General features: G+C 51.0%; 2 protein-coding genes, 4 non-coding genes and 3 pseudogenes across 6 annotated transcripts; all 9 read right to left on the reverse strand.

Moving 5' to 3' along the window:
• Nucleotides 1-5,743: 5,743 nt before the first annotated feature.
• Nucleotides 5,744-6,936, reverse strand: LOC146179884 (uncharacterized; annotated as a pseudogene).
• Nucleotides 6,937-7,056: 120 nt separating this feature from the next.
• TRNAD-GUC (transfer RNA aspartic acid (anticodon GUC)) lies at nt 7,057-7,128 on the reverse strand. The gene has a single exon. It is a non-coding gene; the product is annotated as a tRNA-Asp (tRNA).
• Nucleotides 7,129-7,134: 6 nt separating this feature from the next.
• On the reverse strand, nt 7,135-8,241 carry LOC146179886 (uncharacterized; annotated as a pseudogene).
• Nucleotides 8,242-10,839: 2,598 nt separating this feature from the next.
• On the reverse strand, nt 10,840-12,026 carry LOC146179887 (uncharacterized; annotated as a pseudogene).
• Nucleotides 12,027-15,926: 3,900 nt separating this feature from the next.
• LOC146179888 (uncharacterized) lies at nt 15,927-17,169 on the reverse strand. Its single transcript, XM_084580285.1, has 2 exons — nt 16,286-17,169; nt 15,927-15,936 (listed from the first exon to the last, which is right to left on the reverse strand). The coding sequence occupies exons 1-2, from the start codon at nt 17,167-17,169 to the stop codon at nt 15,927-15,929; spliced, it is 894 nt and encodes a 297-aa protein (XP_084436411.1).
• A 24,104-nt stretch (nt 17,170-41,273) lies between these two features.
• TRNAD-GUC (transfer RNA aspartic acid (anticodon GUC)) lies at nt 41,274-41,345 on the reverse strand. Its single transcript has one exon. It is a non-coding gene; the product is annotated as a tRNA-Asp (tRNA).
• Nucleotides 41,346-50,791: 9,446 nt separating this feature from the next.
• Nucleotides 50,792-52,047, reverse strand: LOC146179890 (uncharacterized). The gene has a single exon (XM_084580286.1). It carries the CDS (start codon nt 52,013-52,015, stop codon nt 50,792-50,794), a length of 1,224 nt encoding a protein of 407 aa, XP_084436412.1. The 5' UTR covers nt 52,016-52,047.
• A 5,223-nt stretch (nt 52,048-57,270) lies between these two features.
• On the reverse strand, nt 57,271-57,342 carry TRNAD-GUC (transfer RNA aspartic acid (anticodon GUC)). Its single transcript has one exon. It is a non-coding gene; the product is annotated as a tRNA-Asp (tRNA).
• A 67-nt stretch (nt 57,343-57,409) lies between these two features.
• On the reverse strand, nt 57,410-57,481 carry TRNAD-GUC (transfer RNA aspartic acid (anticodon GUC)). Its single transcript has one exon. It is a non-coding gene; the product is annotated as a tRNA-Asp (tRNA).
• Between the last annotated feature and the right edge of the window lie 3,467 nt (nt 57,482-60,948).

Raw genomic sequence — 60,948 nt, forward strand, 5'->3', positions numbered from 1 at the left:
TTGATGCAGCACCCGAAATTCGACCACGACGGAGGCGGAAGAGGTGGCCATCGCGCTAGCTCTAACAACACTACAGGTCAAAATTGTAGTTACAGACTCGAAATCAGCGATTAGAAACTTTGACGCGGGCCGCAATTCGGCCATAGCAGCAAGAGTGTTGGCCAGTGGTCCACCACCGGCCGAGCAGGTCGCGCTCATTTGGACACCGGCGCATCAGGGGTTGAGAGGGAACAAGAAAGCGCACGTACTGGCCCGAGGATTAGCTACATTCCGGGATCCCAGTGACGACTTATTGCCAACCCCGCAACGCTTGCGCGATGAGGAGCCCCTGCAGTTCGACGGTGACCTTAACACCTACCAAGATATCCTAAATCATTACAAATTAGGCAGATCAGTACTACCAAAAGCGTGTAAGCAACTCACCAAAAGCGAGGAGGTTATTTGGCGTAAGCTACAGACTGGAGTATTCCCGAACCCCCAGCTTTACAGCAAGCGGCACCCGGAAATATTTAGCCCCAGGTGCAAACATTGCGATGCCATAGCGGACATGATCCATACGATATGGACGTGTCCTAGATTTGGAGAACCTGACAGAACAAATGAGTCCTTGGAGGCACTACTTCTCAAGCAGGACGAGAAAGGGCAACGAGAAGTCATCCGTCTTGCTCTGGCCGCTGCTCAGATCCAAGGGATCCAGGTCTACGGCTGAGGGGGAGGACATGGTTGGGACAGAGCTTCGCCTCGGATCCTCACCAACCTTTTGACGGGTGCAATAAATGTTATTTCTCTCTCTCTCTTTTGCATTCCCGGCGCACGTGACCGGTGCCGTGGCAGCGCAGGCACTGCATCGGGCGTCCAGGCGCCGCGACAAGGGCCAACTCTCCGGCGACGCGTACCTGATGTGGCAGGTCGTTCAATTTCAGGCCCGCCTTCAACTTCAGTATTACAGCCCTTGTCGTAGAACCCTTGTCATTGACGCCTTGTATCCGCCACCGCTCACGCGTGACTTCCGTCACCTTGCCAAACGCCGCGAATGCCTACCGGATGTCATCGTCGGCCACGCCATGAAGCATCCAGTGAAGCCACAGCTTTACCTGCCAATCTTCCGGGTCGATGATGAGACAGCGGCGTTTCTTCACTTGCAGCTCCTTGAAGGCGAGCAGCTTCTTTGTTGCCTCCGCACTCCGCAGGGTAACCGCCCAGACATGTTTGGTTTGGTACGCCCCCAATGCAACCACGTCGGGGAGCACACCGGACTCGGCCAGGGCGTCACGAAAATCTTCGACCCGGAAAGGCCTCACTCGTACATCGCATTGGAGAAAAACCGTGTTTGAAACAACACGACCGGTTGGCAGTGCAGGCAAAATGATCTGGTAGTCCTTATCTTCGCTTGCATCGATCCTGTTTCCGCGGCCGCCAACGGCCGCTATCGCCGCTCCGTTGGAACCCATGACCCTGCGATCCGTTCAACTCGGTTGCCGGGAGCAGAACGCGTGACAGGCGGGGATACTGGTAACTATACTAACGAGGAAGCGCAATGAAGCCTGTTGGCGTTGCGCAGAAATAGCAGAGAAAGATGAAAACAAAAACTAAGCTCCCCGTCGGGGAATCAAACCCCGGTCTCCCGCATGACAGGCGGGGATACTGGCTACTATGCTAACGAGGAATTTTTTTTTTCATTATTGCATGAATTGGTACAAATACATCAGTAAAAGATCGTGGTTGCCATGCCCCTTGGCTAACAACCGCGTCTAATGGACTTTCATTACCACAAGGTCGCCCATTAGACTCAAGACCTCCTCCGCAGCGCCTTACTGCTTCAAGATTTCTTTTAGTTTTACACTTGTTCAACAAAATAATCACATACAGATCGTGCATCGACATCACAGTGTCTATAAGCCATCCTACTCCTCCAAATACTGTGAAGGCCCAAAGAACGAATGAGGTCATACTGAACATCATCATTAACAGTTGTCAAGTACCGAATTCCACGTGGCGTCAATGGCAGGTCTTTTTTTAACTCTCCTTTGTAAAGCGCAGTGAAGCCCGTTGGCGTTGCGCAGAAATAGCACAGAGGGATGAAAACAAAAATCTAAGCTCCCCGTCGGGGAATCGAACCCCGGTCTCCCGCGTGATGGGCGGGGATACTGGCCACTGTACTAACGGTTTTTTCTTTTTTTTATTGCCGGCTTCGACACACAATACACAACATACAAAAGTGATAAAACGCGTCAGCAAACCTTTAGCGGACACGACGGGTTAAAATTTATTCATCTCTACCAAGCTGTTAAGCAGGTCTATCCATTCTGGTGGTTCGGGGAGTGTTCGATACACTTCCCTCAAACGTACACCGCTTTCTATAAAATGTTCCCGCACAGGGCGCACATCAACATCTGCGTTGTTGAACTGCATTCGCGTTTTCCACAAGCTGTGGAGGCCGAGAAGCATAATCGTATCCAGTGGACTATTGTCAGCGTGTAAAACCGGAAGGAACCTTATGCCGTACATATCTAGGGGTAATTCTTTTTTCAAAGTCCTTTGAAGCACATCCCAGAAAAAGATGGGATCCCAACAATCCAGGAATACGTGTTCTATGGTTTCAGCTTTCTTACATAGGTAGAGTTAGTTGTCCAGGGTACAAAAAGACCTTTTTCATGAAGCCATGCTTTTACTGATAACGCGTTAGTATTAAGTTTAAAGAAAAAGGATTTGACCGAGGGTAACACCGGCATTCTCTTCACTCTGTGCAAAACATCTCCTGGGCCTCCACATAATGGCAAACGGTAAAGTGGAACCGGAATCATTGCATCCAATAAATCTGAGTACAATTTTTTCCGCGTGACATCACTCAAGTATTGCATCGAAAATCGCGCATGCAGCATCCCGTATGCAAGCCCCACTTCACGTAGGTACCCTCTCACAGCCCCACCCATAGCATGACAAGAGCATACCACATATCCTGGAAGGAGTCTGCACAGTCGGAGTTGCACAACTGTGCGCAGGAACATGTCATTTTGATTTCGCAGAAACATAAATCGTGAGACGACTTGCCTCAAAAACAAATGTGCAAGGCCTAGCCCACCTTTTTTGCAGACAGGAACAAGTTTGTCCGACTGGTTCTTTCCCACGTCGATGCCCAAATAAAAACGGCGAAAACACGGTGCATTTTTTGAATGCTGATCCGAGAGGCACTGAGCACATTCATGACATACCACATTTTTGCAGTGAGAAATAAATTGCACACGGCAGCCCGCGAAAATACAGATAATTGCCTTCCTTGCAACGCATCAGCCTTTTCTTTTGCATTTAAAGTTTCATCTCTCCAATACGAATCAGTGTCCCGGTATGCTTGGAGAGGTACACCTAGATACATTGTAGGAATCGTTGACCACTGCAGTCGAGAGTAGTACTCTGGAGTGTCTCACCCAACTGCCATGCCAGAAGCCATAGCTCTTTTCCTAGTTTATTAACGCCCCCGTAGACTGACAATATTTGTGGATTACATTTGTGGCTTCACAGATGCTATCTTTATCTGAACAGAAAACCGCAATATCATCGGCATAGGCCAATATTTTAACATGCGCTGACTGTAGCCTGAAGCCCGTTACGCTCTCATTATTTCGGATAGCCAAGCAAAGAGGCTCAAGGTAAAGTGCAAACAACAGGGGCGACATGGGACAGCCCTGCCTAACTGACGACCGAACTTGCAGGCTTTCGGTCAGTTCTCCGTTCACTATATTTCACGTTGTGCAGTTGGCATACGCCATTCTGACGCCGTCTGTTATTAAATCACCATCATTGGAGTGATCCAATATGGCAAATAGCACATCATGCGACACCCGGTCAAATGCTTTTGCGAGATCCAGTTGGATCATTGCCACACGGTCACCAAGTGCGTCACAACATTCTAGTACGCTTCGCGCAACGTGAATGTTCGTGGCGGTGTTCCGTCCCTTTATGCCACAAGTCTGATGCGTGCCAACCAGCTTTGTTATCAGACATTGCAGTCGTTTTGCCAACACTTTCATAAATATTTTATAATCAACGTTGGTGAGGCTTATCGGGCGATAAGACCCCACCAACAAACGCTTTTCCGGCTCCTCAGTTTTCGGAATCAGTGTGATATGTGAAGTTCTGAAGGACAGTGGAACACGGTTTTGCTCATAAGCTTCATTGATAACCTTCAGGAGGAGGTGAGCTATCATTGGCTTAAACATTTTATAAAAGGACGCCCCTAGTCCGTCAGGGCGCGGTGCTTTACCAGCTGGCAGAGGGTCTATTGCGTCCTCTAGTTCTTCGACGCAAATTGGCATTTCAATTCGCTCCTTTTCTTCATCATCAAGCTTGGACATTAGAGACAAAAACCCTGCTTCAAAATCCCCTACCAGTTTTTGCGAGTGACCATGTAGGTCTTTGAAATGACCGGCAATTACATGTTTGATAACACTGCCGTCCGACGAAACATCATTCCCACTTCGAATTTTCCGTATTTCCTTACGGCTCGCGTATCGCTTTTCGTCCGATAAAGCACGCTTTGTAGGTGCTTCAGCGGCCCACAGCTTCTCAGACCGTGCGCGAATAACCGCCGCTCTGTACTTATCCGTATCTAATCTTTCCAACTGTATCTTGATGCTCCTTAGTTCTTTGGAAAATGTACCTGGTTGAGCGCATTCTATACCAGTAAGGAATTCTAGTTGCTCACACAGGTGTTTTTCGTTTTATTTCTGTTCAAATCGCAGTTTACTACTTTTTCAATTGCCTTCAGTTTAACTGCCTGCTTAAATTCTTCCCAGCCCACGGCAACACTTATCGGCTGCTCTGCGAGCAACTTTTTTAGCTCCTCTTCAACGTCCTTAACATAACCCTCGTCCTCCAACAATTTCGTGTTGAGTTTCCATAGGTCCCAATTAAAGCTGTTTTTGCTTTGATTCCTGCCGAAGTTTGCAATCACTAGACAGTGATCACTAAAGCACACTGGTCTAACCTCATACGATGCACACAGCGGCACTAATTCGAGCGATACATACAACCGATCAAGTCGTGCGTGGCTACTGCCTTGAAAATGAGTGAATTGCAGTTGAGTAGCATTTGCAAACACACTTCCAACATCTTCCAAGTTGTGACCGTGAATAACTGAAATCAGGATCTCCGCACTCTTATCCTTCACTGTCAAGCGTTTTACACGGTCTTCAGCACGACAAACACAGTTGAAATCCCCCAACAAAACTATGATCTTTTCACAATCTAGGTACGTCTGGAAACGTTCAAAAAACATTATTCTCTCGGAAGCTATATTAGGTGCATACACGCACATAACTCTGAAGTTTACATCGTAATGTGAAAAATCAACAATCAGGAGCCGGCCACTTTGACACGAAAACAGCGACTGCACATTTATACCAACATTGTTACGTATGAAAAGGGCACAGCCGCCAGAGGAACCAACTGAATGACACACACAGACGTCGAAATGCAGTCTGAAAGCGGACACTATTCGATCTGTCGCTTCTTGGCTATCAATTTTGGTTTCTTGAACAGCTACTACGTGCAGATCGTTCTCAATGAAAAGGCGGTTAAGCTGGCACTGTCGCCTTCTTGGTCCGAGGCCCCGTACGTTTATTGTAGCTACACGTAGCGCTTCAGGGAGGTTGATTGCCATGTCGTAGAAAGAAAGGGACCCTATCTCATGGTGTCTACATAAACGACAAACCCCGGAACCCCATGCCACCAGTGTATGGCATGAACTACACAAAACTACGGAGGCGGTTTACCCGCCTGCCGTGATTCTACAGGAATGTTCGGACGCGGCTTCAAGGTCGAACGCCTCATACCTGATGTTTTAGTCGGCGGCTCGTCTCCGCCACTGGCACCAAGTTGGGGCACATTCGGAGCGAGTTACTCGTGCGGCTGTTTTCCGACCGTTTGGCTGACCGCTGTACCGAGAGCGTCCATGGGCTGGGTGTCGCTAACCCCAGAGTCAGATAATGTCACAGCCGCACCATTCGGCACGACGGCAACGGCCGATGCCAACTCTGGGGAAGACTTCTCGGGCGTTGCGCCTGCGACAGGTTGACACTCCGGTTGTTCCGTCTGTGGGGTGCCCACCATGGTCTCTTGCAGCGACGATACAGTGGCCACTCTCGATGCCTCCTCCGCGTCGGCTTCATCCATGAGCAGTTCGACAGCGTCTACGCTGCTCACGGGCCCGGCGACGCTGGCGTACGTCCGAGAACACTGGTTCTCGTGATGTCCGAAGCGACGGCAGGAACCGCACCGTGGAATGCGGCAGTCGCGCCGAATGTGGCCCGTGCCTCGACACCGCAGACAGAGGGGAGCCCTGCCCGCAACGACCACAAGGGCTAGCTCTCCAGCGACGTTCACCTGGTGTGGCAGGTCGTCCAGCTTCACGCCGGCATTCAACTTCAACGTCACCAGCCTCGTGGTCGAACCCTTATCCGCCACACCCTGTGCGCGCCACCGCTCCTTAGATATGTCGGTCACTTTGCCGAACGGCGCGAAAGCGAGCCGCACGTCCTCTTCCGGTACGCTGGGCAGCAGCCAATGTAGCTTCATTCAGACGTCTCGGTTCGCCGGGTCAATCACGAGGCATCGAGCAGCTTTCACTTTCAGCTCACCCATTTGCACAATCTTCTTTACGCCCACGTCGTCCTTAAAGGTTACGGCCCAAACGTGGCTCATGCGGTACGCCCCGAGGGCGATAACTTCCGGCAGGAGCGATAGGGGAGCGAGCGCATCCCGGAAATCTTCCACCCGGTATGGGCGGACCCTGATGTCTCCGTGCAAGAAAACAGTGTTTAGAACGAATCATCCTGTAGGCAAACTAGGCAATACGACCTGGTATTCTTCGCTTGATGCAAAAATCCTGTCACCGCGGCTCGACATGGCCGCTGTAGCCGCTCCAACGGAGCTCGTCATAACACGTCCGTCACGCTCGGTGGCCGGAAGTGGAATCACTATACTAACGAGGAGGCGCAGGGAAGAGGCTAAGTGCTGTTCTGACATGGCGCATAATGCAAGAAAGAAACAAAAACTAAGCTCCCCGTCGGGGAATCGAACCCCGGTCTCCCGCGTGACAGGCGGGGATACTGGCCACTATACTAACGAGGATTTTTTTTTCTTTATTGCCTGATCTGCGGCCAATACAATACATGTTTACATATACACACAATCGTAGTTAAAAGCGCTTGCCAACCTTTGGCTAGCACATGTGTTTAAAAACGCTTCAAGTTAACAAGGTCATCTAACACCGGCAACCACTCTGGTGGGTCTGTTCTCGATTTACATACTTCACGAATGTACAGTACACTTTCCATAAAGTACTCTCTGGCGGGCCTGGGGTTTAGATCTGCATGATGTACCGCCATCCGAGTGCGCCATATGCCGTGCATGCATAGTAACATTATCATATCATGCGGCACCCCTCCATCGTTTGATGTAGGGAGAAAGCGGATGCCATATGGTGTTAGCGGTAAGTCCTTTTTTAAAGTGCGTTGTATTGTGTCCCACAGAAAAACAGCATCAGAACACTCAAGAAAAATATGATCAATTGTCTCTGGTCTTCTACAATGGAAACAGTTCACTGTCCACGGAACAAAAATACCTTTCTGCTCGAGCTATGGTTTCGCTGGTAGAGTTGCAGTGTGTACTTGAAAAAAGGAGCTTTTTTCCGAAGGTCGAACTGGCATCCGCTTTACTCTCTTCAATACATCTTCACCTTTACCTTTTGGATACATCAAGCGATACATTGGCTGTGGCATGCATACATCAACAACATCCTTGTACAATTGCCTTCGGGTTACGTCACCCAGGTATTTTACTGAAAAGCGTGCTTGGAGAAATTGAAAGGACCCAATAACCTCTCGAAGAAATCCGCGCACACTTGATCCTTTAACACGAGTTGAAGACACAACAAAAGATGGCACATGATCACACAGTCGGGTTTGAATCACAGTCCTTAAAAAGGCATCCCCTTGGTCTCGCACGAACAAAAACCTCGAAACCACTTGTTTCAAGAACAAGTGAGCCAAACCCAGTCCGCCCCCTTTTAATGTACGAAAAAGGTTCGTGCGGCTTGTGCGCTCACATGTCGACCTCCATATAAATACTGCGAACACCCTATGTAGCTTTTGTATGCTCCCTCTCGATGCACACATGACTTGCAGAACATACCAAATTCTCGCTACGAGAAACAGGTTACAAACAGTTGACCTCGCGAAGATGGATAGGTCCCGCTCACCAAACTTCGCGGTTTGTTCTTTGAGCTGCTCTGCTTCCAGTTTCCAATATTTCGACGTGTCTTTGTAGTGTTGTAGGGGTACACCGAGATACTTCGTTGGCGAGCGTGACCATTTCATGTTTTCAAAACGTACTCGCGTGGGACCCCATTCCCCATGGCAGATTCCTATAGATTTTTCCCAGTTAATGCTGCTTCTCGTCATCCTGCAGAACTTTGTTGCTGCGCTTAATGCGTTAGTGATACTGGTCTCATCAGTGCAGAATACAGCTATGGCGTCCGCGTATGCTAAAAGCTTAACTTCACTTGAGGAAAATCGATAACCGGTGATAGCATTGTTGGTTATAATGCTTAAACAAAAGGACTCCAAAAACAAAGCAAATAGTAAAGGCGACAAGGGACACCCTTGCTTAACAGATGATTTTACTTGAAATGGAGTGGTAATGCCTTATTGACTACAATCCTGGTGAACATGTTAGTATAGCATAACTTAATTCCTTCTATTAGTAACTTCCCGACGTTCACATGTTGCAAGATACTGAACAGGATTTTGTGAGCGACTTTATCGAACGCTTTCTCTAAGTCTAACTGTATCATTGCTACCCTCTCACAGTACGCTTCACAACACTCTAGGATAGTTCTAGTCACGTGGATGTTAGTTTGAATAGAACGCCCCCTGATACCACACGTTTGGTGTGTCCCTACCAACATCTGTATTGCGCGTTGGAGTCTTTTGCCTACTATTTTCGCAAAGATCTTATAGTCTGTATTAGCAAGCGTTATCGGTCGGTGTGCTCGTACTGACAACAGCGTAGTAGGATCGTCCGATTTGGGAAACAGCACCATATGACTGTGTCTAAAAGACGGAGGCAATTGCCTTATGCTGTATGCTTCTTCTATTACGTGGTGCAGGACTATAGCGAACTCGCCTTTAAACGCTTTATAAAACTTGGCGCCGAACCCGTCAGGTCCCGGCGCTTTGCCTGAGTGTAATTCGTCTATTGCACACTACTTCTGTGATGGTAATTGGCGCTTCCAAACTTGTTTTTATCTGATCTTCTATTTGCGGCATGAGCCTTGAGAATTGCGTTTCAAACCCTTCTTCCAGTTGTTTCTCCCGACCAAGTAATTCACAGTAATAAACCACAAAAGCGCGTTGTATCGCCTGGTTATCTCGCACAACCTTGTCCCCGAACGTTATCGCTCTTATTTCGTTGCGCGTAGCATAACTTCTTTCGTCCGATAAGGACCGTTTTGTTGGAGCTTCACCCATGTACAGAGTTTCTGCGCGCGCACGGATTACCGCTCCCCTGTATCTGTCTACGTCGATTATTTCTAATTCGCTCTTTACTTCCTTGATTTCCTTACTGAATCGGCCTGGCGACGATGCTTCGGCGCTTAAATAAAAATCCAACTTAGTATGCAGTTAATTTTCTTTCTTCTTTTTGTTTTTGCTCATTACACCAGCACTTTCTATCGCAATCATTTTCGCCTCTTGTTTAAACAGTTCCCATGCCTCACTGTAGCTTTCCTGCCTACGAACAAGCAAGTCGTCAATTTTTCTTTGAATCTTTTTAACAAATGATTCATCATCGAGAATCTGTACGTTGAATTTCCACAAATCCCAGTTGAATTTGGGCGGTTTTCTCGGACCCAGCATCACCATGACCAAACTGTGGTCACTGAAAGAAACGTTTTTAACACCATACTCGGTGCACACAGGTACTACTGTTGCAGATACATAAATTCGATCCAGTCTGGCTAGGCTGCCTCGCTGGTGATGGGTAAACCATTGTGATGTTGGATTCGACATAAATAACCCTACATCTTCTAGTCCGCGGTCGTCAACCAGCTCGTTCAAAAACAACGAACTCGCATTTCGAACAGGCGCCTGCCTAGTTCGGTCTTCGGATCGGCACACACGATTAAAATCACCCATCATTACGATGATCATTTCATCTGTGTTTAGGTGGCACTCAACTGACTTGAAAAACATTTTGCGTTCACCCTCCTTATTTGGAGGGTATAAACAAATGACTCTAAACTTGTTACTTTGCATTATAAAGTCACACACTATTAGACGGCCCCTGCCACAAGTATAAACACTTTCAATGGTTGCTTCCAAGGACTTTTTAACAAAAACGCCACAGCCACCCGCTGTGCCAGTAGCGTGCGAAATGCACACATTATAATGTGCTCTGAAAGGTTCCACCATGCGGTTTGTTGCTTCCTCACTTTCAACTTTTGTCTCTTGAATAGCAATGACGTCGAGGTTGTTTTCCATGAACAGCCGACTTAGTTGACACTGCCTTCTCCGAGTAGACAAGCCGCGCACATTCAGCGTGGCCACATGCACACTAGTTTCTATGTTCACTGCCATTTTTTTTTCTCAAGGAGCTCCCGAACCGCATGGTGTTACCTTCGACTTTGGAGCCCCCCGATCGAAATCTCATTTTCTCCACCTTGCACAGTCTTTTGCAGCCTACAGTTCATAGACATGGCGCTTTTTTAATCGCCGCGAGAAGCTGTCCCTGCCTTAACCATCGTACCCTCGTTGGCGGCTCCGACACTCACTTGGCTGAGGATCACGTCGGTGGCATCACCGACGGTTTCCGCTCGGGTCTCGGCTCGGGTGGAATTTTAAGTGCCGCTCTCAAAGACAGCCTTCGGTTGGGCAGAGCTTTCACTGGTGGCTCCTCGTTGACTTCGTGTCCTTTGCCGTGCAAATCGTTGCTGCTTTCGGCGTGAAGTCGTTTCGTTGCTGTTGGCATGGTTGGCATCACGGCGTCTTTTTCCTGAGTTTTCCCAGGCGATGCACAAGTAGCTTCGCTTCTATTTCCACCATTCTCGTCCGAAGCGTTTTCCGTCGCAGGAGAAGCTTCCGATATACTCTTTGTTTGCGCGTTACCTGGTCCTTCTGTTTCAGGAGCAAGTGCGGCATCCTTGTCTGCAGTAGGTGGCACGCTCCCTCCACCAGCTGCTTCCTCTGCGTCCACTTGGTCCATGAGATGTTCTGCCTGGACTTCGTTGCCCGCTCTGATACCTGCCACATTGGCATACGACCTAGAGCACATAGCTTCTTCATGGCCGTATCGCTTGCACATGGCACAGCGAGGCTTTTACACTCCCTCCTGATGTGCCCTCGGCTATTGCATCTCAGACATAACGGCGGGCGCCCCGGTGCGACTAGTAGTGCCGTACTTCCAGAAATGCGTATTTGGTGAGCCAAGTCCTCCAGTGTAACACCGAGCTTTATCTTGAGGCCTACAGTGCGGGTAGAGGAACCTTTGTCTGCCATACCCTGAACGCGCCATCACTCCCGAGAGAGGTCAGTTACTTTGCCGTATGGGGCTAGTGCCACACGAATATCTTCGTCAGGGACGTTATGAAGCACCCAGTAGAGCTTCAGCCGCACATCCTGGTTAGCCGGGTCGATGAAAAGGCACCGTTTTCCTTTCACTTGAACCTCGCTAGCTTCCAAAATTTTCCTTGTCGCTTCTGGGCTGTTAAAGGTGACCGCCCACACATGGTTCATCTGGAACGCCCCCAAAGCTAGCACCTCAGGGAGCATTCCGAGACGGACCAACGTGTCGCGAGGATCTTCCACACGAAAAGGCCTGGCTTTCAAATCGCCATGAAGAAAGACGGTATTCAAAACGCACGCACCTGTTGGCAATTGCGGCAGCACAACTTGATAATCCTGGGCATCACCAGCAAACAACCTGTTTCCGCAGCCCTCTCGGGCCGCTGACACCGCTCCACCGGAGCTCATGATAACACGTCCGTCACGCTCGGTGGCCGGAAGTGGAATCCACTATACTAACGAGGCGGCGCAGGGAAGACGGCAAGCGCTGTTCTAAAATGGCGCAGAATTAAAGAAAGAAACAAAAACTAAGCTCCCCGTCGGGGAATCGAACCCCGGTCTCCCGCGTGACAGGGGGGATACTGGCCACTATACTAACGAGGCGGCGCAGGGAGGACGGCAAGCGCTGTTCTAAAATGGCGCATAATGCAAGAAAGAAACAAAAACTAAGGTCCCCGTCGGGGAATCGATCCCGGGTCTCCCGCGTGACAGGGGGGGATGCTGGCCACTATACTAACGAGGCTTTTTTTTTCTTTATTTCCTGACCGAGGACGTACACAAAAAAGACACATGTGACATCAATAACATGACAAAATAAAAGATCAAGCATTGACTTAAAGCTTCGGCCTTCCTTAGCTGAAGTTGTCGGATTAAAAATCCCTCATATGTGACAACCCTTCAAAACTAACCAACCATTCTGACTCTAGTTTTAAAGCTTTCTGTTCTTCCACATATGCCCGTATGCTCTCCCTAAAGAGCTGTCTCGCTGAACGTGCATCGACGTCACCATGCTCTACAGCCATTCTGCTTTTCCATATGCTGTGGAGAGCCAGTAGCATCAAAAGATCCAACGGTGTATCATTGTTCGCTTCTACTGGCAAGAATCGAATACCATGTAGGCTTATGGGTAGTTCCTTTTTAAGCGTCCTCTGGAGCACGTCCCATAAAAATACGGCGTCCCAGCATTCGAGAAACACGTGTTCAATCGTCACCTCTTTCCTGCATATTATGCAGTGGACACCCCAGGGTACAAAAAGCCCTTTCTGTTCCTTCCATTTCTTTACCTCCAATGTTCCAGTGTGCAGCTTAAAAAAGAACGTTTTCATCCCTGCCGGCACCATCATCCTCTTCACTCTTTTAAGAACATTTTTGCCCCCGGTAGACGAGTACACAGCTCTGTACAACGGTTCTGGAAGCACCACATCGCACAAGTCTTTATACAGTTTTTTCCGGTTTACACTCCACAAATAGTCTAAAGTAAACCGCACCATCAAGAACCTGTACGCCAAGACCACTTCCCTTAGATACCCGTGGACACCTCCTGACATGCGGTCAGAAGAAACGACAATTCCCGGGAGAGCTTGACCCAGGCGTAACTGACAGACCGTACGAAGAAATGGATTTTTCACATTCCTCAAAAACATGAAACGATTGACTAACTGGCGCAGAAACAGATGTGCCAAACCAAGCCCGCCGTCCTTCACCCGGCGGAAGAGATTTGTCCGACTTGTCCGTTCCCACGAAGACCCCCACACAAAGACGGCAAAGATACGATGCATCTTTTGGACATTAGCTCTTGAACAATATAACACTTGAAGCACGTACCAAACTTTTGTCACTAAAAACAAATTACAAATCATGGCCTTCGCAAACACCGACCACTGCCATCCATTCCATTTGTCCACTCTATCTTTTAATTTACCGACTTGGTTTTTCCAGTATGGGTCACTGTCCCGATACGATTCAAGAGGGGCACCAAGGTAGCTGACAGGGTTGGTAACAAATTTCATGTTAGCAAAAATGCCTGGGGTCGCTGGCCAGTCACCGTGCCAGAAGCCCAGGCACTTGCCCCAGTTAACAGCACTGCCGCTTACAGCGCAAAAATCTTTTACAGTTTTCACAACTTCTACGATGCTTTCGTAGTCTACACAAAACATCGCGACATCATCGGCATAAGCCAAAAGCTTCACTTCTGCTTGATGCAGCTTGAAGCCCCGCATTTTCTCATGCTTGATAATGCTTAAACATAAGGGTTCAAGATAGATACAAAAGAGAAGAGGTGAAAGGGGCCAACCTTGACGAACTGAGCGTTGGACAGCAATACTGTCACCGACAGATTTGTTCACAATTAGTCTAGTTGTACAAGCACTGTAAGCCATAGCCACTCCTTCTCTGATGACGCATCCGACCTTGACATAGTCTAATATACACAAAAGCAAGTCGTGGGGCACTCTATCAAAAGCCTTTTCAAGATCTATATGGAGCATTGCTACTCCAAGTCCACCAGCATCGCAACATTCAAGAATGGCCCTCACGATGTGAATGTTCGTAAAAATGGATCTGTCTTTAATACCGCATGTTTGGTGGACTCCAACAATATCTTTAATAACTGTTTGCAGTCTTTTAGCTAGTATTTTCATAAAAATTTTATAGTCGACATTGGTTAAACTAATCGGCCGGTAAGAGGTAACACTGCGTAATTGACCTCGGTCCTCCGTTTTGGGAATTAGCACAGTATGAGAAAATGCAAAGGACGGCGGCAGCACATTAAGGTCATATGCTTCATTATACACTTTTTCCAGTACCGGCGAGAGAAAATCCTGGAAAGCTTTATAAAATGCGGCGCTAAGTCCATCAGGGCCAGGCGATTTGCCGGGGTTCAAATTCCCAATAGCGCATTTCACTTCGTCCTCCGTGATGGGGGTCTCTAGCACACGTGTCGTCTTTTCGTCGAGTTGTGGCATTAAAGGCATATAAACTCTCTTGAAACTCTCGATATCAACTGCACATCGTGCGAACTGCTGACGATAATGCTCGAAGAAAGCTTGCTGGATTTATTTCTTTTCATTGGTAGTGGTCCCTTGGTATTCAATTTCATCTATCTGATTCCTTCCAGCGTGCCACTTTTCTGTGCCTAACGCCCTTTTTGTCGGACCTTCCCCCCTTATCAGCCGTTCGGCTCTAGCTCTGACAAGGGCACCGCGATATCGGTCAGCGTCGAGTAGTTCAAGCTTGCCCTTAAGGGCTCGTATGTCGTCTATGAACAAACCGGGGTTATTGCTTTCCACATCGATTAGACGCTGTAGATTCACGCGAAGGGACCTTTCTTCGGCTCTTTCTTGTCTGGCTATAGCGCTCGATCTTTCCAATGCTGTCATTTTGACATTCTGTTTAAAAACTTCCCATTTAGCCCCTAACTTTGTTACGCCTTTGTCATTCATATTTGCTATATGCCTTTCAACGTCGGCTTGGAAACTGTCATCAGATAATAATTTTGAATTTAACTTCCACATTTGCCAGTCAAATCCTTGACTTTTAGTTTTGTTCCCAGCGATAGTGACGGTGACCAAGCAGTGATCGCTGAACGATACTGGCTTAACGTGGTATTCGTGGCATACAGGCACCAGATCAAGAGATATGTACATCCTATCGAGTCGAGCGTGGCTAGAAGCCTGGAAATGAGTGAACTGTGCCGCTCGTCCACCCTCCAGACACCCAGCCACATCAACAAGGTTAAACTCATTTACCAATTCTGCGAGAACACGGGTGCTGGCATCACTATGCGGCCTTCTACTCGTTTTATCTGATGCGGAGAGTACACAATTGAAGTCTCCCATTATCACAGTTAGCCTTTCAGAGTTGCAATACTGACGAATACCTTCAAAGAAATCGCGCCTTTCGCCCACGCTGTTCGGTGCATAAACACAAATGATGCGCCATTCGTATGAATACAGCACGAGATCGCAAACAACGAAGCGGCCATACGCACAAGTCGTGACAGCTTGAATTGTGACACCAAGGCACTGACGCACAAACAGCACACAACCAGCCACTGCTCCAACTGCATGACTTACAATGGCATTGTATCTTGAAGTAAAAAGGCTAACCATTCTCCCGGTTTCTTCTTCACCATCAACTTTAGTTTCCTGAATCGCGATGACGTCTAGCTCCAGCTCGCTAACCAAACGAAACAGTTGATTTTGCTTGCGCCTTGCTGCGAGCCCTCGAACATTAATAGTCGCGAATCTAATGGCTTTGTCTAGACAAATCATTGGTGATGAACGAATACCCGGGAGCATGGTCATACCTTTAGTGATGTCTGTGGCCGAGCACCCCGCCATGGTGTCAGGTGTTAAGTCTGAGGTGGGAGCGATGCAGCCCCCCCTCTTTTCTCTAACAAGTTCGACCTAGTCCGATAGGACGCCCGCCGTACCGCCGTGGAAGTCTTTGTTGGCGGGCCTTCGACGTCTGCATTCTCGTGACCTGGTGTTCGGTCCTCCGTGTCGTCGTGTGTCCGCTTCGCTACCGCTGCCGAGTTCGCTGCCTCAGATTCGACCATGCTGTCTGTCTCATGAATGAATACTGTGCTGTGACTGAACTCCGTGTCCCCAGTTGAGTTGCTGCTGCTGGCCACCTTAGCGTCCGCGACGCCGACGGAACACGCTTGCAAATTCTTGACACCCTGTTCCTTGACCTCGACCGCGTTTGGGGAGGGGGGAGTGACCGTTGTTTCTGCTGAGCTGGTGCCTGACTCCTTAGCTGCTTCTTCCGCATCCGCCTCGTCCATGAGGTGTTCCGACATGTCGTCGTTCCTCACGGGTCCTGCGACGTTTGCATACGACTTTCCACACTGCGGTTCGTCGTGGCCGAAACGACGACAACGAGCGCAGCGCGGAACCTGGCACTCCTTCCGGATGTGACCCGTCGTCTTGCAGCGAAGGCACAGGGGAGCCCTGCCCGGAACGACGACGAGCGCTGGCTCACCGGCAACTCGCAGCTGGTGTGGGATGTCGTCAATTTTCACCCCTGTCTTCAGCTTTAGGGACACGGTGCGCGTAGTTGACCCTTTGTCGGTGACGCCTTGTGCGCGCCACCTTTCCCTTGCGATGTCAGACACTGTCCCATACGGCAACAGTGCGGCTCGCACGTCTTCGTCAGGAACGCCATGCAACAGCCAGTGAATCTTTAACCGGACGCCCTGGTCGTTGGGGTCGACGATAACACAGCGATGGTCCTTCACTTTCACATCACTGACAGCGAGCAGCTTACGTGTGGCCTCGGCGTCTTTAAACGTCACTGCCCAAACGTGGTTCATTTGGTACGCCCCCAGGGCGACCACCTCTGGGAGCAATCCAAGACGAACCAACGCGTCCCTGAAGTCTTCAACTCGGTATGGTCGAGCCTTCACATCACCATGCATGAAAACAGTATTAAGCACAATGCGCCCGGTTGGCAAACTTGGCAGAATCACCTGATACTCGTCAGCCGAAGCGTCAAAAAACCTGTTTCCGCGGCCGGCCTGGGCCGCAAACGCCGCTCCGCCGGAGCTCATGCTTCTGCGTCCATACACGCCGGTGGCCGGAAGTAGAAGTCCATACTAACGAGGCGGCGCAGGGAAGACGGCAAGCGCTGTTCTAAAATGGCGCAGAATGCAAGAAAGAAACAAAAACTAAGGTCCCCGTCGGGGAATCGATCCCGAGTCTCCCGCGTGACAGGGGGGGATACTGGCCACAATACTAACGAGGCGGCGCAGGGAGGACGGCAAGCGCTGTTCTAAAATGGCGCAGAATGCAAGAAAGAAACAAAAACTAAGGTCCCCGTCGGGGAATCGATCCCGGGTCTCCCGCGTGACAGGGGGGGGGGGATACTGGCCACTATGCTAACGAGGCGGCGCAGGGAAGACGGCAAGCGCTGTTCTAAAATGGCGCAGAATGCAAGAAAGAAACAAAAACTAAGGTCCCCGTCGGGGAATCTATCCCGGGTCTCCAGCCTGACAGGGGGGATACTGGCCACTATACTAACCAGGCGGCGCAGGGTAGACGGCAAGCACTGTTCTAAAATGGCGCAGAATGCAAGAAAGAAACAAAAACTAAGGTCCCCGTAGGAGAATCTATCCCGGGTCTCCCGCGTGACAGGGGGGGATACTGGCCACTATACTAACGAGGCGGCGCAGGGAAGACGGCAAGCCTTGTTCTAAAATGGCGCAGAATGCAAGAAAGAAACAAAAACTAAGGTCCCCGTCGGGGAATCTATCCCGGGTCTCCCGCGTGACAGGGGGGGGATACTGGCCACTATACTAACGAGGCGGCGCAGGGAAGACGGCAAGCGCTGTTCTAAAATGGCGCAGAATGCAAGAAAGAAACAAAAACTAAGGTCCCCGTCGGGGAATCTATCCCGGGTCTCCCGCGTGACAGGGGGGGATACTGGCCACTATACTAACGAGGCGGCGCAGGGAAGACGGCAAGCCCTGTTCTAAAATGGCGCAGAATGCAAGAAAGAAACAAAAACTAAGGTCCCCGTCGGGGAATCGATCCCGAGTCTCCCGCCTGACAGAGGGGGATACTGGCCACTATACTAACGAGGCGGCGCAGGGAAGACGGCAAGCCCTGTTCTAAAATGGCGCAGAATGCGAGAAAGAAACAAAATCTAAGGTCCCCGTCGGGGAATCTATCCCGGGTCTCCCGCCTGACAGGGGGGGATACTGGCCACTATACTAACGAGGCGGCGCAGGGAAGACGGCAAGCCCTGTTCTAAAATGGCGCAGAATGCAAGAAAGAAACAAAAACTAAGGTCCCCGTCGGGGAATCTATCCCGGTTCTCCCGCGTGACAGGGGGGGATACTGGCCACTGTACTAACGAGGCGGCGCAGGGAAGACGGCAAGCCCTGTTCTAAAATGGCGCAGAATGCAAGAAAGAAACAAAAACTAAGGTCCCCGTCGGGGAATCTATCCCGGGTCTCCCGCCTGACAGGGGGGGATACTGGCCACTATACTAACGAGGCGGCGCAGGGAAGGCGGCGAGCCCTGTTCTAAAATGGCGCAGAATGCAAGAAAGAAACAAGAACTAAGGTCCCCGTCGGGGAATCTATCCCGGGTCTCCCGCCTGACAGGGGGGGATACTGGCCACTATACTAACGAGGCGGCGCAGGGAAGACGGCAAGCCCTGTTCTAAAATGGCGCAGAATGCAAGAAAGAAACAAAAATTAAGGTCCCCGTCGGGGAATCTATCCCGGGTCTCCCGCCTGACAGGGGGGGATACTGGCCACTATACTAACGAGGCGGCGCAGGGAAGACGGCAAGCCCTGTTCTAAAATGGCGCAGAATGCAAGAAAGAAACGAAAACTAAGTTCCCCGTCGGGGAATCTATCCCGGTTCTCCCGCGTGACAGGGGGGGATACTGGCCACTATACTAACGAGGCGGCGCAGGGAAGACGGCAAGCCCTGTTCTAAAATGGCGCAGAATGCAAGAAAGAAACAAAAACTAAGGTCCCCGTCGGGGAATCTATCCCGGGTCTCCCGCCTGACAGGGGGGGATACTGGCCACTATACTAACGAGGCGGCGCATGGAAGACGGCAAGCCCTGTTCTAAAATGGCGCAGAATGCAAGAAAGAAACAAAAGCTAAGGTCCCCGTCGGGGAGTCTATCCCGGGTCTCCCGCCTGACAGGGGGGGATACTGGCCACTATACTAACGAGGCGGCGCAGGGAAGACGGTAAGCCCTGTTCTAAAATGGCGCAGAATGCAAGAAAGAAACAAAAACTAAGGTCCCCGTCGGGGAATCGATCCCGGGTCTCCCGCGTGACAGGGGGGGGGATACTGGCCACTATACTAACGATGCGGCGCAGGGCAGACGGCAAGCGCTGTTCTAAAATGGCGCAGAATGCAAGAAAGAAACAAAAACTAAGGTCCTCGTCGGGTAATCGATCCCGAGTCTCCCGCGTGACAGGGGGGGATACTGGCCACAATACTAACGAGGCGGCGCAGGGAGGACAGCAAGCGCTGTTCTAAAATGGCGCAGAATGCAAGAAAGCAACAAAAACTAAGGCCCCGTCGGGGAATCGATCCCGGGTCTCCCGCGTGACAGGGGGGGGATACTGGCCACTATGCTAACGAGGCGGCGCAGGGAAGACGGCAAGCGCTGTTCTAAAATGGCGCAGAATGCAAGAAAGAAACAAAAACTAAGGTCCCCGTCGGGGAATCTATCCCGGGTCTCCCGCCTGACAGGGGGGGATACTGGCCACTATACTAACGAGGCGGCGCAGGGTAGACGGCAAGCCCTGTTCTAAAATGGCGCAGAATGCAAGAAAGAAACAAAAACTAAGGTCCCCGTCGGAGAATCTATGCCGGGTCTCCCGCGTGACAGGGGGGGATACTGGCCACTATACTAACGAGGCGGCGCAGGGAAGACGGCAAGCCCTGTTCTAAAATGGCGCAGAATGCAAGAAAGAAACAAAAACTAAGGTCCCCGTCGGGGAATCTATCCCGGGTCTCCCGCGTGACAGGGGGGGATACTGGCCACTATACTAATAAGACGGCGCAGGGAAGACGGCAAGCGCTGTTCTAAAATGCCGCAGAATGCAAGAAAGAAACAAAAACTAAGGTCCCCGTCGGGGAATCTATCCCGGGTCTCCCGCGTGACAGGGGGGGGATACTGGCCACTATACTAACGAGACGGCGCAGGGAAGACGGCAAGCCCTGTTCTAAAATGGCGCAGAATGCAAGAAAGAAACAAAAACTAAGGTCCCCGTCGGGGAATCGATCCCGAGTCTCCCGCCTGACAGGGGGGGATACTGGCCACTATACTAACGAGGCGGCGCAGGGAAGACGGCAAGCCCTGTTCTAAAATGGCGCAGAATGCAAGAAAGAAACAAAAACTAAGGTCCCCGTCGGGGAATCTATCCCGGTTCTCCCGCGTGACAGGGGGGGATACTGGCCACTATACTAACGAGGCGGCGCCGGGAAGACGGCAAGCCCTGTTCTAAAATGGCGCAGAATGCAAGAAAGAAACAAAAACTAAGGTCCCCGTCGGGGAATCTATCCCGGGTCTCCCGCCTGACAGGGGGGGATACTGGCCACTATACTAACGAGGCGGCGCAGGGAAGACGGCAAGCCCTGTTCTAAAATGGCGCAGAATGCAAGAAAGAAACAAAAACTAAGGTCCCCGTCGGGGAATCTATCCCGGGTCTCCCGCGTGACAGGGGGGGATACTGGCCACTATACTAACGAGGCGGCGCAGGGAAGACGGCAAGCCCTGTTCTAAAATGGCGCAGAATGCAAGAAAGAAACAAAAACTAAGGTCCCCGTTGGAGAATCTATCCCGGGTCTCCCGCGTGACAGGGGGGGATACTGGCCACTATACTAACGAGGCGGCACAGGGAAGACGGCAAGCCCTGTTCTAAAATGGCGCAGAATGCAAGAAAGAAACAAAAACTAAGGTCCCCGTCGGGGAATCTATCCCGGGTCTCCCGCGTGACAGGGGGGGATACTGGCCACTATACTAACGAGGCGGCGCAGGGAAGACGGCAAGCCCTGTTCTAAAATGGCGCAGAATGCAAGAAAGAAACAAAAACTAAGGTCCCCGTCGGGGAATCGATCCCGAGTCTCCCGCCTGACAGGGGGGGATACTGGCCACTATACTAACGAGGTGGCGCAGGGAAGACGGCAAGCCCTGTTCTAAAATGGCGCAGAATGCAAGAAAGAAACAAAAACTAAGGTCCCCGTCGGGGAATCTATCCCGGGTCTCCCGCGTGACAGGGGGGGATACTGGCCACTATACTAACGAGGCGGCGCAGGGAAGACGGCAAGCCCTGTTCTAAAATGGCGCAGAATGCAAGAAAGAAACAAAAACTAAGGTCCCCGTCGGGGAATCGATCCCGAGTCTCCCGCCTGACAGGGGGGGATACTGGCCACTATACTAACGAGGCGGCGCAGGGAAGACGGCAAGCCCTGTTCTAAAATGGCGCAGAATGCAAGAAAGAAACAAAAACCAAGGTCCCCGTCGGGGAATCTATCCCGGGTCTCCCGCCTGACAGGGGGGATACTGGCCACTATACTAACGAGGCGGCGCAGGGAAGACGGCAAGCCCTGTTCTAAAATGGCGCAGAATGCAAGAAAGAAACAAAAACTAAGGTCCCCGTCGGGGAATCTATCCCGGGTCTCCCGCCTGACAGGGGGGGATACTGGCCACTATACTAACGAGGCGGCGCAGGGAAGACGGCAAGCCCTGTTCTAAAATGGCGCAGAATGCAAGAAAGAAACAAAAACTAAGGTCCCCGTCGGGGAATCTATCCCGGTTCTCCCGCGTGACAGGGGGGGATACTGGCCACTATACTAACGAGGCGGCGCAGGGACGACGGCAAGCCCTGTTCTAAAATGGCGCAGAATGCAAGAAAGAAACAAAAACTAAGGTCCCCGTCGGGGAATCTATCCCGGGTCTCCCGCGTGACAGGGGGGGGATACTGGCCACTATACTAACGAGGCGGCGCAGGGAAGACGGCAAGCGCTGTTCTAAAATGGCGCAGAATGCAAGAAAGAAACAAAAACTAAGGTCCCCGTCGGGGAATCGATCCCGGGTCTCCCGCGTGACAGGGGGGGGGATACTGGCCACTATACTAACGAGGCGGCGCAGGGAAGACGGCAAGCGCTGTTCTAAAATGGCGCAGAATGCAAGAAAGAAACAAAAACTAAGGTCCCTGTCGGGGAATCGATCCCGAGTCTCCCGCGTGACAGGGGGGGATACTGGCCACTATACTAACGAAGCGGCGCAGGGAGGACGGCAAGCGCTGTTCTAAAATTGCGCAGAATGCAAGAAAGAAACAAAAACTAAGGTCCCCGTCGGGGAATCGATCCCGGGTCTCCCGCGTGACAGGGGGGGATACTGGCCACTGTACTAACGAGGCGGCGACGGGAAGACGGCAAGCGCTGTTCTAAAATGGCACAGAATGCAAGAAAGAAACAAAAACTAAGGTACTCGTCGGGGAATCGATCCCGAGTCTCCCGCGTGACAGGGGGGGATACTGGCCACAATACTAACGAGGCGGCGCAGGGAGGACAGCAAGCGCTGTTCTAAAATGGCGCAGAATGCAAGAAAGCAACAAAAACTAAGGCCCCGTCGGGGAATCGATCCCGGGTCTCCCGCGTGACAGGGGGGGATACTGGCCACTGTACTAACGAGGCGGCGACGGGAAGACGGCAAGCGCTGTTCTAAAATGGCACAGAATGCAAGAAAGAAACAAAAACTAAGGTCCTCGTCGGGGAATCGATCCCGAGTCTCCCGCGTGACAGGGGGGGATACTGGCCACTATACTAACGAGGCGGCGCAGGGTAGACGGCAAGCCCTGTTCTAAAATGGCGCAGAATGCAAGAAAGAAACAAAAACTAAGGTCCCCGTCGGAGAATCTATGCCGGGTCTCCCGCGTGACAGGGGGGGATACTGGCCACTGTACTAACGAGGCGGCGCAGGGAAGACGGCAAGCCCTGTTCTAAAATGGCGCAGAATGCAAGAAAGAAACAAAAACTAAGGTCCCCGTCGGGGAATCTATCCCGGATCTCCCGCGTGACAGGGGGGGATACTGGCCACTATACTAATAAGACGGCGCAGGGAAGACGGCAAGCGCTGTTCTAAAATGCCGCAGAATGCAAGAAAGAAACAAAAACTAAGGTCCCCGTCAGGGAATCTATCCCGGGTCTCCCGCGTGACAGGGGGGGATACTGGCCACTATACTAACGAGGCGGCGCAGGGAAGACGGCAAGCCCTGTTCTAAAATGGCGCAGAATGCAAGAAAGAAACAAAAACTAAGGTCCCCGTCGGGGAATCGATCCCGAGTCTCCCGCCTGACAGGGGGGGATACTGGCCACTATACTAACGAGGCGGCGCAGGGAAGACGGCAAGCCCTGTTCTAAAATGGCGCAGAATGCAAGAAAGAAACAAAAACTAAGGTCCCCGTCGGGGAATCTATCCCGGGTCTCCCGCCTGACTGGGGGGGATACTGGCCACTATACTAACGAGGCGGCGCAGGGAAGACGGCAAGCCCTGTTCTAAAATGGCGCAGAATGCAAGAAAGAAACAAAAACTAAGGTCCCCGTCGGGGAATCTATCCCGGTTCTCCCGCGTGACAGGGGGGGATACTGGCCACTATACTAACGAGGCGGCGCAGGGAAGACGGCAAGCCCTGTTCTAAAATGGCGCAGAATGCAAGAAAGAAACAAAAGCTAAGGTCCCCGTCGGGGAGTCTATCCCGGGTCTCCCGCCTGACAGGGGGGGATACTGGCCACTATACTAACGAGGCGGCGCAGGGAAGACGGTAAGCCCTGTTCTAAAATGGCGCAGAATGCAAGAAAGAAACAAAAACTAAGGTCCCCGTCGGGGAATCTATCCCGGGTCTCCCGCGTGACAGGGGGGGATACTGGCCACTATACTAACGAGGCGGCGCAGGGAAGACGGCAAGCTCTGTTCTAAAATGGCGCAGAATGCAAGAAAGAAACAAAAACTAAGGTCCCCGTCGGAGAATCTATCCCGGGTCTCCCGCGTGACAGGGGGGGATACTGGCCACTATACTAACGAGGCGGCGCAGGGAAGACGGCAAGCCCTGTTCTAAAATGGCGCAGAATGCAAGAAAGAAACAAAAATTAAGGTCCCCGTCGGGGAATCTATCCCGGGTCTCCCGCGTGACAGGGGGGGATACTGGCCACTATACTAACGAGGCGGCGCAGGGAAGACGGCAAGCCCTGTTCTAAAATGGCGCAGAATGCAAGAAAGAAACAAAAACTAAGGTCCCCGTCGGGGAATCGATCCCCAGTCTCCCGCCTGACAGGGGGGGATACTGGCCACTATACTAACGAGGCGGCGCAGGGAAGACGGCAAGCCCTGTTCTAAAATGGCGCAGAATGCAAGAAAGAAACAAAAACTAAGGTCCCCGTCGGGGAATCTATCCCGGGTCTCCCGCGTGACAGGGGGGGATACTGGCCACTATACTAACGAGGCGGCGCAGGGAAGACGGCAAGCCCTGTTCTAAAATGGCGCAGAATGCAAGAAAGAAACAAAAACTAAGGTCCCCGTCGGGGAATCGATCCCGGGTCTCCCGCGTGACAGGGGGGGATACTGGCCACTGTACTAACGAGGCGGCGACGGGAAGACGGCAAGCGCTGTTCTAAAATGGCACAGAATGCAAGAAAGAAACAAAAACTAAGGTACTCGTCGGGGAATCGATCCCGAGTCTCCCGCGTGACAGGGGGGGATACTGGCCACAATACTAACGAGGCGGCGCAGGGAGGACAGCAAGCGCTGTTCTAAAATGGCGCAGAATGCAAGAAAGCAACAAAAACTAAGGCCCCGTCGGGGAATCGATCCCGGGTCTCCCGCGTGACAGGGGGGGATACTGGCCACTGTACTAACGAGGCGGCGACGGGAAGACGGCAAGCGCTGTTCTAAAATGGCACAGAATGCAAGAAAGAAACAAAAACTAAGGTCCCCGTCGGGGAATCTATCCCGGGTCTCCCGCCTGACAGGGGGGGATACTGGCCACTATACTAACGAGGCGGCGCAGGGTAGACGGCAAGCCCTGTTCTAAAATGGCGCAGAATGCAAGAAAGAAACAAAAACTAAGGTCCCCGTCGGAGAATCTATGCCGGGTCTCCCGCGTGACAGGGGGGGATACTGGCCACTATACTAACGAGGCGGCGCAGGGAAGACGGCAAGCCCTGTTCTAAAATGGCGCAGAATGCAAGAAAGAAACAAAAACTAAGGTCCCCGTCGGGGAATCTATCCCGGGTCTCCCGCGTGACAGGGGGGGATACTGGCCACTATACTAATAAGACGGCGCAGGGAAGACGGCAAGCGCTGTTCTAAAATGCCGCAGAATGCAAGAAAGAAACAAAAACTAAGGTCCCCGTCGGGGAATCTATCCCGGGTCTCCCGCGTGACAGGGGGGGGATACTGGCCACTATACTAACGAGACGGCGCAGGGAAGACGGCAAGCCCTGTTCTAAAATGGCGCAGAATGCAAGAAAGAAACAAAAACTAAGGTCCCCGTCGGGGAATCGATCCCGAGTCTCCCGCCTGACAGGGGGGGATACTGGCCACTATACTAACGAGGCGGCGCAGGGAAGACGGCAAGCCCTGTTCTAAAATGGCGCAGAATGCAAGAAAGAAACAAAAACTAAGGTCCCCGTCGGGGAATCTATCCCGGTTCTCCCGCGTGACAGGGGGGGATACTGGCCACTATACTAACGAGGCGGCGCCGGGAAGACGGCAAGCCCTGTTCTAAAATGGCGCAGAATGCAAGAAAGAAACAAAAACTAAGGTCCCCGTCGGGGAATCTATCCCGGGTCTCCCGCCTGACAGGGGGGGATACTGGCCACTATACTAACGAGGCGGCGCAGGGAAGACGGCAAGCCCTGTTCTAAAATGGCGCAGAATGCAAGAAAGAAACAAAAACTAAGGTCCCCGTCGGGGAATCTATCCCGGGTCTCCCGCGTGACAGGGGGGGATACTGGCCACTATACTAACGAGGCGGCGCAGGGAAGACGGCAAGCCCTGTTCTAAAATGGCGCAGAATGCAAGAAAGAAACAAAAACTAAGGTCCCCGTTGGAGAATCTATCCCGGGTCTCCCGCGTGACAGGGGGGGATACTGGCCACTATACTAACGAGGCGGCACAGGGAAGACGGCAAGCCCTGTTCTAAAATGGCGCAGAATGCAAGAAAGAAACAAAAACTAAGGTCCCCGTCGGGGAATCTATCCCGGGTCTCCCGCGTGACAGGGGGGGATACTGGCCACTATACTAACGAGGCGGCGCAGGGAAGACGGCAAGCCCTGTTCTAAAATGGCGCAGAATGCAAGAAAGAAACAAAAACTAAGGTCCCCGTCGGGGAATCGATCCCGAGTCTCCCGCCTGACAGGGGGGGATACTGGCCACTATACTAACGAGGTGGCGCAGGGAAGACGGCAAGCCCTGTTCTAAAATGGCGCAGAATGCAAGAAAGAAACAAAAACTAAGGTCCCCGTCGGGGAATCTATCCCGGGTCTCCCGCGTGACAGGGGGGGATACTGGCCACTATACTAACGAGGCGGCGCAGGGAAGACGGCAAGCCCTGTTCTAAAATGGCGCAGAATGCAAGAAAGAAACAAAAACTAAGGTCCCCGTCGGGGAATCGATCCCGAGTCTCCCGCCTGACAGGGGGGGATACTGGCCACTATACTAACGAGGCGGCGCAGGGAAGACGGCAAGCCCTGTTCTAAAATGGCGCAGAATGCAAGAAAGAAACAAAAACCAAGGTCCCCGTCGGGGAATCTATCCCGGGTCTCCCGCCTGACAGGGGGGATACTGGCCACTATACTAACGAGGCGGCGCAGGGAAGACGGCAAGCCCTGTTCTAAAATGGCGCAGAATGCAAGAAAGAAACAAAAACTAAGGTCCCCGTCGGGGAATCTATCCCGGGTCTCCCGCCTGACAGGGGGGGATACTGGCCACTATACTAACGAGGCGGCGCAGGGAAGACGGCAAGCCCTGTTCTAAAATGGCGCAGAATGCAAGAAAGAAACAAAAACTAAGGTCCCCGTCGGGGAATCTATCCCGGTTCTCCCGCGTGACAGGGGGGGATACTGGCCACTATACTAACGAGGCGGCGCAGGGACGACGGCAAGCCCTGTTCTAAAATGGCGCAGAATGCAAGAAAGAAACAAAAACTAAGGTCCCCGTCGGGGAATCTATCCCGGGTCTCCCGCGTGACAGGGGGGGGATACTGGCCACTATACTAACGAGGCGGCGCAGGGAAGACGGCAAGCGCTGTTCTAAAATGGCGCAGAATGCAAGAAAGAAACAAAAACTAAGGTCCCCGTCGGGGAATCGATCCCGGGTCTCCCGCGTGACAGGGGGGGGGATACTGGCCACTATACTAACGAGGCGGCGCAGGGAAGACGGCAAGCGCTGTTCTAAAATGGCGCAGAATGCAAGAAAGAAACAAAAACTAAGGTCCCTGTCGGGGAATCGATCCCGAGTCTCCCGCGTGACAGGGGGGGATACTGGCCACTATACTAACGAAGCGGCGCAGGGAGGACGGCAAGCGCTGTTCTAAAATTGCGCAGAATGCAAGAAAGAAACAAAAACTAAGGTCCCCGTCGGGGAATCGATCCCGGGTCTCCCGCGTGACAGGGGGGGATACTGGCCACTGTACTAACGAGGCGGCGACGGGAAGACGGCAAGCGCTGTTCTAAAATGGCACAGAATGCAAGAAAGAAACAAAAACTAAGGTACTCGTCGGGGAATCGATCCCGAGTCTCCCGCGTGACAGGGGGGGATACTGGCCACAATACTAACGAGGCGGCGCAGGGAGGACAGCAAGCGCTGTTCTAAAATGGCGCAGAATGCAAGAAAGCAACAAAAACTAAGGCCCCGTCGGGGAATCGATCCCGGGTCTCCCGCGTGACAGGGGGGGATACTGGCCACTGTACTAACGAGGCGGCGACGGGAAGACGGCAAGCGCTGTTCTAAAATGGCACAGAATGCAAGAAAGAAACAAAAACTAAGGTCCTCGTCGGGGAATCGATCCCGAGTCTCCCGCGTGACAGGGGGGGATACTGGCCACTATACTAACGAGGCGGCGCAGGGTAGACGGCAAGCCCTGTTCTAAAATGGCGCAGAATGCAAGAAAGAAACAAAAACTAAGGTCCCCGTCGGAGAATCTATGCCGGGTCTCCCGCGTGACAGGGGGGGATACTGGCCACTGTACTAACGAGGCGGCGCAGGGAAGACGGCAAGCCCTGTTCTAAAATGGCGCAGAATGCAAGAAAGAAACAAAAACTAAGGTCCCCGTCGGGGAATCTATCCCGGATCTCCCGCGTGACAGGGGGGGATACTGGCCACTATACTAATAAGACGGCGCAGGGAAGACGGCAAGCGCTGTTCTAAAATGCCGCAGAATGCAAGAAAGAAACAAAAACTAAGGTCCCCGTCAGGGAATCTATCCCGGGTCTCCCGCGTGACAGGGGGGGATACTGGCCACTATACTAACGAGGCGGCGCAGGGAACACGGCAAGCCCTGTTCTAAAATGGCGCAGAATGCAAGAAAGAAACAAAAACTAAGGTCCCCGTCGGGGAATCGATCCCGAGTCTCCCGCCTGACAGGGGGGGATACTGGCCACTATACTAACGAGGCGGCGCAGGGAAGACGGCAAGCCCTGTTCTAAAATGGCGCAGAATGCAAGAAAGAAACAAAAACTAAGGTCCCCGTCGGGGAATCTATCCCGGGTCTCCCGCCTGACTGGGGGGGATACTGGCCACTATACTAACGAGGCGGCGCAGGGAAGACGGCAAGCCCTGTTCTAAAATGGCGCAGAATGCAAGAAAGAAACAAAAACTAAGGTCCCCGTCGGGGAATCTATCCCGGTTCTCCCGCGTGACAGGGGGGGATACTGGCCACTATACTAACGAGGCGGCGCAGGGAAGACGGCAAGCCCTGTTCTAAAATGGCGCAGAATGCAAGAAAGAAACAAAAGCTAAGGTCCCCGTCGGGGAGTCTATCCCGGGTCTCCCGCCTGACAGGGGGGGATACTGGCCACTATACTAACGAGGCGGCGCAGGGAAGACGGTAAGCCCTGTTCTAAAATGGCGCAGAATGCAAGAAAGAAACAAAAACTAAGGTCCCCGTCGGGGAATCTATCCCGGGTCTCCCGCGTGACAGGGGGGGATACTGGCCACTATACTAACGAGGCGGCGCAGGGAAGACGGCAAGCTCTGTTCTAAAATGGCGCAGAATGCAAGAAAGAAACAAAAACTAAGGTCCCCGTCGGAGAATCTATCCCGGGTCTCCCGCGTGACAGGGGGGGATACTGGCCACTATACTAACGAGGCGGCGCAGGGAAGACGGCAAGCCCTGTTCTAAAATGGCGCAGAATGCAAGAAAGAAACAAAAATTAAGGTCCCCGTCGGGGAATCTATCCCGGGTCTCCCGCGTGACAGGGGGGGATACTGGCCACTATACTAACGAGGCGGCGCAGGGAAGACGGCAAGCCCTGTTCTAAAATGGCGCAGAATGCAAGAAAGAAACAAAAACTAAGGTCCCCGTCGGGGAATCTATCCCGGGTCTCCCGCCTGACAGGGGGGGATACTGGCCACTATACTAACGAGGCGGCGCAGGGAAGACGGCAAGCCCTGTTCTAAAATGGCGCAGAATGCAAGAAAGAAACAAAAACTAAGGTCCCCGTCGGGGAATCTATCCCGGTTCTCCCGCGTGACAGGGGGGGATACTGGCCACTATACTAACGAGGCGGCGCAGGGACGACGGCAAGCCCTGTTCTAAAATGGCGCAGAATGCAAGAAAGAAACAAAAACTAAGGTCCCCGTCGGGGAATCTATCCCGGGTCTCCCGCGTGACAGGGGGGGGATACTGGCCACTATACTAACGAGGCGGCGCAGGGAAGACGGCAAGCGCTGTTCTAAAATGGCGCAGAATGCAAGAAAGAAACAAAAACTAAGGTCCCCGTCGGGGAATCGATCCCGGGTCTCCCGCGTGACAGGGGGGGGGATACTGGCCACTATACTAACGAGGCGGCGCAGGGAAGACGGCAAGCGCTGTTCTAAAATGGCGCAGAATGCAAGAAAGAAACAAAAACTAAGGTCCCTGTCGGGGAATCGATCCCGAGTCTCCCGCGTGACAGGGGGGGATACTGGCCACTATACTAACGAAGCGGCGCAGGGAGGACGGCAAGCGCTGTTCTAAAATTGCGCAGAATGCAAGAAAGAAACAAAAACTAAGGTCCCCGTCGGGGAATCGATCCCGGGTCTCCCGCGTGACAGGGGGGGATACTGGCCACTGTACTAACGAGGCGGCGACGGGAAGACGGCAAGCGCTGTTCTAAAATGGCACAGAATGCAAGAAAGAAACAAAAACTAAGGTACTCGTCGGGGAATCGATCCCGAGTCTCCCGCGTGACAGGGGGGGATACTGGCCACAATACTAACGAGGCGGCGCAGGGAGGACAGCAAGCGCTGTTCTAAAATGGCGCAGAATGCAAGAAAGCAACAAAAACTAAGGCCCCGTCGGGGAATCGATCCCGGGTCTCCCGCGTGACAGGGGGGGATACTGGCCACTGTACTAACGAGGCGGCGACGGGAAGACGGCAAGCGCTGTTCTAAAATGGCACAGAATGCAAGAAAGAAACAAAAACTAAGGTCCTCGTCGGGGAATCGATCCCGAGTCTCCCGCGTGACAGGGGGGGATACTGGCCACTATACTAACGAGGCGGCGCAGGGTAGACGGCAAGCCCTGTTCTAAAATGGCGCAGAATGCAAGAAAGAAACAAAAACTAAGGTCCCCGTCGGAGAATCTATGCCGGGTCTCCCGCGTGACAGGGGGGGATACTGGCCACTGTACTAACGAGGCGGCGCAGGGAAGACGGCAAGCCCTGTTCTAAAATGGCGCAGAATGCAAGAAAGAAACAAAAACTAAGGTCCCCGTCGGGGAATCTATCCCGGATCTCCCGCGTGACAGGGGGGGATACTGGCCACTATACTAATAAGACGGCGCAGGGAAGACGGCAAGCGCTGTTCTAAAATGCCGCAGAATGCAAGAAAGAAACAAAAACTAAGGTCCCCGTCAGGGAATCTATCCCGGGTCTCCCGCGTGACAGGGGGGGATACTGGCCACTATACTAACGAGGCGGCGCAGGGAAGACGGCAAGCCCTGTTCTAAAATGGCGCAGAATGCAAGAAAGAAACAAAAACTAAGGTCCCCGTCGGGGAATCGATCCCGAGTCTCCCGCCTGACAGGGGGGGATACTGGCCACTATACTAACGAGGCGGCGCAGGGAAGACGGCAAGCCCTGTTCTAAAATGGCGCAGAATGCAAGAAAGAAACAAAAACTAAGGTCCCCGTCGGGGAATCTATCCCGGGTCTCCCGCCTGACTGGGGGGGATACTGGCCACTATACTAACGAGGCGGCGCAGGGAAGACGGCAAGCCCTGTTCTAAAATGGCGCAGAATGCAAGAAAGAAACAAAAACTAAGGTCCCCGTCGGGGAATCTATCCCGGTTCTCCCGCGTGACAGGGGGGGATACTGGCCACTATACTAACGAGGCGGCGCAGGGAAGACGGCAAGCCCTGTTCTAAAATGGCGCAGAATGCAAGAAAGAAACAAAAGCTAAGGTCCCCGTCGGGGAGTCTATCCCGGGTCTCCCGCCTGACAGGGGGGGATACTGGCCACTATACTAACGAGGCGGCGCAGGGAAGACGGTAAGCCCTGTTCTAAAATGGCGCAGAATGCAAGAAAGAAACAAAAACTAAGGTCCCCGTCGGGGAATCTATCCCGGGTCTCCCGCGTGACAGGGGGGGATACTGGCCACTATACTAACGAGGCGGCGCAGGGAAGACGGCAAGCTCTGTTCTAAAATGGCGCAGAATGCAAGAAAGAAACAAAAACTAAGGTCCCCGTCGGAGAATCTATCCCGGGTCTCCCGCGTGACAGGGGGGGATACTGGCCACTATACTAACGAGGCGGCGCAGGGAAGACGGCAAGCCCTGTTCTAAAATGGCGCAGAATGCAAGAAAGAAACAAAAATTAAGGTCCCCGTCGGGGAATCTATCCCGGGTCTCCCGCGTGACAGGGGGGGATACTGGCCACTATACTAACGAGGCGGCGCAGGGAAGACGGCAAGCCCTGTTCTAAAATGGCGCAGAATGCAAGAAAGAAACAAAAACTAAGGTCCCCGTCGGGGAATCGATCCCCAGTCTCCCGCCTGACAGGGGGGGATACTGGCCACTATACTAACGAGGCGGCGCAGGGAAGACGGCAAGCCCTGTTCTAAAATGGCGCAGAATGCAAGAAAGAAACAAAAACTAAGGTCCCCGTCGGGGAATCTATCCCGGGTCTCCCGCGTGACAGGGGGGGATACTGGCCACTATACTAACGAGGCGGCGCAGGGAAGACGGCAAGCCCTGTTCTAAAATGGCGCAGAATGCAAGAAAGAAACAAAAACTAAGGTCCCCGTCGGGGAATCGATCCCGGGTCTCCCGCGTGACAGGGGGGGATACTGGCCACTGTACTAACGAGGCGGCGACGGGAAGACGGCAAGCGCTGTTCTAAAATGGCACAGAATGCAAGAAAGAAACAAAAACTAAGGTACTCGTCGGGGAATCGATCCCGAGTCTCCCGCGTGACAGGGGGGGATACTGGCCACAATACTAACGAGGCGGCGCAGGGAGGACAGCAAGCGCTGTTCTAAAATGGCGCAGAATGCAAGAAAGCAACAAAAACTAAGGCCCCGTCGGGGAATCGATCCCGGGTCTCCCGCGTGACAGGGGGGGATACTGGCCACTGTACTAACGAGGCGGCGACGGGAAGACGGCAAGCGCTGTTCTAAAATGGCACAGAATGCAAGAAAGAAACAAAAACTAAGGTCCTCGTCGGGGAATCGATCCCGAGTCTCCCGCGTGACAGGGGGGGATACTGGCCACTATACTAACGAGGCGGCGCAGGGTAGACGGCAAGCCCTGTTCTAAAATGGCGCAGAATGCAAGAAAGAAACAAAAACTAAGGTCCCCGTCGGAGAATCTATGCCGGGTCTCCCGCGTGACAGGGGGGGATACTGGCCACTATACTAACGAGGCGGCGCAGGGAAGACGGCAAGCCCTGTTCTAAAATGGCGCAGAATGCAAGAAAGAAACAAAAACTAAGGTCCCCGTCGGGGAATCTATCCCGGATCTCCCGCGTGACAGGGGGGGATACTGGCCACTATACTAATAAGACGGCGCAGGGAAGACGGCAAGCGCTGTTCTAAAATGCCGCAGAATGCAAGAAAGAAACAAAAACTAAGGTCCCCGTCAGGGAATCTATCCCGGGTCTCCCGCGTGACAGGGGGGGATACTGGCCACTATACTAACGAGGCGGCGCAGGGAAGACGGCAAGCCCTGTTCTAAAATGGCGCAGAATGCAAGAAAGAAACAAAAACTAAGGTCCCCGTCGGGGAATCGATCCCGAGTCTCCCGCCTGACAGGGGGGGATACTGGCCACTATACTAACGAGGCGGCGCAGGGAAGACGGCAAGCCCTGTTCTAAAATGGCGCAGAATGCAAGAAAGAAACAAAAACTAAGGTCCCCGTCGGGGAATCTATCCCGGGTCTCCCGCCTGACAGGGGGGGATACTGGCCACTATACTAACAAGGCGGCGCAGGGAAGACGGCAAGCCCTGTTCTAAAATGGCGCAGAATGCAAGAAAGAAACAAAAACTAAGGTCCCCGTCGGGGAATCTATCCCGGTTCTCCCGCGTGACAGGGGGGGATACTGGCCACTATACTAACGAGGCGGCGCAGGGAAGACGGCAAGCCCTGTTCTAAAATGGCGCAGAATGCAAGAAAGAAACAAAAGCTAAGGTCCCCGTCGGGGAGTCTATCCCGGGTCTCCCGCCTGACAGGGGGGGATACTGGCCACTATACTAACGAGGCGGCGCAGGGAAGACGGTAAGCCCTGTTCTAAAATGGCGCAGAATGCAAGAAAGAAACAAAAACTAAGGTCCCCGTCGGGGAATCTATCCCGGGTCTCCCGCGTGACAGGGGGGGATACTGGCCACTATACTAACGAGGCGGCGCAGGGAAGACGGCAAGCTCTGTTCTAAAATGGCGCAGAATGCAAGAAAGAAACAAAAACTAAGGTCCCCGTCGGAGAATCTATCCCGGGTCTCCCGCGTGACAGGGGGGGATACTGGCCACTATACTAACGAGGCGGCGCAGGGAAGACGGCAAGCCCTGTTCTAAAATGGCGCAGAATGCAAGAAAGAAACAAAAATTAAGGTCCCCGTCGGGGAATCTATCCCGGGTCTCCCGCGTGACAGGGGGGGATACTGGCCACTATACTAACGAGGCGGCGCAGGGAAGACGGCAAGCCCTGTTCTAAAATGGCGCAGAATGCAAGAAAGAAACAAAAACTAAGGTCCCCGTCGGGGAATCGATCCCCAGTCTCCCGCCTGACAGGGGGGGATACTGGCCACTATACTAACGAGGCGGCGCAGGGAAGACGGCAAGCCCTGTTCTAAAATGGCGCAGAATGCAAGAAAGAAACAAAAACTAAGGTCCCCGTCGGGGAATCTATCCCGGGTCTCCCGCGTGACAGGGGGGGATACTGGCCACTATACTAACGAGGCGGCGCAGGGAAGACGGCAAGCCCTGTTCTAAAATGGCGCAGAATGCAAGAAAGAAACAAAAACTAAGGTCCCCGTCGGGGAATCGATCCCGAGTCTCCCGCCTGACAGGGGGGGATACTGGCCACTATACTAACGAGGCGGCGCAGGGAAGACGGCAAGCCCTGTTCTAAAATGGCGCGGAATGCAAGAAAGAAACAAAAACTAAGGTCCCCGTCGGGGAATCTATCCCGGGTGTCCCGCCTGACAGGGGGGATACTGGCCACTATACTAACGAGGCGGCGCAGGGAAGACGGCAAGCCCTGTTCTAAAATGGCGCAGAATGCAAGAAAGAAACAAAAACTAAGGTCCCCGTCGGGGAATCTATCCCGGGTCTCCCGCCTGACAGGGGGGGATACTGGCCACTATACTAACGAGGCGGCGCAGGGAAGACGGCAAGCCCTGTTCTAAAATGGCGCAGAATGCAAGAAAGAAACAAAAACTAAGGTCCCCGTCGGGGAATCTATCCCGGTTCTCCCGCGTGACAGGGGGGATACTGGCCACTATACTAACGAGGCGGCGCAGGGACGACGGCAAGCGCTGTTCTAAAATGGCGCAGAATGCAAGAAAGAAACAAAAACTAAGGTCCCCTTCGGGGAATCGATCCCGGGTCTCCCGCGTGACAGGGGGGGGGATACTGGCCACTATACTAACGAGGCGGCGAAGGGAAGACGGCAAGCGCTGTTCTAAAATGGCGCAGAATGCAAGAAGGAAACAAAAACTAAGGTCCGCGTCGGGGAATCGATCCCGAGTCTCCCGCGTGACAGGGGGTGATACTGGCCACTATACTAACGAAGCGGCGCAGGGAGGACGGCAAGCGCTGTTCTAAAATGGCGCAGAATGCAAGAAAGAAACAAAAACTAAGGTCCCCGTCGGGGAATCGATCCCGGGTCTCCCGCGTGACAGGGGGGGATACTGGCCACTGTACTAACGAGGCGGCGACGGGAAGACGGCAAGCGCTGTTCTAAAATGGCACAGAATGCAAGAAAGATACAAAAACTAAGGTCCCCGTCGGGGAATCTATCCCGGGTCTCCCGCCTGACCGGGGAGGATACTGGCCACTATACTAACGAGGCGGCGCAGGGAAGTCGGCAAGCGCTGTTCTAAAATGGCGCAGAATGCAAGAAAGAAACAAAAACTAAGCTCCCCGTCGGGGAATCGAACCCCGGTCTCCGGCGTGATAGGCGAGGATACTGGCCACTATACTAACGAGGATTTTTTTTTCTTTATTGCCTGTTTGGAGTTCACATCAATTAAAAGAAGATCCACAATAATGGTAAAACTTGCAACAACCAGACTTAGGCTGTCACGAAAGGTTTAAAATTTCTTGAGGACAGCCAGTTCATCGAGCACTCTGACCCAGTCAGGTGGATCAGAAAGCACCCGGTACGTTTCTCTAAGGAGCAGCATACTCTCGATAAAGTTCGCGCGAACAGAACTCGTGTTGACATCTGCATGTTGCACTTGCATCCTTGTTTTCCACAGGCTGTGGAGGCCCAACACCATGACTAAATCCAAAGGAATACCCTCATTCTCGACTGGAAGGAACCGTATGCCATACGGATCTAACGGAAGGTCTTTCTTTAGTGTTCTCTTGAGAACATCCAATGAAAGACTGGGTCCCAGCAATCCAGAAAGGCGTGCTCGATTGTCTGTTTTTTTTGCAAAGGAAGTCTGTTGTCCAGGGATCGAATAAGCCTCTTTCATGTAACCAGGTTTTAACAGGTAATGTGTTGGAATGTAGCTTAAAGAAAAACGTTTTAACTGAAGGGCTAACTGGCATCTTTTTCACACGCTTTAAGACATCCTGTCTGGGGCCTCCACTGTGTGGTGCACGGTAAATCGGCAACGGTATCGTCACATCCAGAAGATCTTTGTACAGCTTCTTCTTACACACTTTGCTCAAGTACTCCATTGAAAAACGCGCATGCAACATTCTGAAAGACAAGACAACTTCGCGCATGTACCCTTTTAAAGCGCCGCTCATATTCTCACCAGAACAGACAACGTATTCTGGAAGCATTTTACACAGTCGTACTTGCATGACCGTCCTCAAGAATTTGTCGTTTTGATCACGAAGGGAAAAAAAACGCGAGACAACCTGTCGCAAAAAGAGATGCACAAGGCCCAAGCCCCCCGCCTTAACAGGAAGAAAGAGGTTGGTTCTGCTGCACTTTTCCCATGTTGATGCCCACATGAAAACGGCAAAGACACGATTGAATTTTTTTAATGCTAACACGCGTCGCCGAAAGCACATTCATTACGTACCATATCTTTGCCACAAGGAAAACATTGCACACATAAGCGCGTGAGAACATTGACAACGGCTTGCCCTGCCATGAATCAGCTTTCTCTCTCGCCCTCTCTGCTTGGCCAGCCCAGAAAGGGGTGGGATCTTGGTACGATTCAAGTGGCACGCCTAAATACTGGTTCGGCAATTTTGACTATTGCAAACGAGAAAAGTATTCAGGCGTAACATCCCAGTCTCCATGTCAGAAACCGGCACTTTTTTCCCAATTTACTTCACAGCCTATCTGTCGGCAGAATTTTTCGACAAGGACAGTAACTTCTTGAATGCTTTCGCTGCTTGAACAGAATACAGCGATGTCATCTGCATATGCCAGCATTTTGACCGGTGCTGACTGTAGCATAAAACCAGTTATACGTTCATTGTTTATGATAGACCGGCAGAGAGGCTCGAGGTAGGCTGCAAACAGCAGGGGTGACAGGGAGCAGCCTTGCCTCACTGACGACAGCACACGAATGCTGTCAGTGAGCTCTCCATTCACAATTATCCGTGTCGTGCAGTTCGCATACACCATTCGAACACCTTCCTCAATCACTCGCCCTATGTTTGAATGTGCCAATACTTCGAACAAGGCATCGTGCGAAACGCGATCAAATGCTTTGGCGAGATCCAGCTGTATCATTGCCACTCGAGATCCAATCGCGTCACAACACTCCAAAACAGTTCGTACCACGTGCACATTAGTTGCGATGCTTCGACCTTTAATGCCGCACGTCTGGTGTGGCCCAACCAGACTCGGTAGTACACTTTGAAGCCTTTTCGCCAGCACTTTCATGTATATTTTGTTATCCACGTTGGTGAGGCTTATCGGCCGATAAGAACCCACCAACAGGCGTTTTCCTGGCTCATCATACTTCGGAATCAAAACAATGTGCGAGGTAGAAAACGAAGGTGGAACCTGCTTACGCTCGTATGACTCGTCTAGCACTTTAAGCAAAACCTGGCCTGTGTAATCTTTAAATGCTTTGTAGAAAGCAGCGCCAAGCCCGTCAGGTCCTGGCGACTTTCCCATTGGAAGCTCGTCTATCGCACTTTCTATTTCTGTCAAACTTATGGGTCGTTCTAGACGCGTTTTAACATCATCATCGACTTTTGGCATTTGGCGCAAAAATTCTGCCTGAAAGCCATTTTTGACTTCGCGTTTACGGCCAAACAGTTCATTGTAGTGTTCTATAAAGGCATTTTTGATAGTAGCAGGGTCACTAGTTACATCACATCGGTTGTCAGTTTGCCGTATTTCCTTTTGATACGCGTGCCGTTTCTCATCTGACAGCGCTCGCTTAGTTGGCGTCTCCCCCGCCCAAAATTTTTCAGACCTTGCTCTTATCACTGCTGCCTTATACTTTTCAGTGTCAATGTTTCCAAGTTGTCGTTTCAAGGCTTTTATTTCTTGTGCATACCTTCCCGGCTGGATGCTATCCATGCTAAGCAAAAACTCAAGCTCCTCATGCATTTCTTTCTCTTTTCTTTTTTCGTCATATCGAATTGCGCTTGCAGTTTTGATAGCTAAAAGCATTACTCTCTGCTTTAGCTCCTCCCACTCAACTATATAGCTTTCGGCCTGCGTCGAGAGTAATTTATCGAGTTCTTTCGTTGTCTCTCTTACAAAACTGTCATCCTCTAAAAGCTTCACCTTAAATTTCCACAGGTTCCAGTTCAATCGTGACCTCCGCTGTTTCTTGCCAAATGTTCCAATTACTAAGCAATGGTCACTGAAGCTTACGGGCTTAACGTCATACTCTGTGCACAATGAAGCCAGTTCAACAGAGACATAAATTCGATCTAATCTGGCGTGGCTATCCCTTTGAAAATGCGTGTATTTAGAGTGTGCGTCGTAAGAGAACAAATAGCCAACGTCTTCGAGATTACATTCATTAATTAAAGAGTGAAGCAGCTGAGCACTCCTATCCCTCAATGGCAAATGTTTTGCGCGGTCCTGAGCGAAACAAACACAGTTGAAGTCTCCTATCAGTATTACTACCTTGTCGCACCTAAGATGCATTTCGAGGCTTTCGAAAAATGTTTTGCGCTCGCTCACCGCGTTCGGAGCATAAACACAGACAACACGACAACTATAATTCGAAAACGAAAAGTCAACGACAAGAAGGCGACCGCATTGGGAAGCCACAACGGAAGCAACGTTGATGCCTAAACTTTTACGAATAAATAAAACGAAGCCACCTGACGCGCCGACGGAATGGCAGACGCATACGTCATACAAAGAAGAAAAGGACGACGCCATACGAACAGTTAGCTCTTCGCTTTCAATCTTAGTTTCTTGGATAGCGATTAGGTCAAGGTCATTTTCAAGAATTAGGCGTCGCAGCTGGCTTTGTCGTCTTCTTGCTCCCAAACCCCGGACATTTAAAGATGCTAGACGAAGTGTTACATCGAGATTAACCGGCATGTTTAGTAACAAAAGCCGCGCTAATAAGAAGTCGTAGCGGGTAACAAAACACTAAACTCACAGTGCATAAAGCCTCCATGCAGCGTTCCCCAATCCAGTCTTTCGCAGGCGCCGTACAGGTCACGGCCAGCACTGTCTTCACTGAGTCCACCAGGCCACACAGGCCAAAGGATTACGGAGGCGGTTTCACCGCCTGCCTTGGCTCGGACGGGACGTTCGGGTTCGGCCGCGGTTTGCAGGGCGGCCGTCTCTTCCCGGTTGTTTTTGATGGCGGCTCCCCGCTGCCACTGCCGTCCAGTTGCTCACTCTCGGTATCTTTCTGGTCACGCGGCCGCTTTCCGGGAAGTATACCGGAACCGACGCCAGCTGCTCCCTGAGTAACGTCCATTGCGGTTGCTTCGGCGCCCTCGATGTTCGATTCGTCGTCGTTCGTCGCGTTATCCAACGCAGATTCCTCTTGGTCGGTAACTATTGGTTTGCTCGGTGAGCTAGCGTAAACTGCTGAAGGTTCGCTTCTGCGGCATAAGGACTTGAAGATTAGGCTGCAATACTTCCTTGACCGCTGGTCCTTTTCCTGCTTTCGAAGTCTCCTCAGCGTCCGCCTCATCCATGTACAGCTCGGACGCTTCATCGCTTTTGCCGGGACCGGTGACGCTTGCGTATGTGCGAGTGCACTGACTCTCTTCGTGTCCGAGCCGACGGCAAGAGCTGCATCGCGGAATGCGGCACTCACGCCGTATGTGACCTGTACCTTGGTAGCGCAAGCAAAACGGGGCCCTGCCAGGCACTACCACTAGAGCCAATTCGCCACTGACGCTCACCTGATGCGGAAGGTCGTCGAGTTTGACACCTGGATTCAACTTGAGTGTCACAAGTCTTGTTGTTGAACCCTTATCCGACACGCCCTGTGCTCTCCACTTCTCCTTTGCAACATCTGTCACCTTCCCGAAAGCAGCAAAGGCGAGCCGCACGTCTTCGTCTGGTATACTGTGCAGCAACCAGTGTACAGGCGCCCAAATCTAACTGGCGTGCGCGAGCGGCGACTTTTCTGTGCGTCAGCGCCCTATAATGGAGCGAAGTTGGAAACAGGATGAGGCTAAGCGCATGCTCACAAAGCACGCTCAGCTGGACGCGTCGTCTGCCAGGCTGTTCCGTCCAGATGAGCGTGCTTTGTGAGCATGCGCTTAGCCTCATCCTGTTTCCAACTTCGCTCCGTGATAGGGCGCTGACGCACAGAAAAGTCACCGCTCGCGCACGCCAGTTAAAGATTTGGGCGCCTGTACCTTCATTCGGACGTCTCGGTTAGCAGGATCGATGACGAGACACCGAGCACCTTTAACCTGCAGGTTTGCAAAGCGAAGTATCCTCTTCATCGAGTAAGCGTCCTTGAAGGTCACGGCCCAGACGTGGTTCATGCGGTACGCCCCCAGGGCGATAACATCCGGCATGAGCGAAAGCGGAGCAAGCACATCATGAAAGTCTTCCACCCGGTATGGGCGGGCCCTGATGTCACCGTGCAAAAAAACAGTACTTTCAACAAATCGCCCTGTAGGCAAACTTGGCAGTACAACCTGATAATCACTGTCCGAATCAAAAAGCCTGTTTCCGCGGCCAGACGTGACCGCTGTACCCGCTCCAACGGAGCCCAACATAACACGTCCGTTCGCTAGGCCGGCTGGAAGTGGACTCCCGCTATACTAACGAGGAGGCGCAAGAAAGACGGCAAGCGCTCTTCTGAAATGGCGCAGAATGCAAGAAAGAAACAAAAACTAAGCTCCCCATCGGGGAATCGAACCCCGGTCTCCCGCGTGACAGGCGGGGATACTGGCCACTATACTAACGAGGAGGCGCAGGGAAGACGGCAAGCGCTGTTCTGAAATGGCGCAGAACGCAAGAAAGAAACAAAAACAAAGCTCCCTGTCGGGGAATCGAACCCCGGTCTCCCGCGTGACAAGAAGGGATACTGGCCACAATACTAACAAGGAGGCGCAAGAAAGACGGCAAGCGCTCTTGTGAAATGGCGCAGGATGCAAGAAAGAAACAAAAACAAAGCTCCCTGTCGGCGAATAGAACCCCGGTCTCCCGCGTGACAGGCGGGATACTGGCCACTATACTAACGAGGAGGCGCAGGGAAGACGGCAAGCGCTGTTCTGAAATGGCGCAGGATGCAAGAAAGAAACAAAAACAAAGCTCCCTGTCGGGGAATCGAACCCCGGTCTCCTGCGTGACAGGCGGGGATACTGGCCACTATACTAACGAGGATTTTTTTTTTTTTCTTTATTACCGACTTGGCAACTACAAAGAACGATGAAAAGTCGCATGGAATTAAAAACACAAGTCACTTTCTTACAGGTTTCTTGTGATAGAATGGATAAGGTGACATGAGCTTGTCCAAGACTGGCAGCCATTCCGGGGGTTCAGATTGCCCTCCGAAAACATCACGCGTGTACATTACACTTTCAACAAAGTATTGATGGGCTGGGTGTACGACAACATGCTCATGGCGAACATCCATCCGCGTTCTCCATATGCTGTGCATACACAAGACCATCAATAAATCACTGGGCACTTCTCCTGGCTGGCCGCATGGAAGGTAGCGTATGCCAAACGGCGTTATTGGTAAGTCCTTTTTAATAGTGCGTTGTAGCACGTCCCACAAAAAAACCGCATCGTGACAATCAAGGAAAATATGCTCTATGGTTTCCAGCTTTTTGCAAATTAAACAGTCAGCAGACCAAGGCACGAAAAGGCCTTTGCTTTCCAGCCATGGCTTCACCGGAAGAGTGCCGGTATGCAATTGAAAAAAGAAAGATTTAGCGGACGATCTGATGGGCATTCTTTTCACTCTCTTCAACACGTCCCGCTCCGGACCCAAAGCATATACAGCGCGATAAAGAGGCACAGGTAAAAAGGTTTCCAATAAATCTTTGTACAGCCGTTTTCGCGTAACAGTACACATATACTCATTTGAAAATCTCGCCTTCACTATTTGGAAGGACGCGACAACTTCGCGAAGAAAAGCACTTAGAGCCATTGGCCCTGTAGACATAGTCGAAACTACATATTCCGGCAGTGAATCACGCAATCGCACTTGGATTACCGTTCTAAGAAAAACATCGCTTTGCTCGCGCAAAAAAAAGAACCTTGTTACAATCTGCTTTAAGTATAAATGTGACAAGCCCAGTCCACCGTTATGCACCGTATGAAAAAGATTGCATCGACTGGTACGCTCCCATGTTGAAGCCCACACAAACGTGGCAAATACCCTATGCAGTTTTTGAACAGAGATTCTTGACATAGATAACACTTGCAGCATGTAAAAAATTTTTGCAACTAGGAACATATTGCAAACGGTAGCTCTTGCGAACATAGAAAAGTTATGTCCTCCCCATTTGTTTGTTTGGGTTTTCACTTGCTCAACTTCACCGGCCCAACATTCCTTGCTTTCACGGTAGTGCTTTAGTGGCACACCAAGGTAATTGCCTGGCGTTATTGTCCATTGCATACGGGAGAACAGTTCAGGCGCGTATTGCCAGTTTCCGCGCCAAAATCCTAAACACTTTGGCCAACTAATTTCACTTCCACTTGCAGTGCAAAAGGCAGTGGCTTCTTTTACAACTTCTTGCACGCTCTCATGGTCAGTACAAAAAACCGCAATATCGTCCGCGTATGCCAAAACCCGAATTTCACTTTGAAAAAATCTATAACCGCGTATGTTTGGCCTTGTAAGCAATCTTAGACAGAAAGGCTCCAGATAAAGCGCAAACAAAAGGGGAGACAGAGGACAGCCCTGCCTTACTGATGACTGAACAGGTATACGATCAGTTAACTGCTTATTCACGACCAGTCTCGCTGAACAGCACTCGTAAGCCATTTTCACGCCCTTTGTAATCACGGAACCAGCATTGACATACTCTAAAACAGAGAACAAAATTTCATGTACCACTTTATCAAATGCTTTGTGGAGGTCTAATTGCATCATGGCTACGTGGTCATGCATCGCGTCACAACATTCGAGTACACTCCTTGCTGCGTGTATGTTAGTAAAAATGGTCCTTCCTTTTATACCGCATGTCTGATGTGGGCCTACAAGAGAAGTAATTACACTTTGGAGTCGTCGTCCTAATACTTTCATGTAAATTTTATAGTCAACATTCGTTAGACTTATAGGACGGTAAGACGCTACAGACTGAAGCTTAACATGGTCATCTGTTTTCGGGATTAGTACAATGTGTGACATTCGAAAAGACGGAGGAGGTACGTTCTTTTCGTAGCATTCACTAATAACTCTTTCCAGTAAAACAGCCATTTCAGTTGGAAAGGCCTTGTATATGGCAGCACCAAGACCATCTGGTCCGGGTGACTTATTGGAATTTAATTCCCCGATAGCGGCCTCAATTTCCTCGGAAGTAATACTTGCTTCAAGTGTCTGCGCCACTTCGTCTTCTACTCTTGGCATCAGCGAAAGAAAGTATTTTCTGAAGCGTTCAATGTCCGGTGTTTTCAGGCTAAACAATTCGCTGTAAAATTCTACAAACGCCCGTTCAATCGTTTTTTTTTCCGAGGTAACTACGTTCTGATAGCAGATTTCTTTTATCTCTTTTGACACTGCGTACCTTTTTTCGTCACTAAGTGCCCTTTTCGTGGGCGTCTCTCCGAGCCACAATTTTTCGCTGCGTGCCCTTATCACCGCACCGCGATACTTCTCTTCGTCTATCACCTCAAGTTTGGTTTTTATCTTTTTTATATCTTGGGCGAACAAGCCAGGCTTAACGCTCTCCATGCTAAGCATGTATTCAAGTGTGCTACGAAGTTCTTTTTCTTGTTCTCTTTCTTTACGTCGGAGAGTGCATGCTCGGTCAATAGCAGCTATCTTTATCTCGCACTTAAACTGCTCACATGCTTGTATAAAATTAGAGTCATTTTGTAACATATGCCTAATATATTCTTTAACTTTAGTGGTAAACTCTTCATCCAGCAGCAGTTTTTCATTAAATTTCCATAGCTCCCAATTGAACTTTGTTGCCTTACTTTTCATGCCTAGAGTAATCATTACGAGGGAGTGGTCAATTAAGCTCATGGGAAGTGTTTCATATTCCGAGCACAAGGGCACACAATCAATGGGAACATATATTCGGTCCAACCTTGCATGACAGCTACCTTGAAAGTGCGTGAACTTTGCTTGGCCTTCATGCGTCATTATACAGCCAGCATCTTCAAGCTCTGCCTCAATAACAATGTCAGTAAGTAACTCTGCACTCTTGTCACGAAGGACACGGTCTGTTGTTCTATCTTCCGGTCTACAGACACAGTTGAAGTCTCCAAGCAGGAGAACACGCCTCTCATGTATTAGGAAGGATTTCATATAGTGAAAAAACTCTTCCCGCTCAAACGTTCTAGTCGGCGCATAAACGCAGATCACTCTCCAGTCCAATCCAGAAAAAGTGAAATCACATATCAATAGCCGCCCACTCTCACACGAGAACACAGACTGCACACACTCTATGCAATTTCGAATGAAAATGACACATCCCCCCGATCTTCCAACCGCATGACAAACGCAAACACTATATCTAGAACGATATATTTCAGCCATTTTCTCTGTTTGTTGTTCGCTTTCCATTTTGCTCTCTTGAACTGCTAGCACATCAATTTCATTTTCCAGCAGAATGCGGTTAAGCTGCAGTTGTCTCCGACGCGTTGACAGCCCTCTCACATTTAGCGTGGCTACGCGCAAGCTAGTGGTTAAATTCGTCGCCATCTCAAGAAATTATATATCGCGAAACATATATCACTCACATCGCTTTTGCAGAAAGACAGCATTGCGGTTGATCTGTTGCACGGGATGACCATTCTTCCTTTTTGGCGAGTCCGTCCGTCGTTCCAAGCGCTGCTCCCGATCATGGACCGGGCTTGTAACGTCTCGACCGGAAAGGGTACCCCCGCTATGGCGGAGGCACAGGTGACACAGTTCTCCGGTCTGGGGGCACGTTTGGCCTTGGCTTGAAGGACGCCCGGCGAAGGGGGGCTGCCTTCAGTGGAGGCTGTCCGCTTTCCGCTCCTCCTTGGGTTGATTCCTCGTTGACACTGTCTTCGTGCACCCGCTTCACAGGCAAGGTAGAAGCAGCTGGCATCTCAGCTTCAGTGTCCCCCTGTTCCTCACTGTGTTGCGTAGCCGACGCTGGGCTTGCTGCACTGGCATTGCCGTTTTCTTTCGTGGGTGTCTCGGTCCCAGCGACATTCGGCAACGGAACTATCAACTCTGATTCACAGTGTTCTTTAGGGGCAGGGGTCTTCTCAGAGGACTGTCCGTTCTGTTCTGCCTCCTCAGTGATTCCACTGCTCGCTTCCTCGGCGTCCACTGCGTCCATCAAGTGCTCGCCTGCCACTTCACTCGGCACGGGGCCTGCAACGTTGGCATACGTGCGCCCACACTGCGACTCGTCATGGCCGTAGCGACGACACAGCCCGCAGCGCGGCACACGACACTCACGACGTATATGTCCTTTCCCGCGGCACCGGAGGCAAAGCGGGGCTCTGCCTGGGACGTGGACGAGTGCGATGTCCTCGGCGACCCGAAGCTGATGCGGCAGGTCCTCGATGGTAACGCCCACTTTGAGCTTCAGCGTGACCGTTCGTGTCGTTGAAGCCTTGTCGACACAACCTTGCACTCTCCACTTGTCTCTTGAAATTTCCGTAACTTTTCCAAAAGCTGCCAACGCCGCTCGCACGTCATCGTCTTGCACGCCGTGAAGCAGCCAGAAAAGCTTCAACCTGATGCCTTGGTTACAGGGGTCAATGACCACGCAGCGGTGCTCCTTCACTTCAATAGCTTGGGCTTCCAAAATCTTCGCTTTCGCCTCTTCACCTTTAAACGTTACCGCCCACACGTGATTCATTTGGTATGCCCCGAGGGCAACCACTTCCGGCAGCAGTGAAAGACGAGCGAGGGAGTCTCGAAAGTGCTCCACCCGGTACGGCCTGGCTTTTATGTCGCCATGCAAAAAAACAGTATGTAAAACACTCGAACCTGTAGGCAGATGCGGTAGAACCAGTTCATAATCCTTGGTAGGCCTTTCCGTGCTCCTGATACCACGGCCCAGCTGGGCCGCTGAATCCGCTCCTTGGGAGCCCATGATAATCACGTCCGTCACGCTCGGTGGCCGGAAGTGGAATCCCTATACTAACGAGGAGGTGCAGGGAAGCCGGCAAGCGCTGTTCTCAAAGTGCGCAGAATGCAACAAAGAAACAAAAACTAAGCTCCCCGTCAGGGAATCGAACCCCGGTCTACCGCGTGACAGGCGGGGATACTGGCCACTATACTAACGAGGAGGCGCAGGGAAGACGAAAAGCGCTCTTCTGAAATGGCGCAGGATGCAAGAAAGAAGCAAAAACAAAGCTCCCCGTCGGGGAATCGAACCCCAGTCTCCCGCGTGACAGGCGGGGATACTGGCCACTATACTAACGAGGAGGCGCAGGGAAGACGGCAAGCGCTCTTCTGAAATGGCGCAGAATGCAAGAAAGAAACAAAAACTAAGCTCCCTGTCAGGGAATCGAACCCCGGTCTACCGCGTGACAGGCGGGGATACTGGCCACTATACTAACGAGGAGGCGCAGTGAAGACGAAAAGCGCTCTTCTGAAATGGCGCAGGATGCAAGAAAGAAACAAAAACAAAGCTCCCCGTCGGGGAATCGAACCCCAGTCTCCCGCGTGACAGGCGGGGATACTGGCCACTATACTTTTTTTTTTTTTTTTTATTTACACTATATACAAACACAGGCTAGACGTGGAACAAAAAAGGAAACGCTGTCAGTTTTGTACTGACATTGTCACTTAAAATTCCCTTAGGCCTGCCAAGGCATCCAGCCTTGGCAGCCACTGCGGCACACATTCAAGTGTCTTCTGCACCTCCACGAAGCGGGAAATGCTCTCCCGAAAATACAACCGTGCAGGCCTCGCATCAGGATCACAATAGAAGCCGGCCATGCGGGAGCGCCATACAGAGTGGAGGCCAGCCAACATTACGAGATCGAAAGGAAAACCATCTTCGTTATCTGTCGCCAAATATCTGATCCCGTGTGGATCTAGAGGGAAATCCTTTTTCACTGTTCTCTGCAGAACATCCCAGAAATACACTCCTTCCCAGCAGTGAAGAAAAACATGATCTATAGTTTCGGGTATCTTGCAGATTAGACAGTTAGTTCCCCATGGCAAGAAAAAACCTCGTTGTTCAAGGAATGTTTTGACTGGAAGTGTTTCAGTATGAAGTTTAAAAAAAAAGGACTTCATGCCTGGTGTCACCTGCATTTTCTTCACCCGTTTTAACACATTCTGGCCCGGCTCTCCACTGTGCATGGCTCTGTACATCGGTACAGGAAGTATGCTGTCGCACACATCTTTGTACAGTGTTTTCCTTTTCACCGCAGACAAATAATCGTTGGAAAATCGTACTGTCAAGAAACATACGCTCATCACCACCTCCTTGAAAAAGCCCTTAATTGGCCCTGGCATTTCATTCGTGCCGATCACAAAGTTTGGCAACGCCCGTCTTAATCTCATTTGGCACACCGTTCGTAAGAAAGAGTCTTTTGTGTCCCGAAAAAACAGAAACCTGTTAATAAGCTGTCGCACAAAGAGGTGCGCCAGACCAAGACCGCTGTCCTCCACCTTTCTGAACAAATTTGTTCGGCTGCACCTTTCCCACTGCGATGCCCAAATAAAGGTGGCAAACACTCTGTGCAGCTTTTGCACATTTAGCCGCGAGCAATGCAAAACCTGCATTAGATACCATAATTTGCTTATAAAAAAAAGATTACACACAGTTGCCTTGGCAAAAAACGAGAGAGGAACCCCCTTCCATCTGTCTGCTTTCTCACGTATTTCATGCGCCTGGCTTCTCCAGAGGCCATCATTGCTTTCGTAGAATTGCAGAGGGACACCCAGGTACTTCACTGGGGTCTTCACCCACGTTACGCCTGCAAACGTGTCTGGGGTTGACGCCCATTCTCCATGCCAAAATCCCAGGCATTTTTCCCAATTGATCAAACTCCCTGTGATGTCCCGAAAACATTTTACCTCTTCGACCACTGCTATAATACTTTCTCTATCAATACAACACACTGCGACGTCGTCGGCATATGCTAAGAGCTTCACTTCGGCAGCTTGGAGTCGAAAACCGTGAACAGAATCATTTTTAATAATAGTCAAGCATAGTGATTCGATGTACAGACAAAATAAAAGTGGGCTGATGGGGCAGCCTTGGCGTACCGCACGCTGCATGGCAATGGGGGCCCCCAGTGACTTGTTTACAATAAGCCGCGTTGAGCAACTCCTGTACGCCATGACCACACCCTCTCTGATAACCGAACCGACATTAATATGGTCAAGAATGGCGAACAGGATAACATGTGATACACAGTCAAAGGCCTTCTCTAGGTCGAGCTGCAAAACCGCGACGCCAGATTGCATGACATCACAGCACTCAAGCACGCACCGCATCTTGTGTATGTTGCTTACTATAGACCTTCCCTTGATTCCACATGTCTGGTGGCACCCTACTATGTCCTTAATCACTGTCTGGAGCCTAGCTGCTAAGACTTTCATGAATATTTTATAGTCAACATTGGTTAAAGAGATGGGCCTGTAACTCGTTACAAGGCGAAGTCTTTCTGTATCGTCAGTTTTTGGTATGAGAACAGTATGTGATGTACTATATGACGGTGGTAATTCTTTCAGTTGGTATGCCTCATTGAATACAGCTGTAAGCACTGCAGACAACTTATCTTTGAAAAACTTGTAGAACGCGGCACTCAAGCCATCGGGCCCAGGCGACTTTCCGTCGTTCAAGTTTTCAATTGCTCGGCACACTTCTCTTTCGGTTATTGGCCGCTCCAAAACTTCTTTTACCTCGTCGGCCAGTCGCGGCATCTGACCCAGAAACCTCTTTTTGAAACCGTCCAAGTCAGCTTCATGAAACGCGAATAACGCCTGATAATGCTCAAAGAACTCTCGCCCAATGCCGTCGTTATCTGACACCACAACGCCGTTCCGCTCTATCTCGCATACGTGGTTTCGTTGGCCGTTTGTTTTTTCCAAACCTAAAGCCCGCTCCGTGGGTACTTCGCCCGCTTTTAGTGCATTTGTTCTAGCTCGCACCAGCGCGCCCCGATAACGCTCCTCTTCGATCAGCTGTAATTGCTGTTTTATAATCCTCACGTCATCTTTGAAAACGCCTGGCTTTTTGCATTCCTCTGTTATTAACATCTTTAGTGTTTTCTGCAGTTCGTTTTCTTTATTTTTTCGTGAAATCGAATCGAACTGGCCCTATCAATCGCTGTGATTTTGATTTGCTCTTTGCATAGTTCCCACTGTTGTCCCACCTTACAGTAATCGTTCATATTTATTCTGTTGGTTTCTTCTGTCACTTTTGCTACAAAATATTCGTCGTTGAGAAGCTTAACGTTCATTTTCCACATATCCCAAGCAAACTTCCTGACTTCTTTCTTTGTTCCTATTACGCACTTAACCAGACAGTGGTCAGTAAAACACAGCGGTAGCACGGTGTAAGTGCGGCATTTTGAGATCAAGTCGAGTGCTACATAAACCCGGTCTAGGCGTGCGTGGCTTGTCCCCTGGAAATGAGTGTACTTCACTGCCTGTCCACTCTCTAGGACTTCGGCCACGTCGATTAACTCGGCTGCGGTAACAATATCGGCTAATAAATCTGTGCTCTTATCTCGGAAAGCCGTGCCGCTGGTTTTGTCTGTAGAATTCAGTACACAGTTATAGTCCCCCAAAATAATGAGGCATTTTTCAGGGTCCACATATTGCTGAACCATAGCGAAAAAATTATATCTCTCATCCACTGCATTTGGTGCGTATATGCAAATAACCCGATATTCTCTTTGGCAATAACTAAAATCACAAATAACGAGTCTTCCAGAGGACCCTGATGTGATGCTCTGCACAGTAAGACCCGGTAACTTTTTGACAAAGAGTACGCATCCTGCCGACAACCCAACAGCGTGGCTAACCACAGCGTAGTACCTTGAGGTAAAACGCAGCACCATGCTCCCAGTCTCCTCTTCTCCCTCGACTTTTGTCTCCTGAACAGCTAGTACGTCAATGTCATTATCTGTTATCAGCCGATACAATTGACTTTGTTTTCTTTTGCTCGCTAGTCCTCTGACATTCAACGTGGCTACACTTAGAGACGGTTCAGGTGCCATTGTTGCTCTAATCATGAGGTAGGCCCAGGAGCATGGTGCTTACCTTTAACGTCTAGCAAGCCGCTAGACGCCTCCGGAGCCGCCCGGCTGGCCGGTCTCGCTTTTCGGCGGGGGTGGCTTGTCGACAGGTTTTCGCTCCGCTGCGATGTTAGGTCGCGGCTTGAAGGACGACCGCCGACTCTGCACCGCTTTCACAGGCGGCTCGTCCACACTGCTTGTATACGGCATGTCGTCGAGATCGCCGGCTGCGTCGTGGGGGCGTTTAGTTGCAGTTCCGGCACCCACTGAACTTACATTGCCATTGCCTGGGGGCTCCTGACCCTTCACTGCTGCTGGCTGCTGCGCTTGACTGGATCCATCTTCGTTGATGTCCGACGCTGCCGATGATGGGTTTTCCACCATTTCACTTGCCCTGTCCGTGCTTTTATCCTGGGCTCCTTCGCTAAGGAGAGGCATTTCTGCTCCCGAAGCAGTCGCTATCTCACCAGTCCCCTCCGCAGCGTCCTCCGCCTCAACCTCGTCCATGAGGTGCTCGGTGTCATCACTCGCCGCCGTTCTCGTTGCCGCGGCGTAGGTACGGACGCACTGCGAGTCCTCATGCCCAAATCGCCTGCAGATCGAGCAACGCGGCACCTTGCACTCTCTTCTCACGTGGCCCGAGCCATGGCATCGCAGGCACTGCATCGGGCGACCAGGTGCGACAACTAGTGCCAGTTCACCACCGACCCGTAACTGGTGCGGCAGGTCTTCTATTTTCATGCCGTTCTTCAGCTTTAAAAGCACTGACCTTGTTGTGGAGCCCTTGTCACTCACACCCTGCACTCGCCAGCGCTCTCGTCTGACATCCATTACAGTCCCAAAGGCCGCGAGTGCGGACCGGACGTCCTCGTCCGCCACTCCATGCAATAGCCAGTGAAGCTTCAGCTTCACCTGCTGTTCCTGCGGGTCGATGATAACACAGCGTCGCCTCTTCACCATTAGCTCCTTCACACCAAGCAGCCGTTTTGTAGCCTCGGAACCTTTAAGGGTGACTGCCCAAACGCGGTTAACCTGGTAGGCTCCCAGGGCCACCACATCCGGCAGTAAGCCTGTAGGCAAGAGCGCATCTCGTAAATCTTCAACCCTGTAGGGCCTTGCTCGCACGTCGCCGTGCAAAAACACGGTGTTCTGAACGATGCGTCCGGTTGGCAGCTGAGGCAGAATAAGCTGATAATCGCTGTCTTCGCTATCTGAGATCCTGTTTCCGCGGCCGGTAAAAGCCGCAATCGCCGCTCCGTCGGAGCACATGATTCCGCGTCCGTACACGGTGGTGGCCGGAAGTAGAATGCTGGCCACTATACTAACCAGGAGGCGCAGGGAAAATGGCAAGCGCTCTTCTGAAATGGCGCAGGATGCAAGAAAGAAACACAAACAAAGCTCACTGTCGGGGAATCGAACCCCGGTCTCCCGCGTGACAGGCGGGGATACTGGCCACTATACTAACGAGGAGGCGCAGGGAAGACGGCAAGCGCTCTTCTGAAATGGCGCAGAATGCAAGAAAGAAACAAAAACTAAGCTCCCCGTCGGGGAATCGAACCCCGGTCTCCCGCGTGACAGGCGGGGATATTTTTTTTTCTTTATTGCCTGGCTTTGACACAAATACACCGCACTGCAACTCAAAACAACAGGAAAAAAGGAATAACATATGTACACAAAGGTAGCCAGCGTTGCCTAACACCCACTGAGGGGCAGGCATTGTCATGTTGAAATTCCTTGAGCACCGTCAAAGGTTCCAGCTTTGACAGCCACTCAGGAGCACATGGTTGCAATTTAAGCACGTCGAGCCATCGCTGCACACTTTCACGGAAATACATGCGGGCTGGCCGTGCATCTAGATCGCAGTGATAACCAGCCATTCGTGCGCGCCATATACTGTGGAGGCACATTAACATAACCTGGTCTAACGGCATATCATCGTGGTTATCCAATGGCAAATACCTAATGCCATGGGAATCAAGTGGCAACTGTTTTTTTATTGTCCTTTGCAGAACATCCCACAAATATACCCCCTGCCAGCAATGCAAAAACACGTGATCTATTGTCTCTGGCTGTTTGCAGATGAGACATTGGGCCCCCCACGGTAGGAACATACCCTTCTCCTCCATAAATGATTTTACACTCAAAGTACCGGTATGTAGCATAAAGAAAAACGTTTTAGCTCCCGGAGCAACTCGCATTTTCTTTACTCGTTTTAATACATTACTTCCTGTGCCTCCATAGTATAAAGCTCGGTACAAGGGCACCGGGAACACCACTTCACAAACATCCTTGTATAATGTTCTCCTGTTAACGTTACTTAAATACTCTTTCGAAAAACGTGCGCTTAAGAATTTCACGCTCAAAACAATTTCCCCAAGAGTCCAAACAGAGAACCAGGCATACATTGAGTATAAACTACGAAATCAGGCAACGCTCGACCAAGTCTTTGTTGACACATTGTGCGCAGGAATGGATCGCTGGCATCCCTAAAAAACATAAACCGGTTGACAATCTGTCGCACAAACAAATGACCCAGACCATGCCCCCCATGCTTCACCTGCCGGAACAAATTTGTCCGACTGCACCTCTCCCAACTCGAGGCCCAAACAAACACCGCAAAAACTCGATGCAATGTTTGCACATTTACACGGGAGCAATGCAACACTTGCATAACATACCATAACTTACTAATTAAAAACAGGTTGCAAACTGCGACTCTTGCAAATATTGATAATTGAGCGCTTTTCCATTTCTCCGCTTTTTCACTGGTTTCTTTGACTTGCTCTAGCCAATATGGCTCGCTTTCCTTGTAAAATTTCAAGGGCACACCCAAGTACTTTGCAGGCGTTGTAACCCACGACACATTAGCGAAAGTGTCGGGGGTCAGCTGCCATTCTCCGTGCCAAAATCCCAGGCACTTACCCCAGTTAACTTTACTTCCTGTGACTTTGCTAAAATGTTTTACCACATCCACTGTCCTCTTTATACTCTCCTTATTTACACAAAAAACCGCAACGTCGTCTGCGTAAGCCAGCAATTTGACTTCTGACTCCTGCAGTCGAAAATCATCAATGTCATTGTTTTGTAGGATGCTTAAACACAACGTTTAAATATAAATGCCGAACAAAAGAGGGCTGAGGGGGCAACCTTGGCGCACCGAACGTCGTACGTTGATGGGGGCCCCCAGTGACTTATTGACAATTAATCTCGTAGTGCAGTTACGGTACGCCAAAGCCACTCCATCTCGAATAACAGAGCCGACATTAACATAGTCTAATATACTGAACAGAATAGTATGTGCCACACAATCAAAAGCTTTCTCCAAGTCCAACTGCAGTAACGGAACACATGCATGAGTTGCATCGCAGCATTCGAGCACACTTCGCGCTTTGTGAATGTTCTGAAAGATAGATCGCCCTTTGATACCACACGTTTGGTGAGGGCCCACTAGTTCGCATATAACCGTTTGTAGTCTGCCAGCAAGCACCTTCATATAAATCTTGTAATCAACGTTTGTCAGAGCAATGGGCCTGTAAGACGACAACTGCCTAAGCTTATCTTGTTGGTCAGTTTTCGGAATAAGTACTGTGTGCGACGATCCGAAAGACGCAGGCAGTGCCTTCAGTTCATACGCTTCATTAAATAAGGCACACAACAAAGGAGATAGCTGTTCCTTGAACGCTTTATAAAAAGCCGCACTCAGGCCATCAGGGCCGGGTGATTTCCCTGGGTTTAAATTTTCTATTGCCTGCTGCACTTCTTTTTCGCTTATTGGCCGCTCCAGTCTTTCTTTTTGTTCCTCGTCAATTTTTGGCATCGCGTCAAGAACGGATTCTTTAAAACGGTCCAAATAAACCTCTCGGGACGAAAATAGATCTTCATAATACTCCCGGAAAGCTTTCGCGATTCCTTCGTTATCGGTTTCTGTTCGTCCTGCAAACTCTACCTCTGCCACGTGATTCCGCCTTGCATTTACTTTTTCTATTCCCAACGATCTTTTTGTTGGCCTCTCATGCATAACCAATTTTTCCGCTCTTGCACGCACTAACGCTCCTTGGTATCTGTCTTCTTCTATCAAGTTAATCTGTTCTTTTATTTTTCGAATATCCTCTATCCATCTGCCGGGTGCCTTACATTCCTGTTCGTGTAGTTTTGCAAGCAAATCCTTAAGCTGCGTTTCTGTAATTTTCTTCTCGTACACAAGGCAACTTGATCTGTCAATGGCTTTAATTTTAATCTGTTCCTTGCACAGCTCCCACTGTTTCCAGATTTCGAGCAAAGTCCCGGGCCTCACTTTAATCAATTCATGAATTACCACGCGTCTAAAGGCGTCATCCTTCAGCAATTTATTGTTCAATTTCCATAATTCCCAGCTAAATGCATTGCTTCGTTTTTTGGTGCCGAATAAGCATTGCACCAAACAGTGATCCGTGAATGTCATAGGCACAACTCGGTATTCATTGCATGAATGAATCAAATCCAGTGACGCGCAAATTCTGTCCAGACGCGCGTGGCTAGAACCTTGGAAGTGCGTGTAGTGAACGGCACGCGGTCCTTCCAAGCAATCAGCCACATCCTCCATGTTCCATTCGCTTGTTAACTGGCATAACATTTCAGTGCTCTTGTCTCTGAATCCGCGTGTGCTGGTTTTGTCTCGAGCATTCATTACACAGTTAAAATCGCCCAGCAATACTACCTGCCTTTCCGTACTTAACTGCTGCCTAACATTCTCGAAAAACACTGTTCTTTCCTCCACACAGTTAGGAGCTTACACACAAATAATGCGCCACTCAACACCGCTGTATACACAATCCGCCGCTGCACACCGTCCAGAAGAGCATGAGGAGTAGCCGTTTACAACCAGACCAGGCAGCTTTTTGACGAACAATACACACCCGGCCGATGACCCAACTGCGTGGCTAACAATGGCGTAAAATCTAGCCGTGAAACGTCGCACCATGCTCCCGGTCTCTTCCTCCCCATCAACCTTAGTTTCTTGCACCGCAAGCACGTCAATATCGTGGTCAGTTAAGAGCCGGTGTACCTGTCTCTGCTTCTTTTTGCCTGCCAATCCCCTGACATTTAACGTGGCTACTCTTAAGGTGGTTTCAGGCGCCATTTTCATCAAGGGTGAAGAGACCGAAAGCATGGTGCTTACCTTTCCCGTCTAGCGCGTTGCTAGACGCCGTCGTTGGATCCATCCCTGTCCGGTGCGAGCGGCTGACCCGGCAGCGGTGGCACTTTATCCGCTGCCCGTCTCTCTGATGAAACGTTCGGCCGCAGACGTAGCGTGGACCGCCGGGATTGCCCTGTTTTTGCTGGTGGCTCGTCGACGCTGGGGGCTGACGCCTGGTTACCTTCGGGTTCGGACTGTGTGTGGGATCGCTTGGCTGGGGCTGGGACGCCTGGCTTACGAACACCGCTGGTGTCCGAGTGGTCCTCCCCATTATCCTGTTCCATACCGTTTGCCGGCTCAAATGCCGTGCCTTCCTCATTGCTAGGGAGCTCAGGTGCAGAGTCCGCTCTCCCCACATCCCTCGCAGCATTGCCGCTTTCTGCCGAGTCCACCGACGAATCCGTCTGCCATGTCTTCGTTCGCACCTCTCCGGCACCCTTCGCCTCGACCACGTCCATTGTGAGCTCCGCCGACCGTTCCGCAGTTCCATGTCCCGCGGCCGAAGCGTACGAAAGCACACAGGCAGCCTCGTCATGTCCGTAGCGTCTACACTTTGGACAACGCGGTACCTTGCATTCACGTCGAACGTGACCGGTACCGCGGCAGCGCAGGCACTGCATCGCTCGCCCAGGCACCACGACAAGGGCTAGCTCTCCGGCAACTCGCAGCTGGTGAGGTAAGTCGTCAACCTTAATGCCGGGTTTCAATTTGAGGAGCACAGTCCTCGTGGTGGACCCCTTCTCCTTGACGCCTTGAACTCTCCACCTATCCCGGGTCACCTCGGTCACATTCCCAAACGCAGCAAAAGCCGTCCGGATGTCGTCGTCTGCCACAGCGTGCAACATCCAGTGAAGTCGCAGCTTCACCTGTTGGTCTTCGGGATCAATAATGAGGCAACGGCGTCCCTTAACTTCGAGTTCCTTGAAAGCCGCCAATTTCTTCGTTGCTTCTGTGCTGCTTAACGTGACCGCCCAAACATGGTTGATCTGATACGCCCCCAACGCCACAACGTCGGGGAGCGCACCAGCCTTGACCAGGGCGTCGCGGAAATCCTCGACCCTGTATGGCCTGACTCGCACATCGCCGTGCAAAAAAAGCGTGTTAAAAACAACGCGTCTGGTGGGCAAAGTTGGCAGAATAATCTGAAACTCGGTATCGTCCATGTCGTCGAGCCTGTTTCCGCGGCTGGAAAGGGCCGCTATCGCCGCTCCGCTGGAGCACATGATCCTGCGACCGTTCAATACGGTGTCCGGAAGTAGAATGCCACTATACTAACGAGGAGGCGCAGGGAAGACGGCAAGCGCTCTTCTGAAATGGCGCAGAATGCAAGAAAGAAACAACAACAAAGCTCCCTGTCGGGGAATCGAACCCCGGTCTCCCGCGTGACAGGCGGGGATACTGGCCACTATACTAACAAGGAGGCGCAAGAAAGACGGCAAGCGCTCTTCTGAAATGGCGTAGAATGCAAGAAAGAAACAAAAACTAAGCTCCCCGTCGGGGAATCGAACCCCGGTCTCCCGCGTGACAGGCGGGGATACTGACCACTATACTAACGAGGATTTTTTTTTTATTGCCGGACAATGCACTGTTTACAAGAGATAAAACACGCCAACCTGTCTTCAGTTGTCGAGACCAAATTAAAATGTCTTCAGGCACACTAACTCATAAAATACACCGATCCACTCAGGAGGTTCGGGTAATGCCTGATACACTTCTCTCATGTATACCATACTCTGAAAGAAATTTTCGCGTACAGAGAGAACATTTGGATCTGCGTGAAGCACTGCCATTCTTGTTTGCCACAGACTGTGAAGGTCTAGGAGCATAAGCATGTCATAGGAAATTTCATCACTTTTCACTGGGAGAAACCGGATGCCGTAGGGTGAAATGGGCAGCTGTTTCTTTAGAGTTCGTTGCAATATGTCCCAATGGAAGACAGGGTCCCAGCACTCGATGAAAACGTGTTCAATTGTTTCCGCTTTTTTGCACAATAGACAATTAATTGTCCATGGAACGAATATGCCCTTCTGGTGTAGTCATGCTTTTACGGGGAGGGTGTTCGTGTGTAACTTAAAGAAGAAGGATTGAATGTGAGGTCTAACTGGCATTCTTTTGATCCTCTTCAACACATCCCTTCCTGGGCCTTCACAGTAAATTACTCTGTACAATGGAGCTGGTAGTAGGTTTTCCAGCAAGTCATCATACAATTTCTTTTTTGTAACAGAACACAGGTAATTCAATGAGAACCGAGCATGCAGCATACGGAAAGAAACCACAACTTCATGAAAGTAGCCAGGCACGCGACGGCACCTTATATCACTGGTTGTAACAATGAATTCAGGCAGCGCTCTCGCGAGTCGGACTTGCATAACTGTGCGCAAAAAACTGTTTCTTTGATCCCGTAGAAAAAAGAAACGTGACACAATCTGCCTAATAAACAAATGAGATAGGCTCAGGCCTTCATCGCGGACTGAGCGGAAAAGATTAGTGCGGCTGACTCTCTCCCAAGTTGAGCCCCATATAAGTACAGCAAAAACTCGGTGCATTTTCTGTACATTTGCACGGCTCATACACAGCACCTGCAGCACGTAACATACTCTAGCTATCAAAAACAAATTGCACACAGTAGCACGCGCAAACATTGAAAGGCCACGACCCTGCCAATTTCCCATCTCCCTCATTCTAACCGTTGCCTCACTCCAGTACTCTGCGGGATTCTGATAGTGCTCGAGTGGTACACCAAGATACGTCGTTGGTGTGGTTATCCAATTCATACATGCAAACCTATCTAGCTTAATGTCCCAGTTGCCATGCCATATACAAACACTTTTTTCCCAGTTTAACTCTGAACCAGTGAGCTTACAGAACTTCTTAGCAAGATTGATGGCCCCTAACACACTCTGGCGATCTTGACAGAATACGGCTATGTCGTCAGCGTACGGCAGTAATTTTACCTCTGTAGAGTGTATCTTAAAACCTATTATGGCTGTTTGACGAATCACTGCTAAACAAAAAGGTTCGACATATATAGCAAACAATAGGGGTGACAGTGGGCATCCTTGTCTTACAGAAGTTCGTATAGGCACTCTCTCTGTAAGAGATTTATTTATTATGAACTGTGCGGCACAATCTCTGTAGGCCATCATTACGCCATCTAAAATGGTGCTGCCAACATTCACATGCCTCACCACACTTAACTTAGCTTTTCAGTGCGAATCTGTTCTCCTCCCTCGACCGCTTTCTTATAGGCCAGTTTACTAAAGGAAATTGTGCGATGGGGAACAGGTTCATACATATCAAACCCATAAACAGTTCATCTTAGGAGTGCTGAATCAGCAGACCAACCTAATTACATGATCTCGCAATGAAACTTCCGGGGCTTTCGCAGGTGACGGGCAGTTCTACACCAGTGCATTAATAACAGACTAACGCTGTGTGATAGCTATTTAAAGTTAAGGTCATAATGACTAGATACAAGTCTCACTTCAGGTGACAAACTACATGGTGTCACAACCCTCATTAAAAGGAACATGCAGGAATTCCACAGGAGGGCGGAGCTTAGTCCTGGAATTCAGCTTGTGTGCAGCAAGTCCTCGCGGCTTGATTGCAAATCTTGGATTTCTGCTTCAAATATACATATATTCGTTATTTCTGCGAATAAAATCGCATTTCGACTTAAAGTGTAGGGTTCAAGGCCTTGCACCCTCGCATCGCGAGCTTCCAGCACCGTTAAAACTCAGCGCGCGGGCTCATGAGCCACGTGGGAGGATAAAACTCCACCCCTGTGTAATTCCTGCTTGAAGACAAAGACGCTCGCAGCCAAGATGTCGGCACGGTGGCCAACCAACAAAGTCGTAAGCATTGTGCTACGCACCTTTACTGTCGCGTGCTTTAAAATTAAAAAAAACGAGAGCTTCCGTATGCGCGCGTTTGTCTTCGAACTGAGGAGAAACCACGTGGCAGTATGGTGTCACTCAAGCCACCGCCGAAACCGGGGTAACCTCGCTCGCATCTTCCTAGTCACGTGACAGCCATGACATCACTCAGTCCGCCTTTTGCGGGAGGATGTGGCGCCGTCATGCGAGAAGCGGTGGGAAACACATTGAACGACAGTGTAGCAGACGACACGAAAGCGCACCATGCGAAATGGCCACGCCAACGCAGGTAGAAAACTAAAGCCCCCCCCCCCCCCCCCTTTTTTTTTTCCTTCGGGGCGGAAAGTAGTAACAGTGATTGCAGTTTCATTTTCACGCAGTAGTGGGGAATGTTTCAGCGTTTTCACAATCCACTCATAACGCATGCATATACTATATTCGTATTTTAAGAGCGAGTAGCGCGGCCCATGGCGCGGGCTCTGTTCGACGTGACAGAATTAATGACACTCTCTCAGCATGCAGACTCGCAACCGACTTAAATTTATTGTAAAAAAAAAAATAGAAAGGAGAGCGCGGAGGCATAGAGAGAGAGGAGGATTTCAAAGGGCAAAGCAGTCAGGGGTTTGTTGATGCTGCAGAGCTAGGTGGAATCGTCTCCTGTGACGTACGAGCGGCGCATATGCGCGGGGCGTCTTGAGTTACCGAGAACAATGCGGTCATCGCGGCGCCGTCATAGTGCAATGGGCTTCGCTTCCTCCTCGCGTCATCCACAAGCGTGCATGAAGCTCGGCAGAGAGGCACTTATCCACACCCTCTGAACATGGCATTGTCCCGGCCGGAATGCACAGCTAGGAAACGAGCGGCATTTTTCTGGCAATGGATGATTCAGCGCGGTAGAACGGATGTGGTCGCAGTGGTGAAAAGGTTCTTGATGCATAGAGAATGTTCATTCCGTTGTGAAAGGATCCACAACCTTTCTGCCTCCGCAGCGATTTCTGCGGAATCAACGACTGCATGGTGACACATATGCACATCTCCTACACATCGTATGCGCATGTCGGTCACAAACCAACGCTGTTCTACGTCCAGAGGGCTCCACTGTGCAAATGAATGAGCATGAACCCTCCTAGGAGACTCATTTGTGCCCGGCG

The sequence above is a fragment of the Amblyomma maculatum genome, chromosome 9 (genome assembly GCF_055883805.1).
Source record: "Amblyomma maculatum isolate TAMU_Amacu chromosome 9, ASM5588380v1, whole genome shotgun sequence".
NCBI lineage: Eukaryota > Metazoa > Arthropoda > Arachnida > Ixodida > Ixodidae > Amblyomma > Amblyomma maculatum.

Excerpts from the sequence above, each read along its gene's own strand:
- LOC146179890 (XM_084580286.1), bottom strand. The coding sequence starts at position 52,015 with ATGTGCTCCGACGGAGCGGCGATTGCGGCTTTTACCGGCCGCGGAAAC.
- LOC146179888 (XM_084580285.1), bottom strand. The coding sequence starts at position 17,169 with ATGAGCTCCGGCGGAGCGGCGTTTGCGGCCCAGGCCGGCCGCGGAAAC.